At 34.7% G+C, this 62500-nt stretch overlaps 3 protein-coding genes across 4 annotated transcripts in view; 1 reads left to right on the top strand and 2 right to left on the bottom strand.

Moving 5' to 3' along the window:
• Nucleotides 1-7307, top strand: part of LOC133194724 (proteasome subunit alpha type-5) — a 12735-nt gene extending 5428 nt beyond the window's left edge. For both annotated transcript variants that reach the window (XM_061330628.1, XM_061330629.1), the window contains exons 2-9: nucleotides 944-1049; nucleotides 1277-1403; nucleotides 2863-2930; nucleotides 3062-3169; nucleotides 4097-4155; nucleotides 6596-6698; nucleotides 6947-7033; nucleotides 7114-7307. In XM_061330628.1, coding sequence (XP_061186612.1) covers nucleotides 954-1049; nucleotides 1277-1403; nucleotides 2863-2930; nucleotides 3062-3169; nucleotides 4097-4155; nucleotides 6596-6698; nucleotides 6947-7033; nucleotides 7114-7191 — 726 coding nt within the window. In that variant the 5' untranslated portion in view covers nucleotides 944-953 and the 3' untranslated portion in view covers nucleotides 7192-7307. The remainder of the gene's footprint in view (nucleotides 1-943; nucleotides 1050-1276; nucleotides 1404-2862; nucleotides 2931-3061; nucleotides 3170-4096; nucleotides 4156-6595; nucleotides 6699-6946; nucleotides 7034-7113) is intronic.
• A 7779-nt stretch (nucleotides 7308-15086) lies between these two features.
• On the bottom strand, nucleotides 15087-44256 carry LOC133195199 (uncharacterized). The gene is given in 27 exon segments (XM_061331056.1): nucleotides 15087-16672; nucleotides 16846-17106; nucleotides 19853-19902; nucleotides 20011-20110; nucleotides 20530-20719; nucleotides 20820-20969; nucleotides 21068-21228; nucleotides 21332-21539; nucleotides 22096-22270; nucleotides 22368-22593; nucleotides 22628-22988; nucleotides 23106-23252; nucleotides 23375-23701; nucleotides 25480-25661; nucleotides 25746-26028; nucleotides 27360-27824; nucleotides 29098-29337; nucleotides 29468-29704; nucleotides 29953-30128; nucleotides 30208-30309; nucleotides 30755-30932; nucleotides 31012-31230; nucleotides 31363-31668; nucleotides 31770-32254; nucleotides 41380-41471; nucleotides 44032-44143; nucleotides 44229-44256. Coding segments are annotated over 27 exon segments (5550 nt in total). The 3' UTR covers nucleotides 15087-16583.
• A 13711-nt stretch (nucleotides 44257-57967) lies between these two features.
• LOC133195781 (myotubularin-related protein 14-like) overlaps nucleotides 57968-62500 on the bottom strand; it is a 12520-nt gene continuing 7987 nt past the window's right edge. The window contains exons 12-18 of the mRNA XM_061331719.1: nucleotides 62285-62321; nucleotides 62106-62173; nucleotides 61807-61865; nucleotides 61084-61213; nucleotides 59218-59397; nucleotides 58982-59083; nucleotides 57968-58891 (exon numbers count right to left, since the gene is read on the bottom strand). Of these exons, the coding sequence (XP_061187703.1) occupies nucleotides 58702-58891; nucleotides 58982-59083; nucleotides 59218-59397; nucleotides 61084-61213; nucleotides 61807-61865; nucleotides 62106-62173; nucleotides 62285-62321 (766 nt within the window). The 3' untranslated portion in view covers nucleotides 57968-58701. The remainder of the gene's footprint in view (nucleotides 58892-58981; nucleotides 59084-59217; nucleotides 59398-61083; nucleotides 61214-61806; nucleotides 61866-62105; nucleotides 62174-62284; nucleotides 62322-62500) is intronic.

Here is a 62500-nt window from a genome sequence, read left to right as displayed (position 1 = left end):
TCAGAAAATGAACAGAAAAATTTCTCTGTAGAAATACATTAGTTCAAAGTGATGAAAGTAAGGAAAATTGAATTATTTAAAGATTATAATCAATAAAATCCGGATCTATATAGATTGTTTTTTAAAACCCAAAGTAGGGAAACATGACGAAAATCAGAGCTAATTTTACCTGATTAAATTAAGTTGAAATAGTGTGTACATTATAGATTATAGCAAAAACTGACTAAGAGTGAAAGAGATATGGGTTTGGATTACCCTGAATTATCTTTAATTATATGATTTTATATGCAACCACCAAGTATCCAAGTCGTTAAATTAAGCCAAGTTCTAGACCTAACTTTAATTACTTCTCTTCACAATATATTTCAGATTTGATTAAAATTTATACTTGAAATATTATTTTTCCATTTAATACAAAATGCATTATAAATTCTTTCTAAGTCCATACCCCACCCCCACCCATCCCTGTATTTGGGGCTGTTAAAAGCTCCCATTCCCAATTCAAAAAGGTACCTTTTTTACTAAATGAATGTGTTAAATTTCCCAATAGTCATTTCCCCCCAAAATTAAAGAACATGTTATTGGATATATCATGTACATACATGTAATAACTAAACTTTCAACTCACATTCATCTGTATTGAAGATAATAAATTTAGTCAATAACAAACAGCCCCAGTCCCAAACAAGTGGTTTCACCACCTTAGAAAGTTGTGAGAAACATGACTTCATCCAAATAAAAGGATTTTGCACATTGGCATGCTTTGAAGAAAATAAATTATCAGAGTTGCTATACTATACATAAAGTCATAAACTCATCCACTTGCAAGTCATTATACAAAAATTTCCATATATGTTTCAACAATTTCTTGTTTATTATGTCAACTTTTAAAAACACTTTGTGAATTTATTGTGTTATAATATGTGTACTTTTTTTTTTCTAGACTGTGAATTATGTTTCTGACAAGATCTGAGTATGACCGTGGTGTTAACACATTTTCACCAGAAGGCCGTTTGTTCCAAGTAGAATATGCCATAGAGGCTATAAAGGTATGTCGTAATTTTATTTTTGAGAGTGTGCGTTTTATGCATTTTTTTTCTCAGTTGATTTTGTTTTGAAACTGGTATGCTTTTTCTTAGTTAAGTTATTTGGAAACCAGGTCATAGTAAGGGCAGCAAAAACATGATTATTTTTGGAAAATTTAGCCCCATCAATAGATCTTACTGTATATTGTGTGAAAAAGATCAATACCAGCACATACAAACTTCTGTTGCAGCTTGGTTCAACAGCAATCGGCATACAGACATCAGAAGGGGTAGTTTTAGCTGTTGAAAAGAGAGTTACTTCCCCTTTAATTGAACCTTCTAGTATAGAAAAAGTTTTTGAAGTGGATGACCATATAGGTAAGTATAAGAAAAGAGCATTTTAAGCTAAAACTTGTTTCCAGTCCTTCTGTTTTTAGCTCACCTGCTTTTCTGATTGAAATTTGTCCGTTGTCTGTCGTCGTTGTTGTTGTAAACTTTTCACATTTTCATCTTCTTCTCCAGAACTACTGGGCCAATTTCAATCAAACTTGGCACAAAGTATCCTTGGGTGAAGGGGATTCAAATTTGTTCAAATGAAGGGCCACGCCCTCCTCCAAGGGGAGATAATTACGAAATAGCAAAAATTAATGGCATTATTGAAAAATCTTCTCAAGAACCAATGGGCCAGGAAAGATGAAACTCATGTGGAATTATTGTCAGGTAGTGTAGATTCAAGTTTGTTTAAATCATGACCCCCGGGGGTAGGGTGGGGCCACAATGGACGATCAAAGTTTTACATAGGAATATATAGGAAAAATCTTCTTCTCAAAACAGCAAAGCAATGATTGGTAATATTTATTTGGAAGCATCCTCAGGTGGTATGGATTCAAGTTTGTTCAAATCATGACCCCTGGGGGTAGGGTGGGGCCACAATGGATGATTAAAGTTTAACGTAGGAGTATGTAGGAAAAATCTTCAAAAATCTTCTTCTCATGAACAGTAAAGCCATGATTGGTCAAATTTATATGGAAGCATCTGCAGATGGTGTAGATTCAAATTTGTTCTAATCATGACCCCTGGGGGTAGGGTGGGGCCACAATGGATGATCAAATTTTTACATAGGAATATATAGGAAAAATCTTTAAAAATCTTCTTCTCAAGAACAGCAAAGCAATGATTTGTCATATTTATATGGAAGCATCCTCAAGTGGTACAGATTCAATTTTGTTCAAATCATGACCCCCGGGGGTAGGGTGGTGCCACAATGAACGATCAAAGTTTTACATAGGAATATATAGTAAAAATCTTTAAAAATCTTCTCAAGAACAGCAAAGCCACGGTTTGTCATATTTATATGGAAGCATCCTCAGATAGTGTAGATTCAAGTTTGTTCAAATCATGACCTCCAGGGGTTGGGTGGGGCCACAATGAAAGTTCAAACTTGTAGAGAAAAAAGTCACAGTTAGTCAAAAAATTATGTAAGCATCCAAGTTAGTGTAGATTTAATTTTGTTCAAATCATAACCCCCCCCCCCCCCCCCCCCCCCCCCCCCGCACTTCCTTTTAGGGGTAGGTTGGGACCACTTATGCATTTAAGCTTTACAGTACTAAACTGATTTTTCCTTTTTTCTTAGCCACAGTGCTCAGGTGAGCGATGTGGCCCCTGGGCCTCTTGTTTATGAATGCAATTTTTTTTAATAGGTACATGTAAAGCATTAACAGGAACAAATTGAGTCTGTTACGTTTCCTTTTGAATTACAGTATTGCAACTTCAAGATTGCATTGTTCTTTGTACATAAATGTTAATTATTAATTTTTATTTTTTAACTGTTTTGTAGCCTGTGCTATGAGTGGATTAATTGCAGACTCCAGAACATTAATAGATCGAGCTAGAGTTGAAACACAGGTCAGTTTTATTTCCCAGATTGAAAAAAATGGTAATGTTTAATTCATATTCCTGAGAGAAGTATAAAACTCAGATATACATAAATTGCTAAGAGAGATAGTGTAAGATAATTATTTTTATATTTCCTGCAGAATCATTGGTTTACATATAATGCTAAGATGTCAGTAGAGAGTGTGACACAGGCTGTCAGTAACCTAGCTCTACAGTTTGGAGATGATGATGCAGACCCTGGAGCAATGGTAAGACATCTGAACTCTCACAATAGATCAAAGGAAATCAAGTTAGAATTTCACTGAATTATAATTTATAGAGTTTTGTTTGAAATATAAGATGCATTAACTTTATAAAAAAAACTGTTTTGCTTTTGCGTATGAACATTTTGAGATGTTGAATGAAATGAAGTATAAAAGGATAATTGAGATTAGTTTTTCTTCTCTTTTTCAAAAGTACAGAAATACAGAAGACAGGATAAATTGTATTATTATACCTCTGCAAATTTTTATGCGCCCGGATCGATAGATCAGGGGCGCATATTGTTTTTGTCCTGTCTGTCTGTTTGTCTGTCTGTTGTCAACTTTAACCTTCGCCATAACTTTTGAACCATAGGAGATAGAGACTTCATATTTGGTATGCATACTCCACTAATTAAGTTCATTCAAATGACACCAAGGTCAATGACCTTGTGACCTTGACTGTGACCTATACGCTAAAAATAGCTTTTTCGAACTTTGTTGCCGCCGGGTGCATAGTGTTTCACAAACACAACTTGTTTTCTTTTTAAAAATATGATGAGTAAACCAGCTATTTTTCTAAACATCCTCTACAGTGGAATAGTTATTGTGCTATTTGCCCATGGTGAAATTGTCATTGAACTATTCAATGGCAGCATTACATTTCCCTCACATTTTATCTTGGAACTCTTCTGGTTTTATCCGCATCGTGACATGACACAAGTAAAGTTTGCTTCGGTATAATAAAATACCTATTTACTGACTACTCAGACAATAGCAAGTTTATTGTCCCCCTCAAGAACAACTATTTTCCTCGGCTTCAACAACTGTTTTCCTCGTCTGCACCTCGGGAAATAGTTGCTGTCTTGGGGGAAATAAACTTGCTATTGTCCTCATTTTAATAGGTGTAAATTATTTTACCTGTCATTATTACAGAGTCGACCTTTTGGTGTGGCGTTACTTTTTGCTGGCATTGACAAGAAAGGACCACAACTGTGAGTTCTGTGTTTTACACCCATCAATTTGTTTTAACTTTATTGTATTTAACCAAAGCTGAACTTAGTTATTCTGATTGAGAAATTTTCATTTTCTTCATGTACACCAACTGTGAGTGCCTCTGTGAAGCAAAACCCGTAATAATGGATTAAAGTTTTACATAGCAATATAGGAAGACAAATATTTTAAAAAATCTTCATCTTAAGAGCAACGATATTTTTATTGATCTTAGGCCAAAAAAAATAATAGTCTTGTTTCCTGCTACCCAACCGACCCTATTTTTTTGCACCCAACCCTAAAGTTTTGTTTTTAGTTTTGGGGGAAAAAAATCGGGAATTTCATGTTCCAAAACTGAAAAAAGTATATATTCAAGTGGTATTTCATGAAATTTTATTTTTAATTATGGACTTTCATAAAATACCACTTGAGCTGTGCATCAAAAGACATGAAATTTAACTGTGCATCAAAAGACATGAAATTTAATTTTAAAAGATAATATTGACCTATGACATGTTTAATTTGGTTTTGTATTAGTTCATATCCTAGTGTTAAATCTAAAGCAAACTAGCATGGCGCGGCACCATGCCCTTTTCTCTTGGCGCCATGCCCTTTTTACCAGCGCCATGCCGTTTTTTCCTTACAAAAATAAATAAATATTCCTAGCAGAGGCAAGATGGACTAGCAGCTTTGTTTATTCAGTGCATGCTGATTAGCCGCTTTGTTTATTTAATGCATGCAAAGGTGTGAATTCAGGACAGAATTCAGGACAGGAAATCACTTCTCGCTTGAACGCACACAGCGACCTGGCCAAGTAACATGCCTCAGGCTGTCAGGGTATAAAAGATAACAGGAGAAAATATCATTTGATTGCATTGATTATGCAAGAATTAACCCCAATGTCAAAGATAGATTAATTTGTAAATTAAAATGTTACATATTTTAAATCAGGATCGTTTTTTTTTTAATTTAAAGTACGATAATGTGAAAAATAAAACTGCTGATGAATTAAGACAACTTACAATGTACCCAAAAAAAAAACCTGAATATAAAGTGTGAAATGGGCTAGGAAACAACAAAGTATGAAGTTAGTTTCTTTCAACATGTTTAATGATTCTGTGTTCTAACTTTTTGAGTTGACACCCTGAGGCTCAATGTTTCTAAGCCAGAAAAAAAGTTTTAACCAATTTATATATTATTTGAAGTTTAATTTTTTGGTATGATCAGTTAATTTTCACTTGATTTTGTTGGTAGATTATTTTCAAAATAAAGAGAATGCCCTCTACATTTATTATCCAAGTAGCCCCCCCCCCCCTTGCAATTTTGTTCTGTTATTTACCTCATACACAAATAACAATATTAAAGCAAGGAAAAAAAATCATACCCCAAACTAAAATAATTCTTGAGCAGGTGACAAAAAAGATTCACATCCATTACTTTTTAAGCATATATATAACCTTGATAACCATACTAATTTCTTGATTAAAAAATTTGAATTTAAATTTTGGCAATAATTGCCCTCTCAGTGTGTATTAAATGAATGAATTAAGTTGACAGATTTATAATTTTTTCTTTTAGATACTTGTATAACTAAAGATTTCAGTATTAAATAATAATTTAAGTACATAAACATGATAAAGAAAATATTTATAATTTCAAAGATGTCAAAAAAATGCCCTCATGAAAACTTGTCGTGGCGTAAAGTGCCTTTTTGATTATTGGATTACCATGCCCTTTTTAGGGTCTGGATTTAACACTATATCCAAAAAATACCGTTGGGAAAAAAATAAAATAAAATAAAAAAAATAGAATAATTTCTCTACCTACTTACCCTATTTTTTCAGGCTGGTAGCAGGAAACAAGACTATTATTTTTTTTTAACCTTATTATTATGAAGTGCAGATCAAGAGATTTGAGTCAGGCCCCCCAAAGGGTGTATATATAAAAAAAGTTAACTTTGGAATATTCAGTTGAACTTTGGTACATGTATCTCGAATACCATGGATATGTACTCTGGGAGAGAATTGTGGCCCATAGGCCTCAGTCTCCTTGTCTATCTGCCAACATCTTGTTTTAAAAAATCTTTACCCTTTTGTAAAGGTAGAAAATTACTCACTGTGCTAACTTAAAATTCTTAGTAAATCTAGAAATCCAAGAAATGGTGAGAAATATATATATATATATATATATATATATATATATATATATATACACATGTATATATATATATATATGTTGAAATGTATATTGCATGAATTGAAACCTGTGCCAAAGGAAAAATAAGCCAAAACATGCACTCAGGAATTAAAAACAAAAAACCTTGTAGATTATGTGTTTGAACCAGAGACTTAATATTTTTCAACTTAGGCTCATACATAAAACATAAAATGTAAATTTGTCACTGCCCAGAACACTGTCTTTCATAAGCCTGTCTTTTGTTAGCTATCATATGGATCCATCTGGAACATTCATACAGTACGACGCCAAAGCCATTGGTTCAGGATCAGAAGGAGCACAGCAAGCTCTACAAGACACATATCACAAGGTAGTCACAAATAGTTCATGTAACCAATAATAGAAAATTAAGTAGGCCAGCTACTAACCATTAGTAGGAGAACAGTAACCTTTTATTGGGTTCATTACTTTTATATGTGGAATTTGTATAAAATGCAATATTAGTTCAGAATATCTACTTGATGGGGGGGGGGGGGGGGGGGGGGTGTTAAAAGTGTTTAGATAAGGTTTGTTTGCTGTGGGTCTGATATTGAAATGATTCTCGAGTTTTCTTTACAGTCTATGACTCTCAAGGAGGCTTGCAAATCTGCTTTAACAATACTGAAACAGGTCATGGAAGAAAAATTAAACTCCACAAATGTTGAGGTATGTGTGAAAGTTGACACAGTCAGTGTAAAATCTAAAAGTTGTTTTCTTTTTAATTTCACTCATTTTTTTTTCTTTAGATGGGACAGGTGACCCCCGAGAAGAAATTCCACATGTTCACAAAGCAAGAGTTGGAGGACGTGATTAAAGACATATAAATTTTGACATTTATTTGTTACATTTTTTGATATGACATTCATGTTTCATATTTGTACCTCTGTAATTGTAGGAACAATTAAGTGCTAATAATAAAGAGAGGGATGATTTACGAGAATTTGCTTATTATATATACTGTTTCAGTCGTAGTAAAGGAACACTTGTACAATATCTACTTGGATTGACAATGACAGGTATGGGTGCTTTTAATATTAAGGTAAATGCAATGAAATATAGCTTTCTTCTTTTGAAAATCAAGCAGCAGTAATTTCTTCCTATTTCAACATTATATGAAAACACCATGAACTCAAAAATTCCAATTTCATTTGATACCTGATCCTGTCATTCTTTTATATGGCAAAATTAAAGAAATGTAATGAACACATTATTTGAGGTAGAAGTATATTGGTTTAATTGCTAATTTAAAACAAGACGTATTTGTGAAACACTAATGCTCCTGTAAGGTTTAAGTTTCTCAAATGCAACTACAAGGTCAAGAGATCAAAATTTTGGTGTACCCAAAGAAAGAATACAACTGTGAAATATGAAAGCCCTTGCAACAAACATTCAGAAATTATGGTCGAAGTTAAAGTCTTTCACAGTAGGTGAAACTCCAAGCACAAGGTCATAAAATAAAAAAAAATATTGGAAATTAAAAAAATATTGGTCCTTGAAAGGTCTTGTCACAAGGAATACATCTGTGAAATATGAAAGCCTTAGTGCCAAGCATTCAAAACATGGACTTTGCCATTATACTCATATGGGAGCGGGGGTATCATTTTGAGCTCAGCGCTCACAATTTTGTACCTCCCATCTTAGTGGGGTGTTTCATATCATTCATATATATGATATACATATTCATAATAAGATTCCTCCACTACAGACGATACTGGAAGTCATATCGTCGGTAGCCATTAAGACGCCGTTATATGGCTTCAGCTTTTGTGGACGCGACTTTTGGATTTTGGTTAAATCTCATGCTGGTACACCTTGTAAGGGACGTAAAACTACAAGCAATCAACCTACCATGCTGGTACATTTACATTCTGGCGTCCACTTTTTGAGCCACTACTGGACTTGCTTCGGATGCTGGATCTGACCTACATTTTCCGGATGAGTAACCAGATTGAAGTTTTTGGAGCAGATCTCATTTCTTGCTTTAATGTCTTCAACTCTACTTAAGTCTATGAGGGATTCGTCAACCATTTCCATAACCATAACCATTGGGTTATCTTTTCCTGTTCGACATTAAGACATTCGTCTTAACTTGACTGCTAAAACTTCCCCTCTTAGCACGAAACAGCTTCTTTGGCTTAAACATCAAGCGTACCCGGGAAGTACAGTCATCCTATGCATTTAGAACCGAGCCTGTATTTTTGTCAATGTTCTCACAGTGAGGTCATTCATGAATTCTCGGTGATATGTATATTATGGAGTTCATCAGCGACCCTCTGGTCTCTCACTACCATGGTTATCATCCCCATCCCCATGACGAACAACAAAGGAGAGAATGTACCCCCAGTAAATATAAATCTTTAATTTTCGACCTCTGCCAGAACGTCAGAACTCATCCTAGATGTAGGTGTACTCAACTTATGAACTGCTCACGGTAGCCTAGGTGGTAGGGTGCTCGCTTTGTGATTGGGAGGCCCGGGTTCTTTCGCCAAATCTACAGAGGTAAACATAGGTAATGACTGTTCCTTTGCCAATCGCCCGGTATTGGATGTGAAAGTCACGGGTCCCATATAACGGTAGGCGTTGGCACGATAAATACCCTTTGTTGTTCAATGGCTCAGAGTGCCGAGTATAGGTCTAAATTTGAAGCCATTCACTGGCATACGGTGGCGTCTCTATACGAGCTCGAGTGAAAAATGCTCGAATGGGACGTAAACAGCATACAATCAATCAATCATCTTAGTTAAACCAGATCTTTATCCCCTCGAACTTGTTTTTGACAATCTGTTTGACCTTCTCTGGCACATGTAGAGCTACAATTCAGCCCCAGTAAGCTCACATGGGGTCAGATCAATAGGCATTGACTATGACTAGCCATGCTGTAGAAAGTTACTTTTTGTCTTCTTCGGCTTCAGTGATGAACTAGCTTATCACAGATGTATGCTCATCAGACCAAGAAAACGCAGGTATTGCTGCCTCTTGGATGAATGTGTCAACATTCTCATTATTTAACATGTTCGTTGAAATTCTGAAGGATAATTCTCTCAGGAGAATTTTCCCTATGACGCTCAGCAGGGAAACGAAACTTAACTGGTTGGTTGTCTCAGAGTCCTTTCTTTCAGCGTCAGTCTGCTTCTTTCTAGTTTGATGGTATAGTTACACTCGTAAAAGCTGTCATACTTTCCTCGGAAGAATTTGATATTTTTGTACACTCTGTACGGAATCCCGTTTGGCTCTGATGCTGAGACGGATCTTGCTTTCTTCACCACATCTTTATTTCTTTTATTGTTGGCTCTTAACACCCATCAATGCCCTTCACTAATTTTCTGTGGATATGGACAAAGCGCCTCCTACTTTTGTAGATCCGCGGATGTTGTATGCCTGACTTGTTATCTTTGGACTTCGGTTGGCGTTTTCTTAACCTTTCCTCTCCAAGAACCCCTTTTGTAAAGTTGAGTAGGTCCTTCACATAATTTGTTCTTCTCTCTCCATTGCTTTCTCTGTTTCAGATTCTTTGTGCTCCTCAGCATTAATAGCCTCTACCTGATGTCATTTGTCAAAATTGCTTTCTTCGTCTTTTCACAGTCATTTGCTCTCCTTAACTACCCTTTCAACACATATAGCTCCTTGTAACACTCCCTGATCCTTCTTTCCTGTCTGTTAGAGCCAGCTTTGTGATCTGCCTCTTAATTTCCATTCCTTAACCACTAACCGCCTTCTTCCTGTTTTCTGCACAATGCTGGTTAATGCCTTCGATGTATTCCTCGCAATGTCCCTAGCTGCAGAACTGCAGCTCTCTGGTTGAACAAATTCGCTATAGATCTAAGCGTTGTAAAAACTTCGATTTACGACGCCGCTTTTTTGTCGCTCGCTTCGGGTTTTATTTGTTGTATTTTATGGTTTCCCCCGCTTTAAGAAGAATGGTATCCGGTAATAAAGCATATATTTTACTCCTATTCCTGATACTTTATTTACCTTTCAACGGTTCCAAACGGCCTTATGTGGTTTTGGAGTATAAGTTTAAAAAATGCATTCCGACGTCCATGTTGGTGTCGTCCTGAAATAACACGTCCGAGTTTTATTTATCTCATTTCTTTTTTTAAATACTTATTGTCTTCATTATCGACAATATACATAATATTTGAACCTCCTGAATTTTTAATGTTTTCTATTTACATTTTCTCGGCATGTGTATGTTCTTTGAAAGACCTTTTTTCGCACGACCCCCAACATGGACGTCGGAATGGGATTTTTTTAATCCGACATTCCACAATCATTAAGGGCTGTTTGGGACCGTTGAAATCTACCCGTCATGAAAGTTCAAGTTTGCAGTGACTTGGCGTCATATTCCATCATGACTCTTCTCTTTATTTGACCTCGATATTCTACACTGTATATGTCTCTGGCAGGCTGTTTTGACGTCTGTTGCTCCCTGGTAGGCTTGTTGTGAAGTAAGCTCTTCCATCAATTGTTTGATAGTGTCTTTGGATGACTCAGACAGGAAGTTCAGACAGGAAGAAGTTCCTATCGTTGTTGGTTTCTCCTAGCTCCGATCCTCCTGCGTCTCACCAGAAGGAGCTGTGTACTGTATCTGGGTCTGCTTATTACAATATTAGCTTATTGACAATGTATTCTCAGACCTCTAATGTTCTTGCAAACTTTCCCACATAGACACCTTGTTCCAGCTTCCATCCTGTTTTTCCATCTTATATCGATTGCATTACCTTTTTCTCTGTTCTTTGTCGTTGTCTAATGATCTGCCACTTCGAGCCTCTCACCCCCTCTCTCGGGAGGATGTAAGGGAATTATTCCTAGTATTTTGTAGCTCCTCGGTTGTCCCCTTTAAAGATTGTACCCAGGGAAGCTACCCGTCACCAATCTGTTTTTGCCCTCTGTCTGTCCAGTATTATCTGTCCTCTCCAGTTTTTTAAATGCAGTCACTAGTCACTGGTTACAAAGAAAGGTCGAAGTCCATTTCTCAAGAACCATTAATGTACACTCACAATATCTGGTAAGTTGATGCAGTAGTACCACTACAGGTAAGGTTTGCATGTCATTTGATCTTGTTTCTATGGTTGATCTTCAATTCAATTTCTGGGACACGTACATAAATCAAGAGCTATAAGACCTACACTCACCATACTTTGCATGTTGTAGTAGTGTCGCCACCTTTCAGGATGGCACCTATCATGCAATAGGTTAAGATAACGAACAGTGATCTATCTCAAAAATATTTCAAACACTAAAAAATTGTGAACAGGACATGGCACACGGACCCTTGAAAATTTCAGGGGTGGAATCAGGTGCCTAGGAGGAATGAGCATCCCCTGTCACACCTGCCATAAACCCTATATATTGATTAGGTAGATGTAATAATCCTTAGTCAAATTTAGTCTAAAAGCAATGGCATCAATTTGTATGAAACATGTCAGTCAAAACACAACCCACCAAAAACAAAACCCAATAATATGTTCTATTTACAAACAAGGTAGATATAGCGACCACAGAATTTTCGAAATGCTGACTTTAAACAAGATTGTTGGAATTCCTGTAACATGAACTAACTTGACAGTAGCCCGCCTCGGTTTAAAATTTGATCACCCTCCCGAGCATTCTCTTGCTTATCGAAAAAGTTCGGAGACATAAAATCCATATGCAGCTGAAGTCATCTCCTTTGTCATTACAGTTTTGTTGTTTTTTGAACATAATCATCTATAGTCAGTAAAGTATCCAAATATAAAACAGTTGTGATAAATTCTGTGTTTCGAGTTTACTGGGATATACGAGTTGACATTTGAATGAAGGTAACTATTGTTAATTGATAAAATGTCTTTGTATATCAGTAATAGTTTGCTTCTCGTCAATGACTTGTAGAACTTCTTGAAACAATTCTTCTTCATAGGAATATAAACCAGGTCGGCTTATAAAAGAGCACATTAGTGCCCATCTAAGTTCCAACAGTTTTTGTTGGAAGACCTTGTCTCCGAAGACTACATAAATGTTGTCAAGGAGGAACTCCAACCTCTAAGATCAACCTCAGAGTGTTTGTGTCTTGATTCAGAATGAGTTTTAACAAAGTAATTTTGAAGATGACCACTCACAAGATATGAAAATCTCCGAGCTCTATTTTAATTGGAAGAATAATTTTTTATGATTTTAAAAAGCCTCATCTTCAAGTAATGCGCTTTGCTGTGATTGACTTTTGATTGATTGATTGTATGTTGTTATATGTCCCGTTCGAGAATTTTTCACTCATATAGAGACGTCACCTTATACCGGTGAAAGGCTTCAAATTCAGAACTTTACTCAGCACTTACGGCCATTAAGCAGTGAGGATTTTTTATCGTGCCAACACCTACCATGACACGGGGCCTCGGTTTTTAAGGTCTCATCCGAAGGACCCTCAACTTTTACTTCAAAGTGCCGAGCGCTTGGTGAAGGAACAGTTGCTACCTATTTTTTATCGACTTAGGTCAGTCGCGGCCGTGATTCGGACACACGACCTTCCGATCACGGGATTGACTTGAATTTTCTTCTTCTTTTTTTTGAATCCACATTTTATTGACAACACTTCTAGAATATGCTGTATAGGAGCAGTAAAGGAGAAACTTCAGGAGTACTGTACAACAGTATATTCGAGAAGTTGTGTAAAACAGATGTTGATACTTCAAAACTCCGAAGTACTTTTAGAAAATTTGAAATCACAAAATTTTACTAAAATCAGTAACATCAAAACGGACGACTTTTCAACAATTTATACAATCATTCCCTCGATAAATTGAAGACCGGGCTTTTTGACATCATAGGCAGCTGCTTTTTCAATCAAAATGGAACTCGTAAATATACTTACCTTGTCGTTGGTCATTTGCAAAATTATTTTGTTAAAAAACATTCTGATTGTACATACAAGTACTCTGAAGTTGATATTAAAAAGATGCTTGAGTTTCTGATTGACGATATCTTTGTAGTTTTTGGAGATCATGTCTTCCAACAATCTGTTGCAATTCCTATGGGTACCAATTGCACCCCCTTATTAGCAGACCTATTATTCATATGAAGTAGAATTTATTCAAAAACTTCTACTTGAGAAGAAGAAAACATTTGCTGTGGACTTCAACTCGACATTTCGTTAGATCGACAACGTATTATCAATTAACAATACTTACTTTCATTCATATGTCGACTCGATATATCCCGGTGAGCTTGAATTAAAAGATTCCACAGATTCTGACACATCTGTTTCATATTTAGAAATTTTACTAGAAAAAGACGTTAATGGTAACCTTACAACAAAGCTTTATGATAAACGTGATGACTTCAACTTTTCAATCGTCAACTTCCCTTACTTATGTAGCAATATACCCTTATCCCCTGCATATGGAGTTTATGTCTCTCAGTTAACTCGATACGCAAGAGCATGCTCCACTTATGAACAATTCCTAAAACGAGGTAAACTATTGACAAACAAGTTGATGAAACAAGGATATCAACAGTCTCGTTTGAAGTCATCATTTCGCAAGTTTTACGGTCGATATAATGACCTTGTCAGCACATACAACCTATCATTAAGTCAAATGTGACTTTTCATACTAATTGTTAGGCCATTACTTATACACTGAATTGTCTACGGTTTTTTCCTGTTTTTTCCCGATTATGACAAGGAGCACACGGTGGGTGTGACCGGTTGGCAGGGGATGCTCACTCCTCCATGGTACCTGATCCCACCTCTGAATTTTGAGGTCCGTGTTTGCTCTGCTCCAAATTTGTATCATTTCATTGGACTTTCGAGATTGAATGCTGTACTTTATCTTCATATTTCACTGTACCACAGTATGCCTAAAATATCTCCTTCCAAGCAATTCAAATTTTTTGAGGAGTAAAGATAGAAGCTTATTAGAGCATTTACTGGATCCTGCAATGTATACTTAAAGTATTTGTAAGGACATTTATGAAGTTTAGGAATCCAGTATATTAGGGTAATTCAAAATTCACTTTCGTTGACTGGAATGTTAAGAAGTATTAAAGACTGAAATGTGATTTTGAAGAACTTCATTTGTAGAAAATGAACTGTGAGTATTTGTAAGTCTTTTATCACACCCAGTTTAGAGAAAACGGAAGGATAGATGGTTCGCATTTGGCCTTTAAACTATCCAACACTATTCTTTAATTTATTTCTAAAACATATAATAAATTCTGTCAAAGTATCCAGGTCACCCCTTCATATCTGACCTTCACTTGTTTTAATTGATTCACTGTCTTGTTAAAAGTTTTTCATTCATTTAACCCTTTCTCTAAAATACTGGCATACAAATTTAGCAGTGCCAATACATGAAGGGACATTAATCCTTAACCTCCTTTAATTTAACCAAAAAAGTATTGCATCTTCTCTAAATATTCACTCTTATTAAGAATGTTGAATCTGAATGTGATAAATTATATGTTATTCTGTTTTATATGGCTATATAAGATGTCGTTCATATTACGTGCAAGCCATATCAAAATGATCTTCAAAAGTTTTATGCAACACACTGCACAATATGCTAAGTCAAGATTCAACATGCACAACACAGATTTGGGACTTAAGAATTTTTATGCATACGAACCCTGGGTTAAAACTACAATACTAAACCCTGGGTAAAAACGACAATACTTGAATGACTCAGAAAGTTGACAATCATTTCCTTGGCATAAGAGTGCTGAAAAAATATAATAAAACAGCCAATCAATATTAAATATTTTACTAAAATTGGCACATGTATTTGACATAATTGTCGTTTTTTGAAAAATCACACAATACACTTTTAATTAAAGTATATTTAGACCACAATGGCTCACGAAAGTTGGCGTAATCTTACAAATAAAAAAAAATACATATTTCCTTATTAATTACTGTTCTTTATCTAACTTTCACGTAACACATCCCATCCTGTCTAAATACAATCAATTCATACCTTCGAGAGAATATTTTCAAACCATTTTTATTGTACTCCTGTTGCTTGTAAAAAGAAATCGTAACGTTTCGTGATCCCATTTTGGTTAAGACAGAAATATTTCAATTCAAAAATAATAAGACATAAATTCTTAGTTTTACAATTTATATATTTGGATATTTCTAATTATAAATATTTATAATTAAGCGGTACATTCCGTTTTCACAATTTCTTTTCTTTTTCATTTTTATTTTTGTGGTCATCCGTTTAGAAATTTTGAATTTCTTTTACCAAGGAGTATTTTGTGCCAGGTTTGCATGGTAAAGGTATGAGATGAATAATTATTTTTAACAAAACAACAAAGACGACAAATTTTAATCAGAAATTAAAACTAATGTGAACTTTCTTTGTCACAGCACTTAATCTTAAAAAGAATCCACGAGATTCTTGAGATGCATGAAAATTCAATATACAGAACTTATGACTTTGTCAGGTAAGAGCATGCTACCTGTTTAAGTAAATAGTATAAAGGGCTGTTATTTTTATTTACATGTATTTCTAATATTTTAAAATTTAATCAAAGATTTTAGACCTGTGCAAGGAATTGAGACAAATATGGGAAAGCCAGTGAAAATATGATAATTTTCATGTACTAGTATCTAATCTCTCTGTAAATGTGTATTTAGGGTGTGTAAAGTATTCTTATTTTGTGTAGTATTTATAGTTGATACCAGTTGTTGTCTACATGCTTTGCAATGCATGATCTGTAGATCATGAGATACACAGAATGTACATACATTTTTCAAAGAGGTTAAAAATATTGTTCACCTCAAAATCTTATTTTAAATCTACATGTATTTCATAAAATCTTAAAATTTCAAATTTTCACTCGCTGCCTGAAATAACTCAGACGTTTTCTAACATTGAAATAAGGTGCAATTTCTTTCAAGATAAAACAGTTGAAAATTGTTTTACCCCTAACTCAATAAAGTCCCAAAATGACGTGGAAGTGCTCGTGTGGGGCAGACTATAGGATCTACTAAATAAGAAAAATATGAAATGTTACAACAATATATATGAAAAAAATCTTTTGCTTGTTTTTCTAAAAACATTAAATAATTGCATCAAGTACAAACTTTACAAATTGTAAGCTTGAAATATGCTTGACAAATCGCAGGACGATGAGTGGACGAACATGGATTAGAAACAAAGAAAATGTCACTGATGGGGTAGTTGTTGCTTTCTACTAACACTTCTTCAAATTATGTGGATAACAGGAATTCCGAACATTAAAGTAATGACCAGTCTGAGGAGCCCCACCAGGCCACAGACGACCAGGCACTCCCCGAGTGTCTGACTTTGATCCCACTCATTGTTCCTGTAAATCATAATAATCAATCTTAGAGTAAATCTCCATCTACTGATACAAGCATTGAAAGTATTTTGGTATTCATATACATAACTTAGTATTGATTTTGTATTTTATGTGGTTAATAAAATATTTCTTATAAAATGGTAATTTTTGAAATCCAGTTAAAATGTTTAGCGCACCTGTAACATCTAAGTCTTGCTGGATGAAACCATAGGTTAAAAGCATTGTGTCGTCTGCTACGGCACTGAAATCATCGAATGGCTGCTGTATCCCAGCGACATAATTCGAATCTGACGTAATTTCTGTGACGTCTACTCCCTGACAGCTTATCCACGTGACTCCCTTGTCGTCACTACAGAGATTTGCCATAACATCCTGAGAGACTCCCACCAATATCGTCCTATTCTTTACGCCTACTACTTGTCCAATGCCAATCAACTCTAAATAGATAAATTCTTAATTATATCCACTTAGAAGAATCTTCAATATTTATCCTCTGGTATAGGTGCAGAGGATGCAATAAGGCACCTACTGTGTGCGTGTTTGTGGGTGGGTGAGTGGGTGGGTGGGTGTGGTCATGAAATATCATATGCGTATTTATCCCCAAAATAAAAATTATCCAAATAATAAGAATTGATAGGATTGGGGGCCAAAACGTCCATATTTATTGACTAGGTTAGCAATTTGTGCCATCGATATTGTGAACAATATACATATTTACAATGCAATTAAACTTTGGTCTTGAAATGTTGTTTAAGATGAAAAGGCTAAGGTCAAAGCCAATACCACAGGTCAGTACAATGATTTCGGTTTTTGAATATGTGGCCACAGTGTAAATTTTAAAACGTGACGTTAGATGTTCAATTACTAGTGTACATGTTAAAATAATAAAGGAAGCTACTTAAGTTTGGAAGGAAAATTCAAATGAAGCCCATGAAATAAAGCTGTATTAAATTAGACCTTGTTCGATTACTTCTATTTCAATCAATTAACTTATAATTATCTGTAATCTGCAATTATTAACCGTAATGCTCATATCATCTCTTTATGTAATCAAGTATTTAAAAGATTACCTTCTCAAATCTATTTCGAATTAAAATTTAATATGAAGATAACGAACAATAATCAAGTCCAAAAGTTCACTGAATCAATATAAATTGGGAGCAGAACAAACATGGACCTCTATAAACATCAGAGGTGGGATCAGGTACGACGGAGAAATAAGCACACCTGTGTACCGGTCACACCTGCCGTGTACTCCTTATCGTGATCGGGCAAACGGAAAAATCCGTAGACAATTCAATGTGATAGCAATGTCCTAACAATTTGTATGAAAAACATCAGTCAACATTCCAGTTAGATTGTATTTGCTTACAAGGTCATTGTGTCAACCATATAATTTCCGAAATGTTGACTTTCAATGAGACTGTCGATATCCGTGTATCATCAACTTATTTCTCAATAGCTTGCCTCGTTTTAGATATATTTCGGACGTAGAGCAGGTTTATTGAATCAGCTGGGAGACAGAGAGTCCATTATATGCAGATAATAATGGTAAAGTCTATCCAAATAATAGAAGTTGTCTATGATAGAAAAGTTGAAGTCATCACGTTTATCATAAACTTTTGTTGTTAGTTTGCCATTAATGTCTTTCTCCAGTAAAATATACAAGATCCTCTAAAATACAATTATAGTGTTCCAAGAAATTATTGAGAATTTTTAAGTGAAATGTTTTTTTCTTCAAAATATTATAAAAATAAAGTATTTTTAGTTTGAAGTTCGTGTTTAATCAAATAACAATACATGTACTTGCTACTTTCTTATTTTATATGAAGGTTTCATGAATAACTTTCTATCTTTCTTGAATAAATTTCTTTCTTTCTATACTTTCAGTCGATTGCTGATGTTTAAAATGAGTGCTTTTCAAAAAAGAAAGCCTATTGTAGATGTTTATCATCAAAGAATCACAAAACTAGTGATTAACTTCTGAAATACTGAGTATTTCACTGTCTACTATTGATTCACGTGGGACAAAATATTGAAAAATGGAAAGGAATTCGACATAGGGAAAGAGCTGGTATGGCTGGGAATGATACCTCATTTTTCTACACTTAGTGTTGTTCTTACTGAGCAAATATCCAAGCATTTGATCTATGAATGTTAGTATACTAGGCCTACAAACTCTTTTCCTTATCCGAATTCTTCATCTTTTTTAATATTTTGTACCACGCAATACAAAGTAGACTGTGAAATACTCGGTGTTTCAGAAATATCACTAGATTTAACGATCCCTTACTCATACATAGATTAAATAGGCTTTCTATTTTCTAAAGCTGTAAATATGAACTTCAGCAGACAACAGGAAGTATATAAAATAAATAGGAGGCTATCCATGCAAACTGCATGTATCATTAGGAAGCACAGGGTATTGTCATGAAATAAAACAGTAACATTTGATTGTATTGTATGTTATTCATCAAGTAGTTCAGACAAATGTATCATAAAAATTGTCAATAATTTCTGGGAACACTGTATAATAATGAAGATTACAAAGAAAGACATTGTAGTTATCTGCTCTGTCACCTTGGACAAGTACATATTGATTGTGTATTCTATCTAGTTCTTTTTTTTCATTTCTGAATTATTGAAGACAGAAGGATAGATAGTTTAGATAGTTTTCAAATTAATACCTTGAAATTAGTAGTAGCGCTTATTTATTATATTGACATGTGTTTGGTTGAATAAAATATTGCAATCCTAAATTTAAAAAAAACACACACGGCCCTTTTAAGGCCTATATTGTCACCTAAGTCGAATAATATACATCAACTGAGATTGAAATATAAATGTATTTACAACGGACTGTATTTGAAATCTTGAAAAGAGTCTTGATTTTGAGTGAACTTTCTGTCTATATAATAAGAATCGTATACATTTGATGTTAAACTGAATTTTGCCGAATTGACTGTAAAATTTACACCCAACTCCAGGTCATAATACAAGATAGAAGCACATAGGCATTGTAACTATGAATGATCTTATGTCACATTGTAAGTCTTGAATTTACTGGGTGTAATTAAATATGAAATATTATAGCATGTAAACTAGTCATTATGGTGTAAATTTGTATAACACCCCCACCCTTTAAATGAAAGAATTACAACGTGATATTTGGATTCTTCTCACCTTCCCAAGATGTCCCGTTGTCAATAGACCGGGAGCATGTGTTGTCTCCTCTGGAAAACATAAAGAACATTCCTAGATACATCTTATATAGTCATATATAAATCTAGCGTCAAATATAAACAAATATATGTACAAAATACTTTAAGTTACGAACTTACTCTACTCCATTCTTGATACAAGCAAACATTGTTTCTGCCATTGTGTCTTTGAGCAAAGATCTCTCAGACACCGGGAAACTCGGACTACTCATTGCTGTACCTATAACAATTTTGAATGTATTATTACAGAAATACATAATAGCATTCTGAGTGAAACATAAGACGAAGGAAAATAATATCAAAGGGATATCGAATATTTGTATGAGAAAGGGACATAAAAAAAAGCTGGTTCTTCTAATGAATCGTTCAGTTTAAGACTTGGCAAAACATAACGACATTCTGTTTTATTTATTTTTAAAACTTTTAAAAAAATTTAATTAATTTTTTTTTAAATTGTTATTGTTTTCTTTGTTATGTTTGTAGACTACAATAACTAAATTACATTAGTAAATTATTGTCATTTAACGACCATTTAATACCTCTGTCAAGATAGATTTTAAATCCACATAGTTAGCTTTAACTTTTATACCACTTAAAGATAATGTAGTAATACTATATTAGATCATTTTGCATTCTTACTGTTGACATCGTTGGTGCTCATCTTGCACCCTTCAAATTCCACTCGAATGACTGGATCACATGGCCTAAGTTTCCCGGATGTAGGAACAATTCTGACATTTGCTGCTGTAAATATCTCCGAATCATCCAATGAAAATCGATAAGCGTCATTAACAGTCTTAGTGCTATCATCAAAAGCAACAATGAAGGACTAAAAAAGAAGAGTTAAAAGTCACTGCATTGTAGTGTTTATTATTAAATACACATGTAGGTTCTAAAATTAATCAAATATTTATTTAGTAGATTATTACCTTAATTTCCGTATTGTTGTCGGTTACATAGGTCCAAAAAATTCCGTCATCACTATACTGGACTGTCATATTAGTGACGTAATCATCATTATCATTTCCGGCTGACAGCACCGAAAAGGCGATAATTTTCATTCTATCTATAAAGTGTACCTGACAAAAAAGATTCAATCATTAAGAAATTGAAAAAAGCCAAATTATTGAAATGATGCTGAAGTAAAAGCCTTGGAGACGTTGAAGACGGCACGTACCATTACAAACTCATTTTGACAAAAAGGTTTGCCTCGTTTCCTGGGCCTCCATCCTGTGCCTGATGATTTTTTGACATTGACAGCCAAGTTTTTTTCAGATGATGCAGATATCTGGGAATCAGAGATGACATCTGTATCTGTCCCAATAATCTTATTGCAAACTGAAATTTGAATTATACATATTATTACTATGTGTATTCATAGTCTAGGTAGGGTTGATTGCCAGTTGCTAGTATGTTTGTGTTTTTAGATAAATATATTTGCCTTCTGAATTAAATCCAAACTCCACTATATCTAATAATGTGTTGTGTACATTAATATCCGCTCGATCTGGTCTTTGAAATGACATGTAAGACACTTCTGCCGGAATGACTGTGTGGATATTCATGCGTCCGGACTCAAATTCCGAGTTTGGATCTATTGTAATGTTCAGTGAAAAGGTGGGGAAATCCGTAAATTTTATGATGGGATACTGAAATAGAATTGAACTTTCAAATTAAAATCCAATTACAGGACAACAAAACTCATCGAAGAAGGCAGATTCTATCTGGCTCTGCTGACGAGCTTGTACGATTCTGTATTTAATCCAATATTTGCAACAATCACTCGACCATCCCCAATCTTACGACACTGTGACGTCATAAGAACTATCTAAGAGGATTGATGAATTAAACTGCTGTCAACTCCGTGTAGTGGAATGAATGTTCACTACTGATACCTTAATCGTATCACTGTGGAAATATACTTTCAAAAGTTATCACTGTACTGTACATACAGCCCAAGTGGTGCATAAAATATCGCAGTGGAACAACAATCATGGCTTTATATATCATGTCAAAATTAAACAATTATGGCTACTAATTTTGACGTCGTCAAACCAAAAAAATATATAATTACTATTTTGCAAATCTAATCAATAGGTATTAAGAAATTTTTCTGTCAGAATGACAATACATATTAGCGTAAATTTACATTTTGATGAGATACTGCATTTAATAAACCACTCGAAAAATTAACCCTTCAAATACCGTTAAATCAACGCCACCAGTTGCTGTAACTGTCACGCTGGGTTGGAGCACTGTCCACTCATTGAGAGCAAAGAAAACTGTATACGATGGCAACAGGAAGTGCACGACAACAGAAGAAGCATGTGCCCTCGATGTGTTCACCAGATTAAGCAATCCATACAATTTAAGTTCGTGCCTAAAACAATGAAGTGATTGTACATTTTTGCATTAAACTGTCAATCAACTTTTCAATTTTCAACTTGATGGACACACTCTTCAGAAATGTAAAGTACCCTGAGAATATTTGTGTGTGTGGCACAGGGTCTGTCCAGGTGTCGAATTCTAGCTGTGCAGCCTCAGTACCATCCACTTGTATGGTCACTTTTCCAGAAGTTGTGGCGAACCCTCCGTTCTCACCTTGCACTGCGATATTGAAGGACTGAACAGATCCGTGCGTATTTCCACTGTGATCCGTTACTTGAAAAGTGAAGGCAATTTCTACCACGCGGACTAAATCATCTAAAAGAAATAAAAAATATATAGAAAAAGAGACGCAACTTCTAAAGAGTAAAGACAAATGGGTGAATCTATCATTGATTAATACCAGTGTTAGAGAGAACCCCCAGATCAACCGTCATTTGAGTCATCTGCGTTGTTGACAGATCTGAAGTCGATGTGGTTCCAAGGGTTGTGTTTTGGGAACAACCGATGCCTGTTTCAGAAGCTACATGACTGGCATTCACTATAGTCAGATGTGCCTCTCCTGCAGAGTGGGGCATTGTTAGCGTCATGGTGTATCGATCAGTGGTTCTTGGTAGTTCAAGTTTAACACCCCACGTCACGTACTCGCTGATAGACGCATACACCACTCCAGCAGACGGGGGGCTACTGGTGACACCGATATTTGTGTTGACCTATTAAGTAATGAAGTACTGAACATTATCCCAATTTTTTTTGAAATCCGGTTTTATATGATTATTTATCAATGTCCAGAAAGGAGATTTTTTTTTCTCAGAACACTGAAGACTTACACTGTCTGGTGTGGAAACGACTGTAATAGTGGCTGAGTCGGACACGGTCTGGGACACACTGTGGGTTAACACTATACTGCAGGACAAGGACTCTCCTACACTTACACTGGCATCATTTGCAATGCCTAATGTTACTTGAACGACAAACTTAAGAAAAAAAAGAACATACACTAAGCAACGCTAATTGTCTAAAATCGTGTGAAAGTAAGGGTGTTTCTGAACAACAGTTATATAAAATCTTTCCATGAAATGATTTAGAATATGCTTACCATATTAGCATCTTGCTGATGTGTAGATCCATCTGGGCTCCAGTTGATGACGTTGCCGATCTGAATTGATGCTGATTCGTAGGTAGAGTTATCTGCGCTTTTTACAAATGATGTATTTGTTACGTCGTCAAGGCAGACATGCTTCATCCTCGAAATGATTTTTACGCCACATACATGTATTTTACCAACAGTGGTCGGAATAAAATCCAGTTTATAGTCCGTGTTTGAATTAGGGGATGTGTATACTTTGACGTTGGCAGATACTGTTGACCCTTTTATTGCATTACTTCCGGAGGGATAATCTACTTGAACAATAGGTGCAATACTCTAAAAAAAATATATTTTATAGTTTATCAGTGATATATTATTGATAAAGGTGCTTGATACAGCGACTATTTCTAAGATGTGTTAACTTGTCTTTCTTCTTATTCACTTCTTTCAAACAAGAGGCCCATGGGCCACAACGCTCATCTGAATCAATATTGTCCTGTTGTTATCCATCAGCAGTTTTTTTTCTATTATATATTCCTACGCAAAGCTTTGATCCCTCTGTGACCCTAACCTACTCCCAGGTGCCATGATTTGAACAAACTTGAATCTTCACTATCTGATGATGCTTCAATGTTCATATGACTAATCATGGATTTGCTATTCTTGGGAAGAAGATTTTTAAAGATGCGACCACCCTACCACTAAGGGGTCACAATTTGAACAAACTTGAATCTACATTATCTGAAGATACTTCCATAACAATATGACTAATAATGGTTTTGCTGTTCTTGAAAAGAATATTTTAAAAGATTTTTCCTATGTATGCTTATGTAAAACTTTGATTGCCAATTTTGGCCTCACCACACCCATGGGAGTAATGATTTGAACAAAATTGAATTTTTACTTCCTGAGGATGCTTTCATATAAATATGACTAATCATGACTGTTCCTAGGAAAAAGATTTTTCCCTAATGTATGTATTCTTATGTAACACTTTGATCACCCATAGTGGCCCCACCCTTCCCCAGGGGTCATGATTTGAACAAATCTGAATATGCACTACCTGTGGACGCTTCCATTTAAATATGACTGACCAAGGCTTTGTTGTTCTTAAGAAGACTATATTTTAAAGATTTTTCCTATTTATAACCATGTTAATATTTGATCACACATAGTGGGCCCACCATACCCCCTGGGGACATGATTTGAACAATTTTAAATCTACATTATGTCAGAAAGCTTTCACTTAAGTTTCATCTTTTCTATCCCAGTGGCTTTTGAGAAGAAGATTTTTAAATGACCCCACCGAATTTTTATTATTTCTTAACTATCTCCCCTTACAAGAGGGCGTGGCCTTTCATTTGAACAAATTTGGATCCCCTTTACTCAAGAATACTCTGTTGCATGTTTGGTTGAAATTGTTCAAGTGATGCTGGAGAAGAAAATAAAATTGTAAATAGATTACGACGACGACGCCAACGACAGACAACAGACAAATTTTGATTAGAAGAGCTCACTTGATTAAGCCTTTGGCTCAGGTGAGGTAAATGCTGTATATTGAACACAAAGCACCAAGACCATAAAGTGATCAACTCTTGTATTTACGACGCATAGAGGGTTTTCAAATTATTCTGATAATGCTAGGACTTAGTTCTCCAATGTGACTTTATTCCTGCTTCGTGGATAATGAATTTAACAAATACGATTTATGTACTACGCCCATGCTTGCATATTGATTTGCAGTTTCCAAAAATCTTGCTCTAAAAACCATTTCAGAAGTCGAAAGATTTTCCTACACATTACTTTGTAGAGCTTTTATCTTACTACGGTTCTATCCCTTTTTTCTAGGTCATTATTTTGACAAATTTAAATTTTCACAACCTTTGAATCTTTTCGTAATATTAAGCTAAATGTACCTTGTGGTTCTATAAAAAAAACTATTCTAAAATATTTTTGTTACCTAAATATATTTTTAGAAAACTTTGCCCCCTTGTTTCTGACCCCTCCCGACACATCGTGCACTGTTTCATAATAATGGACAATTAGAGACTAATATGACCTTAAAAAATCAGTTGGAATTGAACGTGATGACAAGTACTATGCGAGTTACTTACAGTGTAAGTGTTACTGGAATTCACATAAATGCTTGCTGCCTTCGTTCCGGTGGCCCATTCATCGACATGTTCAATGTTTATATCAAAATATGCACTCCCAAGGTTAGGAAAGTCATACCCTTCACGTACAAGAGCAATAATTCCAAACTTGATAGTACTGTCTGCTGCTGATGGTGACTCACCTATAATAACAATTCTGTTTTTAAAGTGCCAAAGTAAAGTGCATTTTCATTCAAAGTGAGAAAGATAAGATGGAGACAACCTACCAGAATTAGTAACAGACGGCAGATTGAAAGTAACTGCAGAATTACCACCTCCAGAGGAATATTTTGTTTTAGGCACCGTGACACCTTGCGAAGCACATGGTATATTTGCCCCGGCGAATTTAATAAAAATCGAACAGATGGACACTTCTGTATGAATAGCTGTTACAACAATCTGCATATGGGTAATGACACCGATCGGCAGTTCTGCAGAAAGATCTAACTCGGCTGCACCTCTGTTGGAGACAGCTATGACTTGGGGTGAGGTCAGGGAATAATGAATTGTCTGCAAATTTCCAGATAATTAAATAAGTTTATAAATTAAGTTACTATATTCATTTGAAAGTATTTGAAAACATTTTCTAAATGAATTGAAAAGAACCATACTGAAAGGAAAAAGAAATGCAGAGTAACATAATATGCCAAAAAAATGACTGCATGGCCGAAAATTACAAAAACTGGTCAGAAGGATATCTAGGTTCCTGTGCACTAAAATTAGTGTTCAGAATTAGTCAATCGTGAAATGTATGACGTCATGTAGGATAAGTGGTAAAAAGCCGAAAGCACGTGCATATTGATGACGATTTAAAGTTCTGTCAAAATACCTCGTAATACAAGTTGATGTACTTGATACTCGTTATTTACAGACAATATGAATTTCTTGCAAACATGGTACAGCTGACGGAAGTTTCATGGGGTTGGCTATTGCATTGCCTAAGTAAAGAAAAGGCAACAACAGGTTGCTGTGCAATTTGTTGTGAATTTTTTTCACCATAGAACGTATTACCCGTCGTCAGAGAGGGCCTGGAAAGGTTTTCAACCAATGATGATGACGTTGACGCGTAACAACGCCAAGTCAAGACCAGGCTTTTCATCCTGCCACCTGCATAATAACCACCTCACTACTACTCAAACTGCTGTTAATACAGTAATCAATCATAATCGTTACATTCACCCAAAAACTGAAAATTGCGCGATTTTGGTATGTGAGTTCGTCAACTTCACGCTAGTGTTCCTATCACTCGCGCACGCGTGCGTCGTTTGCCTAATTTGTTTGTCACGTTAACCCCCGGCCGAATGTAGCCAGGGTTTGCCGAAAATTTCTTGCAAACAAACACATATACCCTCTCGACTGGTCTCCGTAAAGTCCATCTTTTTCTCATCGAACATCTGTGGGACTAAGGGACTAAATGGACGATAGGGTTCGAGATCTAAAGCTGGTCTTGATCAACTAAGGGCTGCCTTGTCGGAAGGGTGGAATAATATCCCTATTAGAAGGATAAACGCACTGATGATATTCATGCAGAGGAGAATCAAAGCTGTGACAGGTGCTGAGGGAGACATGGGAGATAATGAGAATTTTCGATTTTCACTTTTTAGGGGTACGTCATATGAGTTTCAATAACTCATGAATTATCCCTCAAGATCTACTGAGATTTTGGTTACATTTTTATTAAAGATGATTTTAAATGTAAGATAGGACTAGTGGAAAATACGTTTGAAAAAATAACATTATTTCACCTCAAACATTTATCTTGTGTCTCCTTTTCCTTTCAGTATATATACAGATGTATTAATCACAGGTAAAATGTAAGCTCATTTTACTGGTTCACTTACTGAACTTGGATAAGAGTTTACAGAATTAACTATAGAGGAGATGTAGCCTTCCCACACTCCATCAGTGTTATAAGTTACTGATGCATTGGTTATAATAGAATCACCGTCTACAACTGCATCATCTAACAAGGAAATGATGGCACGTGCTGTAATAGTTACATCCTGGTTACCAGAGTTTTCTAAAGATCCAAGATTTACATATCCACTATCATGCACATCAGAACGAGCTGCATTCTTTATATATTCGGCCGAGGAAATCTTACTGCAAGTGACGTTACCAATTACAAAAACAGAAACAGAGCAGAGGGAAGTCTTGGCTATAATGCCATTTCCGGTCATGAAAGAGACGTTGATATTCTTGTAGTATGTGCTCGGGGAGAGAGTGAAAGACAAATCATACACAGCACGTCCTCTTGGTAGAATGTTGGAATATCCATTTCCATACGTCAGTGTAATAGCAGGTGCCTGACAAAAGACATGTTATTTAAGAAATTGCAATTATTTAGATAACAAGAGGTCCATGGGCCACATCGCTCACCTGAGCACATTGGCTAGGAAAAAGAACAAATCAGTTAAGTATTGAAAAGTTTAAGGGGGGGGGGGGCTTGAATTTTAAACTACCTGAGGATGCTTCCATATCAATATAACAAATGGCTTTGCTGTTCTTGAGCAGAAGAATTTTAAAGATTTTTTATTATATATTCTCTTGTTCAAATTTGATCCCCCATTGTGTCCCCTGCCTAACCTCCCCTTCCCCGGGGGGGGGGGGGGTCATCATTTGAACAAACTTGAATCTACTCTACCTGAGGATGCTTCCAATATGTCTAAACATTGCTTTTCTGTTCTTGAAAAGATTTTTTCCTATGTATTCCTATGTAAAACTTTGATCCCCCATTATGGTCCCACCCTAACCCGGGGGGGGGGGGGTCATGATTCGAACAAAGTTGAATCTACACTATCTGAGAATGATTCCATATCAGTATGACTTAACAAGGCTTTGCTGTTCTTGAGAAGAAGATTTTTCAAGTTTTTTCCTATATATTCCTATGTAAAACTTTGATCCCCCATTGTGACCCCACCCTACCCCCAGGGGCCATGATTTTAACAAACTTGAATCTACACTACCTAAGGATGCTTCCATATCAATATAACCAATCATGGCTTTGCTGTTTATGAGAAGAAGATTTTTAACGATTTTTTCCTATATATTCCTATGTATAACTTTGATCCCCCATTGTGAACCCACCCTACCCCCAGGGGGTCATGATTTTGACATACTTGAATCTACACTACCTGAAGATGCTTTCACATGGGTTTCATCTTTCCTGGCCCAGTGGTTCTTGAGAAGAAGATTTTTAAAAGATGCTATTAATTTTTCACTAATTTGTAATTATCTCCCCTTGGAAGAAGGCATGGCCCTTCATATGAACAAACTTGAATCCCCTTTACCCAAGAATACTTTGAGGCAAGTTTGGTTGAAATTGGCACAGTGGTTCTTGAGAAGAAGTCGAAAATGTGAAAAGTTTACAGACAGACGGACAGACAGACAGACGGACCGACGCCGGACAAAATGTGATCAGAAAAGCTCACTTGAGCCTTCGTCTCAGGTGAGCTAAAAAGTGCACTGAATGTAAAATACAAGTAGTTGTTTCAGATTACAATTAGTATAAAACCATACAGTTACGATGTTTTTAGTAGATCGTGTAAAGTTAATGTAGCTCTATTGTGTATATTGTACCGCTGTTGTTGGTGTCCCTGCCACAACATTCACTACAGTACTCTGGAGTGGCTCAATGACGGATCCGTGCTGCAGTTCACCGTTGATGGTGATGGTGTCACCAGGATTTAAATTACCCGTGTTGACGTAACAGATTGTGACAGATACACCGACGGTGTTGTTCACAATACCAGCATTCAAAGCCATATTGGTAATGATGCCAAGGTCAATGATGACCTTATCGTTTAAGTTGTTGTTTTCCTAAGCAAGAGAAAGTAACAAATCAACATTCTGACAAAACTAAGAAAAAATTTTTACTGTGAGGCATAATTTTTTTTTATTGTAAATTGCTTTGTCAGAAAACATTCGAAGACTTTACAGATTGACTTACACTGCTAACGTAAATGGTGTTAAATGAGTTGACACTACACATGATATTACTACCAACAGTACCAAGTGAAACATCGCAAATGTGCACAAGCTTATCGGTTGGAGTAGGGTTCATAATTGTGATTAAATAAGTTTCCGTCTGATTCACGATAGTTGTCAATTCAACATCTATCCTCTCTTTACCACCTTGATAAATTGTCGATGAATGAGGTAAAAGAGTCATTATCGGTGTTCCAGGCTGTTAAATGATATATATATATATATATATTATATGAAGTTATCAAGAAATTGTTCCTATCAGAAACTCTTTATTACGGTATTATTTGCATAATAAAATTAAATAAAGAGACTCATGTCTTAATTTTTCTATTTATAAATTTTTAATATTCAGTTATGTCATATGTGCTTCTTTTTCAAATCTTCCCAACTCCTGAACCTTAATTTACATTTATTTCAGTACACAGTTTTTTTTACAATCATACGTACAGCTTGTGGAATAGCAACACTCGAGGCTGTAACATTGTGTTGATATGTGTACGTGACGCCACTGAGATCAACATTTACTGTGAAGCTGTAATTTTGACCAATCACCGCTGATGTAGGTATTTTTCCATAGACCAAAAAAGTGAAGTATTTTTCAGCATTAGCAGTAACGTTATAATCTACAAAAAGGAAAAGAAATATAAGCAAAACGGTAGAGACATCTACAGAGTTGAAATAAAGGAAAAAAGTGCACATTACCTGTGTTGAAGACCTTTCCAAAGGAGAACAAGTATCCACCACTGCCAGTGGCGCTCGGAGTTGAAGATATCTGGGAGACGTTGTTACATTTGTAAGCATCCCCTGGTTAGTAAAACAGACACTGTTGAATGTTTAGTTATTTTCACTTCTACTGCTGACTATGTAGCAAGAGATATGTGTAACGATCTACGTTTATTTGATATCAATGTTAATATTAATGTTACTGTTCTCTAGAAAGTCATTCATTGCAGTAACTCATTCAATGAAGTGACTGTAGTGTACATTTAGCTGTATTAGAGTCATTTCTTTCTGGTAACCCCATCGTGTTACATACTGACATTGCTGAAAATATCTCAATGAGGGTTAAAAAGGTTAGGTAAATCAGATAAACTGATGTATTAACTGCTTTTCATCAGGTAGATTACTACTAGCATATTCAATTAGAAACTATATAAATGGATGTGTTTGCTTGCAATTTAAATTGGTGCTAAAACAGTTCTCATGCACCAGATCAACAATCAACGTGATAGTATGGGGAGTACTTTACCATGTCCGACGTAAGAGGCAGAACATAGGTCAACAGAGTTAGGCACGGTACCAAATATTTCTACCGACATGTCTGCATGTGGATGAAGAATAAATGTTTTTACTGTCCAGGTCCCCACGACGCTCGGATTCAGACTCGCAGGTCCATCTACTGTCATCAAAGGGTCATTTGGTGCATTCTAGAACATAACAGAGACATTTCAATAAATTCTTTTTTATGAAAATCAAATAACTTCTGTTAATTTTTTTTTTACTTACAGCAAAACTTCTGATCATGAATTCCTTTTCAAGCACCATCCATGTTGAATTATTCCAAACTATATCTGCAAAAATTTTGATTGGTTGATCAAACAGGGTGTCACCTGGATCCATTACGTAAGCGAAGTATTCAATGACGATGTCGTTGGCTTCAACTGTTGTTGTGTCACTGCCGTCGTTGGTAACGATACCAAGGTCAACCTCAAGCATATCCTTGACCTAGGATTAAAGTTAGTTAATAGGAACACAATTTGAATAATGATTGTGGTTGACACATGCTTTTATAGTAGGTATACACTTAAACACTTTTCCTTCAAGGTTAAAGAAAAACTTCTAAAAACTGGACTGTACCTGTGGTTCATTTGATGATGTCAGTATGGTGGTGTACTGATCAGGACTCCATCCAAAGAAATTACTCCCAACAAATGTTACATCTGGGTCACAGAAGAAAAACATTGGACTGTTTGTGGCCGTCTTATCACTGTTTATTTTTGCAGACATAAAACTACTGCCCTCAGGAATAGATATTGTTAAAGATATAGGAAGAAAATTGTAAAAATAAACATCAGACGTCACGTTGGCAATTTCTCCAGAAGTTAACGTCATCACTGCGGTCACATTTCCGGGAATAGATGACTGCAAGAAATAATTAACAATCTGTAGTGGACGACACTACAACAAGGTATAGTATGCAAAATTTTCAAAAAAATTAGAATCTAGCTTTTTTTTTATTTTACCAGTAAATATTTTTAGCATACCACTTGTCTTTTATATCTAAAATGTGAGTTTTTCATCACTCCTGTCTGTTCTTCAAAAATTTCTTCTCGCCAGTTGTAAATGTTAGGAACATTTTCCATAATGAATAAATGCGTTTCTAAATTTTGAATTGGTTTATCTGTGACATATATTTTCACTTTTGCATGCCCAGTGTGGGTAGCTTGAATGTCAGGATAGCCAAATTCATCATAATTATATGCTGCAATATTTAAAACAATGATATCTTCTGTCATAACGTCATAGGAGAGATCTCCCGTGTCGTGGTTAATTTTAAAATCCCCAATGTTGGAGGAGACGTTTATTAGTCTGTGAATAATTTTAGAACAATAACACTGGGAGAAGCCTGCCTCAGCACAGCTACTGGAGTCTTGGTCTGACGCTGCCACACCGCGCAGAACTCCGCGAGAAAAAGTCTCCACTTTTGCTACGAACGTTTGGTGGACATACTCAGGAGCATACAAGTTGCCTAAAAGATTTAAAAATTCGTCGGATGTGAAAAAAACATATAGAGAAAATTTTCTGATTGAATGTAATTGTTATAATGACGTTTAAAAAAATTATCACACAGAGGATAAATCAGGAGACATTTATATACGGTTTTCTATTACATGAAGGATTTCATCCAGAGTGCTAAATTATTCACTAAATTAAATGAAAAACTTGATAAGGATGAAGAAGCAAGTTTTAATGTACATACAATGAACAGGTTGAAGATAACGAACAGTGATCGATCTAAAAAAACCTACAATAAATATAAGCATAAAACACGGATCAGGTGCTTAGAAGGAGTGAACATCCCCTGTCGACTTGTCACATTCACAGTGAGCCTTATATGTATTGTTTGTTTCTTTAACGTCCGTTTCCCTCATATTGAGCCGGTGGAGGGCTGCAAATTTTTTACCTTTACTCAGTACTCAGGGTCATCGAGCAGTTAGGGATCTTTTCCGTATCACCAGCTACTGCGATACGGGACCTCGGTTTATACGGTCTCATCCGAAGGACCTGTCTCCACGTCTCTCAGTGGGATTTGAACCTGAGACGTAAGGATTAACTCCTTACTCTGCAACTCTAACCACTGCGCCACACGGGCGACCTCTTACGTATTGATCAGGTTGACGGAATATTTAGTATAAAATAAAAGGTCTAACAATTGGTATGAAATATTTCAGTAAAAATACGACCCATTGGTTGGTTATATTTGCTAACGAGGTCAATATAAAGACCATAGAAATTACGAAATGCTGACTTTAAAGAAGGTTGTTGAAATTCCTTTTACATTAACTTATCTGTCAGTAGTCTGCCTCGGTTTAAAACTTGATTGTACTCAGAGCATGCTCTTCTGTATAGAATAAGTTGGGAAACATAAAGACTAAATGCAGGAGATAGCGGGAATATTACTACATAAACGAGGAAAAATGACGATGGAAAGGCTGAAGTCATCTCGTTTCTCATACAGTTTAGTTGCTAGTTGGTCCTTATCGTCTATAGTCAGTTAACATCCAAAAATGAAACAGTTGTAACAGACTCATAGTGTCTTTTGTTTCGAGTTCACTGGGGAAAAATATCGAGTTGACATATGAATGGAAGTAACTATTGTTGATAATATCTGAATGTCAAGGCCCCAGCAAATGTTTTCTTCTTCTCATGTAGAAATTTTTGAATAAATTCTGCTTCATAGAAATATAAAAACAGGTCAGTTAATATAGGAGCATAATTACTTGTAGTGCCCAACCGAATTCCAACGGGTTTGTTTTGGAAGACCTGTCTCCAAAGACTACATAGATGTTGTCAACGAGGAACTCCAGCATCCAGCATCCCTTTAATATCAGAGTACTTGTGTGGAAGCAGAGTGATTTTTAACAAAGCACATTTTTGATTTCCAATCACAAGATATTTAATTTTCCGAGTTCCATTTCTTTTTCAAGAAGCAATTTTTCTATTCTATGATATTAAGAAGCCTAGTTTTTATTCGAACATCATTTTCAAAAAATTTTCAGTCTCAACTGGTTGATCTATTTTCTACTTCAAAATAAATTACTCGTATTTCTAAAGAAAATTATGTATAAGTATATGGGAAATTCACGATTTTTTCTGTTTGAAATATTTTTTATTGAAATAAGTTAATTTTTTATGAATTTTTTATGAGTATTTTCAGCTATTTAATTGATAATTATAGATTATGAGGGATATTCTTCCATGGAAAGTCAAAATAAGAACATAAAAGTGATCCAAATGCAAAAATCAATCAGTTTGGATCTTTGAATTCTGTATAATGCATGGTATTATCGACCTGAGAAAAGTAAATTGTACTCCTACTTCGTTTTTTTTGTCAATACTTATGTGCTTTAATAAACACATAGATTTAACATTCTATCAGTATGTAAGAGTGGGACGTGCCTAATTTATGACCTTGTCCTGTCCTTGAAGAGTTATTCTACTTTGCTTTTAATCAATAAAAATCATTTCAATTTTTTCTATGTAAAACCTCGTTTTCAGTCATTTAAATACATCTCTCACAACAGCATTTATGGACATTCTTAGTATTGAAAATTTTAATTTTCAAAAATTTACTTGTCCCTATAGGACTCAATCTTAATTGATTAATTACTACGTATATAAATAATTACATTTTTGAAAATTTATCTTGGTAAATTTTTTTCTTCTCTAAAATGCTTCAGGGTATTTAAGGTTAGAAAATTAGGTCCTAATACGGGCCGGTTACTTCAAAGGTAAAGGCTCATTCAGTTTTTTAATTAAAAAGACTGTTTATGCACACACTTAAACAAATCAAAACATCAAATGTCATTACAAACAGCGATGTGTATTTCTTTACAAGCAGAGAGGAAGGAGCTTCAATTTGAAACATGAACCTAAATTAATACACACTTTAATAATTTCATATTTTCCTCTCTAAAATTGACAAAAAAATCTTCATTTTTTTTTTACACTTGTGATGTTTAAAATGTATAATTATAGTTAACAATTATACACTTCATTTTAGTTTTAGAAGAATCGATTTATTTATTAAAACTGAGAAACAACATTAGTAATTTACTCATTGTCATTCGATAAATTTCAAAATTAAGTAGTATTTGTAAGAACAACATGCAATAAAGAACTATATGCCTCTTTCTTTTGATTCAAGTCTTCTGTGAATGAAATAAAGTTAATTAAGGTACACGTTTTGTTAACTTCACACTGATTTTTTTCCAGTATTTTATTGTATCTTCCATTCAAACAAATTACGGACTAAGAGCGTCTGTTTCTAAAGCCTATGATCAAAAGTTGAATTTGATGCTGTGGTAAAGTTTGCCAATCCTGACGTGTTGCGTGACTAAGATTATAAAATGTTTGAATTGTCGTTGCCATTTGACAAACTTGGCGATTATGTCCAAGATGTGCTCAGAAGGGTTTAAATTCAGACATAGAGCAGTTCATGTCAGTGTTGCAACAGGTCATGTCAGTGATGCAACTGATTCTCAAAGCGAAAACCCTAAACAGCACGAGCACAAAGTGGTCTTACATTGTCAGTCATGGACACTTGATTTGTTCGTAGAGAATGATTGTCAAAATGAATCACATGCTTGCAGAAAGAACATCGTAATTTTGTGAATTCAGGTTGCCTTTAACTATGATAAAAACAATCTAACATCTATGGGAAACATTACCTTACCCTCTAACTGATTTACCGCCAAACAGATTGATTTAGCAATGTTTCGCTTAGCATATGTAGAACTTAGATGCCGCCAGATAAACGTTCGTATGGCACGCCGATTGCTTCAAAATTATTTTCTGCACGACCAAAAACAAAAATTACACGAGTAAGTAAAAACTTACACAAAGTGAGGAAAATATACACGAAGCTATTGAAATTTACACAAACTATAGAAAAACTGCACAATCAACAAAATATTTACACGATATAGTGAGGAAATTACACAAACGTAAAAACGAAAACTGCACGAGTGAGAATACAACATCGACATAATATGCTACGCATCCTCATTGCGCACATTTCATTAATATTCATTAGAGAACAGTTCAATGTGGTTTGGATGCTTGAAACATACTATAAAATTTTTACAAAAGGAGGAGTAACGTGTTGGTAATCTTTTTAAAAAAGATTCTTTTAAAATTCCGCTAGACTCTCAAGAATATATGTACAACGTATATTATACATGTAGATAAATTGACAGACACACAATCTTAAACTTGTAGTATATGAACAACCCCGAATAAAAAACATTCTTCACAGAATACTTTTATAGATAACGTAAAAAAGGGGGATGCATATTACCAGTTGTGTGTTTAATTGTTGGATTTTTTAAAGTATGTCATTCCTCTATATAGCAATTTCTTTTGAAAGTTTAAAACAATGACATATAGGCCTAAATAAAAATAAATAAAAACATGTGATATAATACAGGAGAGTTAACAACAAATCAAACTCTTCTCCTCCACCACCTACTGTGTGTACTTTTGGTAATATTCAAGGATGTGCATGCGTGACCTTTTCATACAGAGATCCTTCCCTGCTGGTTCTGGAACGAAAGACACATGTACGCTAATCGATTTATAGCTATTTTACACACCAATAATACCTTTTGATTAAAGATTATATTACTAGCAATTCATAAAATTATTTTGAAGCAATGTTGCGATCATCTGGGTTGTGGAATTTGACCGAAAACTTTTTGGAATTTAAAGTCAACAGTAAAGAAAATCGAGCAAATATTAATTGTGCAACTTAAATTTTAATATTGAAACGCATATCTCACTTTTTGGTATATGTATGTAACAAAGTACATGTAGTACATGTAGTCTTAACTTTTGAGCAACGTGTGGTGATTTCATAAAAACTCCATGAAAATGTAGAAAAAATAATACAGTCGTTTTACTTATGTAAATTAAAGTTTAATTTATGTTGTTTTAATGTATCGGCGGTAGTCTCTTTTGAAGTTAAAATGCATATAAAGGAGTTAAGAAAATTTAAAGTTATAAAATACAGGCAAGTAGTATCGTTTTTGAAAGCGGGGGAGGGGGAAGGGTCAGATTTTTTTTTTGACAACCTACCGGAAAAAACAAAACAAGTATTTTCGAAACACATTATAATACCAAATTACTTTGATTTAAACTATCCTACAACAAAAGGAGGGGGCAACCAGCTTTTCAGTGGAAATTTACAATAGAAGTAGGTTATGTTTGGAAAAAAAAAAGGGGGGGCAGACCCCTCCTGATTCTACGTGCCTGAAATATTTTCTAAGAATTTAAGGGTACATAAAATATTCTATCGAAATCAGGATTGCAATTCAACTGAACTGTAACGATATTGTAAGACCAAATTCAAGAAGACATACAAGATGAACTTAATTAGCTGGGACTTGGCTACACATGCACATTTATTTTCAATGCAGATTTTGACAATAATAAACACACGGTAATAATTAAAACAAAGATTTCTTGAGGTTTATATTCATCATATGTTTTCTTATATTTATTCGTAGTCATGCTCGAAGTAAAACAAGACCTGGTTGATGCCATTGATACACATGTAGAATATTGCTATAAAGCAAACTTTTTAATTATTTGTACATGTATACGTACAAAATACAAATTGCATAGATTAGGCTTTTTAACTCATAATCTGATTTTTCAAAAACGTTAGATATGCACATGAATAGTCTTTTAAAAAGTGAATCTTGTATCAAATATGTTCCTTGAATGTTATTGAAGATTATTTTCATTTTATAATTATACAGTCATGACTATAGATTTGGGTAAAAAAGTGTTAGCCTATATTACAAAAACTTAGTGTTCAGAAAATAATTAAAATTTTATGCATACGAATTCGAAATGTAAAGAGAAATTGTTGTCTTGGAAAATATTTGTCAAACCTCGAGCTCCGTAAAGAACATGATTTTAATTTTATTTGCATTATTTAAGAGTGATACAACACATTCTTTGTTCTTTCTATTTATTATAATATCCATTCCCATTTTCTTATTTGTAACATTGTACGTAGATGTATTTAGTAATTCACTATGTTTTAAAATTTCTGATGTGTCATTATGGTCCAACGATTTGAAACTTTAATAAATACACAGATTCAGATGTTGCTACTCTATCAATCCACGAACCAGATCGATCCGCCACTGATGATATGTTTTACCGGTGCCAGGATCATTTGAGTAGAGTTTTGTTATTTCATTTGGACAAATTTTAAGTAACAAAACACAAAACCGCATGTACTAAAGCACTTAGAGTATATATATTTTCCCTTTATCTGTTCCTATTTATTAAAAGTGAAAACATTTATCAAGTAATCGCCATTACGAATGAGGGTAACGATTACCCTTAGGAATGTCTTGTTTTTATTGAGTAGTTTATGACTGAAAATATGCGATATCATGGAAGGAATTCATAACAGTGTAGGCTACAGATGTCCAACCAAAATTGATATTCTCATATTTTATAAGTAAAGATACATGTATAATTAGAAATAAAATATTTTTTATGTTTGACTTTAAAAACATACTGTGTATATCTAAGGTCAGGTAATTCCCACTTTTTAATCTTTTTGAAAATAACAAGAGGCCCACGGGCCTTATAGGTCACCTGAGTATCATGTATCAACTTTGCCATGAGCCCTGCCCTAACACCAGAACCTTGACCCAGGGGACATAAAATTCACAATTTTGGAAGAGGCACCCTTACATATCATAACTATTCTCTTTATTCATCAGCTTAATACCCAGGAGAAGATTTTCAAAGAATTATTGCATTTTTTACAACGTAATCATTAGAGCCCCGCCCTAACACCAGAACCCCTGACCCAGGGGCCATGAAATTCACAATTTTGGAGGAGGCATCAGTTCTCATCATAACTGTGCATTCAGTTTGTTTGCTAGATACCCAGGAGCAAAGAAGATGAATGCATTTTCACTAAATATTCAACAGAGCCCTGCCCTAACACCAGAACCCCTGATCCTGGGGCCATGAATTTCACAATTTTGGAAGAGGCACCCTTACTCATCATTATTATACTCGTAGTTCATCGGCTTAATACACAGAAGAAAAGGAGAAGATTGTCAAAGAATCATTGCATTTTTACTATGTAATCAGTAGAGCCCCACCCTAACACCAGAACCCCTGACCCAGGGGCCATGAAATTCACAATTTCTGGAAAGGCAACCATGCTCACCATAACTATGTTCTTAGTTTATTTAATACCCAGGAGCAGAGAAGATTTTCAATGATTTAATGAATTTTCACTATATAATCAATAGAGCCCCGCCCTAACACCAGAACCCCTGATCCTGGGGCCATGAAATTCACAATTTTGGAAGAGGAACTCTTGCTCATCATAACTATGTACTTAGTTACTTTATTTAATACCCAGGAGCAGAGAAGAAGATTTTCAAAGAATTAATGCATTTTCACTATGTAATCAGTAGAGCCCTGCCCTAACACCAGAACCGCTGATCTTGGGGCCATGAAATTCACAATTTTGGAAGAGGTACTCTTGCTCATCATAACTATGTACTTAGTTACTTTATTTAATACCCAGGAGCAGAGAAGAAGATTTTCAAAGAAATAATGCACTTTCACTATATGATCTATATAGCCCCACCTTAGCACCAGAACCCCTGACCCTGGGGCCATGATTTTCACAATTTTGGTAGATAACTCAATGCTTATTACAATCATGCCAACAGTTTGACTGCTTGATGTCCAGGAGTAAAGAAGAAGATTTTTAAAGATTGTATTAATTTTGATAGTTTTAGCCCCACCCCTCAGGCTCCAGGCCCCAGATTGCAATAGGTCACCTGAGTAAACTCAGGTGACCTAAAAAATATATCCAGTCAACTGAATAATTTCCTATATTCCTAAATGAAAAAAATCTGCCCAAATGAATTCATAATTAGTACAAATGAGAAGTACCAAAATAAATTCTACAATTTAATAATTATAATCAGCAATAATTCTGCCATCATTTTCATGAAGAATCCACGTTATTAATTGTTTTATTACGCATGTGTTAATTTTATTTTATACAAGTACTTTCCGTTAAAGTTGTATCTATAAGTTAGAGAATTTTAAAAGACAATAGAGCGTATTACTTTTAGTTCGGAGTCGAGTGCATCATATGCAATGGTACTTCCCCCCCCCCCCCCCCCCCCGCTTTATAACACAAACATGCAATTCCTTTCTTGTCACAATTTATGTCCGGCATCATATAATACCTCCATATCTTGGCTAGGATCTCGGTCAATATAAGAAAAATATAATATCTCCGAACAACTTTCAAATTTTTTCACACAGTTCACAAGAAAACTAGAAATCGGATCGAGCTTTAGCAAAGAAATAAAGAAGCAAACAAACATGCATACCATCGTCAACGCCATTTTCTCTCGATTACACCCAGCATTCATGAACAGATAAAGAGTACAGAAAACCAAGAACACAATGAATATTCTATGTGCATAATAATGATATGCGCAGCTGTATGCGCAGTAAAATTGTTTGTGTAATTTTTAGTTTCCTCTGCTCGTGCAGTTTTTGATTTTACGTTTGTGCATTTTATACCCCTTAATCGTGTAAAAAATTTCGGATTCGTGTATTTTTCGTTATGTTTGTGTTAAAATCTTTCAAACTATGTGCAATTTTTACCGATACGTGCATTTTTATTTTACTCGTGTATATTTTTCATCAAGCTCGTGTATAAAATCGTGATCGTTGTGCAGAAAATAATTTTGAAGCAATCGGCGTGCCATACGTTCGGCCATCTGAGATATGTACCAAAATGATACTCTCGACTGATCACAGACGGACTTTCCTCCGAAAGTATGAATCCAACAATGGCTAGCTTGACACAATTACATACATTCTGCATGTGGTTGAATGTAAGCAAGGGCCCCTATATTAATCTTCTTGCAGATAGCCAGATGACTTTAGTCAATTTCGCGTTGTTTTTCTTGAAAGCAAAAGATGTGGTAACCGCTCTCCCTTGTTCAAAATTGGGATGTCGCCCGCGTGGCACAGTAGTTAGAGTGCTTGCTCTAGGAGATGTTCCTTACGTTGCAGACACGGTAAAGATTCCTAAATGGTCAAAGGCCGTAAGTGCTGAGTACAGGTCTAAATTTGCAGCCCTCCACCGGCAAGTAGTGGCGTCTCAATATAAGTGAAAAATTCTCAAATGGACGTTAAGCAAATAAACAAAACAACATTGAGTTCTTGACAAAAACATTTTGTCTAATCATCCTTCTTTATATTGTCAATCAGATGTTTTATGGGGTCGTTAGATCTTGCACAATGCATTATCATTTGTACACTTTTTTTGGCAATTCTATTGATGGTTGAATGATGATAACCCATTTCATGACCAAATCATCTTAATGTCAAATCATTTGTCATCGAATTGCATTTGAGACTTACGGGGGACACATAATTTCAGTATTCAAGAAAATTAAACTTAATTATTCTAACTGTATAGGTTAACTTCAAGTTAACGTAGATTTAACGTATAGTTAATGTAACGTTAAAGCAAACTGAATGTAGAGTTAATGAAGAGTAAATGATGTTCTGACTTACTGTATTCGCTGCAGCTGTCCCCTGTATAGCATGGCTCACACTGACATCCCAAAGTATCACAGTCACCATGGTAACACTCCACACTTTCAGTCCTAGTAAAGAAAAAAAATCTACTAGTAATTTTTGAGGAATACAAGGTTATATGCATCAAGAACTATTAATACCAAAATCTACACCAAATATCACCCATCCAGAAAGGATTAAATGCAACTACACCAAATGTTTCTTGCCCGACAAGATGAACTAAATGTCGCTTGTTTCACAGGACTAAACACAAAACACAACAATATCAATTGGCTGGCATAATTACAAACGGAACTGTATAACATAATAATTTATTACTTACAAATCATAACAATTGTCTCTTGCCCAACAGGTCACTCAGATCACACCAAATGTTACTTACCAGGTAGATTTACATACAATGAAATATATGGAGATAACGAACAGTATTCAACACCAATTATTATCCTTCAGAATAACACAGTCATTCTAATTGGTCTAGGGCATGTCACGTGCGGGGAGACATTATACAAACATAGCCCTTTTATGAGGTCGATCCATAGATATATCTACTTCACAGAAAAGCATATCGACTGATCACGAAGTGCTCAGTCGATATGCTTAATGTTACTACGCGAAAGATAACAACAAAATTGTAATAAACCGTGAAATTATTAAAGTTTGTGTTATTTCAATTTGCGTAAAGATCAACGTAAAATGTAATAAAGCAAAATATAATAATCCAAAAATCCTGTAATTACATTTTGCGTTATTACATTCTGCATTGATCTCGACGCAAAATGAAATAACGCAAAGTGTAATAATCCTAAAAAGTCTGATTTTACATTTTGCGTTATTGCATTCTTCGTTGATCTTGATCAAAATGTAATAACGCAAAATGTAATAATCCCAGTTTATTACATTATGCGTTGTTATTACTTTTAGCATTGTAGCAATGTTTTTCTGTGAAGTTGATATATCTATGGATAGACCGAATCAAAGAGCTACATTTGTTACATTATATTCTTTGGAACAAAAAAGAGACAAAATCATTATTAGATTTTAAAAGTTTTAAAGATTTTCACTAATATTAAGACATATGGATTTTCCTTAAGTCATTTAACTCAATTAAGTCATTATCGTAAAATATAATTTTGCATGTGGTATCAAGCAAACCAATCAGAATAATGAATTACACAGTAAAATAATATTTCAAATATTTCGTAATGTCTCCCTCACGTGCAGGGTGACAACTGTGTTGTCTCCCTTCAAATGACAATGAAATAGCACACGCAACAATTTTTTATGACAATAAAATGTAAACGAGATAATTTCTGCTATAATTAAAAATTATATATGTAGGATCGGTAAACAATAAATTCAATATAGGTAAATCAAAAAACAATTCGTATGATATATCCACTTTTGATTAACACCACTTCTAGAATATACTGGAGCACAGTACGTCTAAAGTTTTCCTTTACAGAGGTAAATATTTTTGTGAGGAGTAAAGATACAGGTTTGGTTGAGAAGTTACTGGATCCGGCAATGAAGTTTTAAGTATCTAATATAGGTAGGGTAGTTCGAAATCCCTTTCGTTGACTGGAATATTTAAAGTTTTAAAGACTGAAATGTGATTTTGAAGAATTTCATACTTAGATGTGAGATAATACCGAGTTAAGTTGGCATTCCAGAAGAAGTTCTTCTAAAATACAATTGTAATAATGAGCCTTACAAACAAAGACAATATTGTTACAAGTCTTGTCTGCTGGAACTATAACATGTTGTTCATGTAGTATTTCTATTTCTTTTATCACTTCTGATTTAGTGAAAAGGGTAGGGAAAATGGTTCACATATTGCCTTTTAATTTCTAAAATAATTCTTTAATATATTTCTTAAACACTTAATCCATTCTGGCAAATTGTTCAGGTTTTCCATTCATATTGTGCCATCGTCTGGCATAATCCTCGACAGAATTTATAATAGAAAAGAATTGAAAGATCAGGGTTCCCTGTATTTAGAACCTAATCTAAAAAGATTGATTTTTGGTCGTCATTTTCAACTTTATTATTTTACATCACCAGTAACGACAAGTCCAACGGGACAATATCTGAAAGTAGAGGAAGAGCAAGAACACTTGTTCAGCAGGATTACATATAAATCACACAAAATGTAAATTGTTTCGGCGGGATTGCAGACAAATAACACTAAATGTCACTTGCAATGTATGATTTCATAGAAATCGCACACAGTTTAACCGGTAGGATAACATACAATTGAACCAAATGTCACTTGTCCTGCAGGTTTACGTAAAGATCACAGCAAATGCCACTTGTAAGGCAGGATTACATACAAATCACATCAACTATCATTTGCCAGGCACGATTAAATACAAATTAAAAACATTTCTTGCCCGGCATGATTACATACAAATTGCAAACAACGTAACTTGGTTGGCAAGTTTACATACATATCAATCATACATTTCACACCAAATGTCACGCCCTGCATGATCGCATACAAGACACACCACAAGTCATTTGAATGGTAGGATTTCATACTTGAGACATCAAATGTCATATGTTTAATAAAAAACTAATATAAATATCACACCAAACACCACACATATAGCACAGTTAAGTACGTACCTATCACACCATACATCACATGACTGGCAGGATTTCTTTCCTTTCCGTGTGCTACAAAAACAATCCTCTCTACCGCATATACTGGAGTGAAGGACATTGCATATTTTGTAAGCTAGAATAGAAATAAAATTATAAACACGTTATATTATACATATTTATATTTTCTGATTCAAAACAGACATTAAAGATGAAAATACTCTCGGCAGTGTTGTTAAAGCTTTGCATTGCGATGGGTTAATTGAAAAATGATATTGTATATTTTCTTACAATTTTTAATTACATGTTATCAAAATTAATTTGTAAATAAAGAGCTTTTCTAATAACATGTAATTGCTTTTTAGTTATCAATTTCTAAAAGTGTATGGAATTTCAAATACTCTTCTTAAATTAATTTTGAATTACTTCAGTATGTTTACATTCTTAAATGACGTTCATTTCTAATCATTTCTCCAATTTGGTAAACTATCAAATATGAAGATACATGTATAGAAAAGCTTTACATTTCACTTTGTCTTATACATTGTATACTTGATACAATGGCATTGTTGGCAAGTACAGTCTATCGTTAAGTCGAACTTTGACTGACGTTTTTCATACAATTTGTAAGGCCATTATTTTTACTCTGAATTATCTACGGATTTTTTCCGTCCGTCCGTCCGATCTCGACAAAGAGCACACGGCGGTGTGACCGGTCCACAGAGGACGGTTACTCCTCCATGACACCTGATTCCACCTCTGGTGTTTTTAGAGGACAGTGTTTGCTTTGATCCCAATTTGTGTTTTGTATTATTCCAATGGACTTGTAACCCTGATTTCTGTTCGTTATCTTCATACTTCATACTGTATATTCTTAATCTAAAGTTGAAACATAAGTTTGAACATTCTAATTTCATTTTGGAACCGTGTCAAATGTACTGGCCTACAGTGTTCAGCACTCCAAATGACCAACAGATTGACATTCTTGAGCTTGTTGTAGGACCGTGAGTTAAGCCAACAGTTTCTGTGTACGGTTATTTTACCTGAGATACCTTCTGAAACATTGACATATCAGAATATAAGTATTTTTTTAATGAACACCTTTCTGTTGTTTAGTGAAAACTATTATCTGGAAATATTTGAAAATATTTGGCTTGATTCCAAATCTTAAATCACTTTCTTTAAAATTCATAAAATCTTTAACTTTATTTACTTTCACGTTTTTGGTTCCGTAACAGTTTGTTATTGTTTTTCTTACCATTTAGCCTTTTTCATGTAAAATTTTGGTAACTTAACTCTAAATTAATAAATTAAACTTTAATCATGTAGATATTCGATACAGTATATTTTAGTAAAAGGTTTTTTAAAAATCAGGTTGTGTAATATAAGAATTATTCATATCCTCTGGGATCAATTTTGTAGAGTGTTCCAAAAGTGTGGAATGTATATATATCATACACTCGTTCATTATCACTACCTTTTCTCCTATTATCAGGTTTCCTTTAACTTGTTGCAAGTCAGATACCAGTTTTTCTCCAACTTAAGCTCCTTTATTTTTTTTCAATTTTGGAAAGCCATGAGACATGCCAAGAGAGTCCTTTAACATTTACTAGTATATAATTAAGGCCGAAAAAAAGAGTTGGAAAAATAAAAAATATCACTGTTTAGAAGTGATGGAACAGAGAGCGGTAATGAGAGAAAATTTAATAAACTTAGCTGTTGTATAATAAGTACGTATTTGTATTCACCAGTAATAAGTATTTTAAAATTGGCACAAGGAAAGATCATGGAATGGACAGAATTGATTTTTGTATACTATACAAATACTTATTAGACAACAGTGAAGTCGTTGGTAAGTAAACAAGTAAAATAAGTAAATTACTTATTATAGTTTCATGTGTTATGCAATGCAGTGAAAAAATTTAATGCAAATTAAATACTCCATCACCCGGCCCATCGAACCTATATTTCACTTTAAACTTTTAAACAAAAATAAATGAAATATATGCAACATATACAAAGCATAGCGTTTTCTAAACTTAATTCACTGTCCAAATCCTGGAATTTGCTAGAATTTTCCATTCATTCCATTGATCTTTCCTTGTGCCAATTTAATACTTATTACTGGTGAATTCTGAACATATCATAATTACTGTGTGATGTTGTTAAATTTGAATAAAATTGCTTTAAAGATATGAGAGTGAATGGCTAATGAAAATAAAACAACTTCCTAATATACGTTCTTATAAAGATTTTAACACAAATAATATTGAAAATTATCTTCAAATGAATATTTCAAAATTTCGGTTAACAATTAAAATGTGGTTTATTAAATAAGAGTTGAAAATGGGCGATATAAATGGAGAATCATTAGTTGAGAAATTTCGTAATTTTTATTCTTGAAACAAGTAGAAAAGGAGTGTTAAATTGTACTAAAATTTTCGAACAGATTTATTAACAAGTATTGGCTGTCACTCTACTTAATTAATGCCAAATTTAGACAGTTTTTTTTTCTTTATGAAATATTACCAGGCAAGCCCTAAAATATCTACCCGGTATATTTAGCAAACATGTACATACGAAAGCCGGATAGGCTCTTTTTTTTTTTTTTACAAAACCCCGAACGTCTACTGGACTAAACCAACATTTAATTATCACACTCAATTAAAGGGCCCTCTAAGGGGTACAGGTAAGGTCTACAATCATTTATGAACTAGCTTTACCTGTATTTATTGAAGGAGGAATTCTACAGCAACAGTAATTTTTGGATTAAACATCATTTCAGCATGAAAAGATTGATAAGATATTTATTGTTTTACATGATTTTTTTTCAGGGGAAATGTAAAAATCTTGAAGATTTTATCCATTAGTTTTTAAAAATGCTAAAAATAATATGTTTTGTTTTCACAAATAATTTTTTAGCAAAAATTAAAAAAAATTTATCTGATTTTCCTTGACAATTTTTATTAAATATGTATATTATCCATTTATTTAGGGCAAACTTTAAACTCTAAAGGATCTTATTTGCAATTAAAACAATCTTCATTTTCTCCTAAAAAAAAAGCCCCCAAAATTCATAAAAATTAATTTAAACTAATTTCAGTCTTTCCATACTGAAGCCATATTTCAGAGGAGATGTCTTAAAGGTCGGTTAAACAAAATTTCCGTGAACATGTAAAATGTGGTGTAAGTGATGCTTCAAGTGCCAATTGTTCGGTTAAAAAAGTTATGTTTGAAAATAATTCATCACATGAAAATAATTCATCACATGTTATTTGTTAATTTAAATGTCTTGTTCAGTTATGTTTCTTTTTCGAATTTTAAATGTATTTTAAATAAAAATATTTATTACATGTACATGTATATGAAAAAAAATATTTGTTCAGTGCCTTCAGTTATAGCAGGTATTTAATCAATAAATCTGTCGCTGCTAGAATTGTAACAGGACTTCCTATTTTTGTGTCTAGAGAAGCACTTTATTCTGAAACTGGTTGGGAAACTTTAAAAACCAGGCGATATATTGCAAAAATGACAACTATGTTCAAAATTCACACGGGAAGAGTACCTGAGTATTTGCATGATATTGTCCCCAATAAGCGTGAGCATGTATCCCTATACAATACCCGTAATAAACAAGATTATATTGTTCCAAGGTGTAGATTAGAATTATTTAGAAACTCTTTCGTACCTGATGCTGCAAAACAATGGAATTTACTAACAAGAGGCCCATGGGCCACATCGCTCACCTGAGCACATTGGCTAGGCAAAAGCACAATCAGTTCAGTATTGAAAAGACCGAGGGGGGGGGGGAGGGGGGGGGGGGCTTGATGAATTTTAAACTACCTGATGATGCTTCCATGTCAATATGGCTTTGTTGTACTTGAGAAGATTTTTTTAAAAAAAAATTCCCATATATTCCTTTGTAAAAATTTGATCCCTCATTGTGGCTCCTCCCTATCCCAGGGGTCATCATTTGAACAAACTTGAATCTACACTACCTGAGGATGCTTCCATATCAATATGACTAAACATAGCTTTTCTGTTCTTGAGAAGAAATATTTTTTCTATATGTTCTTATGTAAAACTTTCCATCCCCCATTGGGCCCCATCCTACCCCTGGGGGTCATCATTTGAACAAAATTGAATCTACACTACCTGAGGATGCTTCCATATCAATATGACTAAACATAGCTTTTCTGTTCTTCAGAAGAAGATATTTTCCTTTATATTTCTATGTAAAACTTTGATCCTCCATTGTGGCTCCGCCCTACCCCTGGGGGTCATGGTTTGAACAAACTTGAATCTACACTACCTGAGGATGCTTCCATATCAATATGACTAAACATAGCTTTTCTGTTCTTGAGAAGAAATATTTTTTCTATATGTCCTTATGTAAAACTTTCCTTCCTCCATTGGGCCCCATCCTACCTCTGGGGGTCATCATTTGAACAAAATTGAATCTACAGTACCTGAGGATGCTTCCATATCAAAATGACTAATCATGGTTTGCAGTTCTTCAGAAGAAGATATTTTCCTTTATATTTCTATGTAAAACTTTGATCCTCCATTGTGGCCCCGCCCTATCCCCAGGGGTCATGGTTTGAACAAACTTGAATCTACACTACCTCAGGATGCTTCCATATAAATATGACTCATCATGACTTTGCTGTTCTTGAGAAGAAGATTTTTAAAGATTTTTCCTATATATTTCTATTAAAAGTTTGATCCTCCATTGTGGCCCCGCCCTACCCCCGGGGGTCATGATTTGAACAAACTTGAATCTACACTACCTCAGGATGCTTCCATATAAATATGACTCATCATGGCTTTGCTGTTCTTGAGAAGAAGATTTTTAAAGATTTTTCCTATATATTTCTATGTAAAACTTTGATCCTCCACTGTGGCCCCGCCCTACCCCCGGGGGTCATGATTTGAACAAATTTGAATCTACACTACCTCAGGATGCTTCCATATAAATATGACTCATCATGGCTTTGCTGTTCTTGAGAAGAAGATTTTTAAAGATTTTTCCTATATATTTCTATGTAAAACTTTGATCCTCCATTGTGGCCCCGCCCTATCCCCAGGGGTCATGGTTTGAACAAACTTGAATCTACACTACCTCAGGATGCTTCCATATAAATATGACTCATCATGACTTTGCTGTTCTTGAGAAGAAGATTTTTAAAGATTTTTCCTATATATTTCTATTAAAAGTTTGATCCTCCATTGTGGCCCCGCCCTACCCCCGGGGGTCATGATTTGAACAAACTTGAATCTACACTACCTCAGGATGCTTCCATATAAATATGACTCATCATGGCTTTGCTGTTCTTGAGAAGAAGATTTTTAAAGATTTTTCCTATATATTTCTATGTAAAACTTTGATCCTCCACTGTGGCCCCGCCCTACCCCCGGGGGTCATGATTTGAACAAACTTGAATCTACACTACCTCAGGATGCTTCCATATAAATATGACTCATCATGGCTTTGCTGTTCTTGAGAAGAAGATTTTTAAAGATTTTTCCTATATATTTCTATGTAAAACTTTGATCCTCCATTGTGGCCCCGCCCTACCCCCGGGGGTCATGATTTGAACAAACTTGAATCTACACTACCTCAGGATGCTTCCATATAAATATGACTCATCATGGCTTTGCTGTTCTTGAGAAGAAGATTTTTAAAGATTTTTCCTATATATTTCTATGTAAAACTTTGATCCTCCATTGTGGCCCCGCCCTACCCCCGGGGGTCATGATTTGAACAAATTTGAATCTACACTACCTCAGGATGCTTCCATATAAATATGACTCATCATGGCTTTGCTGTTCTTGAGAAGAAGATTTTTAAAGATTTTTCCTATATATTTCTATGTAAAACTTTGATCCTCCATTGTGGCCCCGCCCTACCCCCGGGGGTCATGATTTGAACAAACTTGAATCTACATTACCTCAGGATGCTTCCATATAAATATGACTCATCATGGCTTTGCTGTTCTTGAGAAGAAGATTTTTAAAGATTTTTCCTATATATTTCTATGTAAAACTTTGATCCTCCATTGTGGCCCCGCCCTACCCCCGGGGGTCATGATTTGAACAAATTTGAATCTACACTACCTCAGGGTGCTTCCATATAAATATGACTCATCATGGCTTCGCTGTTCTTGAGAAGAAGATTTTTAAAGATTTTTCCTATATATTTCTATGTAAAACTTTGATCCTCCATTGCAGCCCCGCCCTACCCCCGGGGGTCATGATTTGAACAAACTTGAATGTACACTACCTAAGGATGCTTCCACATGAGTTTCATCTTTCCTGGCCCTATGGTTCTTGAGAAGATTTTTAAATGATGCCATTATTTTTTCAGTAATTCCTAATTATCTCCCCTTGAAAGAGGGCGTGGCCCTTCATTTGAACAAACTTGAATCCCCTTTACCCAAGGATACTTTGTGGCAAGTTTGGTTGAAATTGGCCCAGTGGTTCTTGAGAAGAAGTCGAAAATGTGAAAAGTTTACAGACAGACAGACAGACGGACAGACAGACAGACGGACAGACGGACAGACAGACGGACGCCAGACAAAATGTGATCAGAAAAGCTCACTTGAGCTTTCAGCTCAGGTGAGCTAAAAACAGAGGTCAGAAAAGCCATCTCAATCAAAACATTCCGAAAAAACTTGATAACAAAAATTAAAAATCCACCATCATAATTCTCTTTTGGTAAGCGATACACCAATATCATTCATACTAAGCTAAGACATTACTGTATACTAAATTATGATCTTTATAAACGAAACATATTATAAATAGTCCCTTATGTTTATGTGGAAAAAATGAAGATGTGTACCATTTCTTTTTTGCATGCAAAAATTATTCCAATGCAAGAAGTACTCTTTTTAATCGCTTGTTCACTCTTGAACTGGTTACTATGATATAAATCTATTATTATGTGGTGATGTTAATTTACCTTTACAGATAAATAACAGTATTCATAAATTTATTGACGAAACATGTTGATTCTCTAGTTGATATGCTATTTAATTGCTTTTTCACTTGTATTAATTGTTTTATTTTTCTTCTATTTTGCATGACAAATTGTTATATATAAGGAGAGGAACTTTGTAAGTTGTAAAGAACTTGTTTCCAATCCTTTTGATGTACTCAGTAAAATATGTTCAAAACAAAACAAAACAATAAATCTGTTCTTTAGTACACAGTTTTTTCAGTAAATATTAATTATTTAATTTTGACTACTTTGTTAAATCAAGATAAAACAGGTAAATTCTACCTGAACCCCTTAGAGGGCCTCTTAATTGAGTGTGATAATTAAATAGTTGTTTTAGCGAGTAGACGTTCGGGGAATAAACAAAAAAAATCGTTATAACGAGGCAATTATCTCGTTATAATGAGTTAGTATCACCTTATCACGAGTTATAGTTTCTCGTTATAACGAAATAATTATCCCGTTATAACGAGATCCTGATGCAAAGAAAACGCAGAGAATGTTGACATGGATATACTTCATTTATTTTTGTTTAAAAGTTTAAAGTGAAATATAAGTTTGATGGTCCGGGTGATTGGGGATTTTTAAAATTTGCATTAAATGGTTTTCATTGCATTGCATAACATATGCCACTATAATAAGTAATTTACTTATTTTGCTTACTTAATTATTAGGCCCGTAGAACACGGAGGGGGGGGGGGGGGCAGGGGGCGGGGGCGCTCCCCCTTTTTTCTGAGTATACATGTAGTATTCTGCTATAGTAAATTTTCCTTTAGATGCTGGTCCCCCCTGATGTTAGTGGTAGAGGTAGAATTCGATTTATGCGAATATTTAATTTTTTATTTTAAATTTACATTGTCTTTTCTATATTGGTGTAAAAATATTAATGATTATAAAGAAATGTTCCTTGGTTTTTAAGAGTTATAAATTACTTAGGCCTATTCCTTAATTAGATCTACGTAAAATAAGCCTTGACAATCTCTCTAGAATATGGCCTATACACCGACTTTGAAATTACTTAGATACCCAATACAACAAATTAGATTTTTTGTAACTTACTGCATTTCAATAAACTTAATTATTTAAAGGTAAAAAAACTTTTCTAGGAAAGTATTATATGCACGCAATTTAATTATCTTCCCTCTTTAAAATATTAATGGAGTATTTCTCGTATCACTTCTTCGTGAGATTTTTTTTTTTAAATTAGTAAATTCAAAATTTTATTCAAAATTTTGATTGTTTTTCCTATAGTGTAAAAGGCAAAGCGTTATTAAAAACTAAACGATCGGCGCATTTCCTATCCTTCATGGTTGCGAGATTTGTGAAAATGTGAACATTACTGGAAACTACTGCTCAAATTTGGTAAAACGTATACTTCATCTTTATACATTTACATGCTAGAAATCCACTGAGTGTAATATATGTAATATATAAGATGACCAAGTGTTTTTTTTTAAATTATTTTTTTAATTACTTTGGTGTAAAAAGGTACCTGTCATCAATAACTTTAGTAAATTCATTAAATGTAATTAATCACTTCGTGATTGGAGCACTTCCTTATTTATTTAACACTATATTAAAATACTACGTGATTGGAACAATTTCTTATTGATACGGGTACCATAACATCATTAAATACAACGTTATTGAAACAATTTCTTATTGATACGGGTACCATAACATTATCAAATACTAAGTGATTAGAGAAGTTTCTTATAGATACAGGTACAATTTAATAATAACTTACCTTCTGCATATTGTAAACAAAAAAATATAAAAAGAATCACAAATTTTGAGTCCATCATTTAGTTTCGGACCAATATGACTATTCTCTTGGAATGGTGCTCTTCAAATTGCGCTGGTTGGCGCCCTGCCAAATTTGTTCAGGAAAGTCATTCGAAAAATTCTCTTTGAAGAAATGTATGTTTTTGTTGTTATTTCAGTTAACTCAAATTATTGGTCACTATTACTTCCAATGAAGTTAAAAGACAATGAGAATTAGGCTGTACAAATAATAAAATCGATCCTTAGAAAAATGGTCTAGTTTATAGACTACTTGAAATGTGTACCAAAATGATCACGAACAATACATGATTAACAAATAACTATACCTTTTGCAATTCATTTTCTCTGATGAATTGAACTGTAAATAAATGAACAAAAGCATTTGTTTGAAGATTAAGTTGCAATACCATGCTAAAAACTTTGGTTACATAATTTTTTTTTCTCCATTTGTGCATCTGCAGTAATACTGAAAACACAAATTTGGTGTTCTTCATCGAATACAGAACATCTCATACATTTAATTTATGCTTTGTCAAGTTTAAACTTTAAACCACAGGGGTAGACAAATTCATGTGGTCAGTTCAAACACGGATGAGACCAACAACTAACATAAATTTGAATTACAATATCTATATTGGATTCCGAAACTTCATAAAAATTCTTACAAACAAAGACACATAGCGGGTTCCAGTAAATGTTCTACCAAGTCTCTTTCTTTACTCCTCACTAAAATATTAACATTAGTGAAGGAGAAACTTCAGGAGTACTGTGCAACAATATATTCGAGAAGTGGTGTAAATCAGATGTGGATACTTAAAAATTCTAAGGAACTTCTAGTAAATTTGAAATCACAAAATTTTACCAAAATCAACAACATAAAAACTTACGACTTTTCAACTTTATATACAACCATTCCCCATGATAAATTAAAGTTCAGGCTTATATATATATATATATATATATATATATATATATATATATATATATATATATATATATATATACATATATATATATATATATATATATATATATATATATATATATATATATATATATATATAAATATATATCATTGACAGCTGCTTTTTCAATACAAATTGGAACTCGTAAATTTACTTACCTTGTCATTGGTCATTTGCAAAATTATTTTGTTATAAAGCATTCTAACTGTACACACAAGTACTCTGAAGTTGATATTAAAAAGATGCTTGAGTTTCTGATTGACAATATCTATGTGATTTTTGGAGACAAGGTCCTCAAACAATCTATTGGAATTCTCATGGATACCAATTGCGCCCCGTTATTAACAGACCTATTTTTGTATTCATATGAAGCAAAATTTGTTCATAATCGTATTGTCAATTAATAATGGTTATTTCCATTCTTCACGGTAGCTCAGTCGGTAGAGCGCTCGCTCCGTGATTGGAAACAGTTGCTACCTATTTTTTATCGACTAAGGTCTGTCGCGGCCGAGATTCGAACTCACGACCTCCCGATCACAGAGCGAGCGCTCTACCGACTGAGCTACCGTGAACGGTCACATGGCGGGTGTGACCGGTCGGCAGGGGATGCTCATTCCTCTATGGCACCTGATCCCACCTCTGATGTTTAAGAGGTCCGTGTTTGCTCTGTTCCAAAATCTGTATTGTTTAATGGACTTTTGAGCTTGAATACTGTTGGTTATCTCCATATATTTCACCATTACGTTCTGTATAGTTTCCTGAAAGTTTTCCTTTAACTTTTTTATTTAGCTAATTTATCAGAGTTACATAGGAGCAAAACATTTAAGGAAAAAAAGATTTGCTTTGAAAAGTGGTGTTTTTTTTCTTTTTTTTTTTTTGGACGAGCACGCTTTTAAGGGCTCAACTAAACCTTATAGCCTAATGATCCCGATATGAATATCCATATAATTCCAAGATTAAAATAATCTCATTTGAATTTCGGCATTGCAAAGTACATACTGATCAACGAATAATAGATAATCTTGGAATTTGAAATGTCATATATATATATATATATATATATATATATATATATATATATAGTCTGATGATGATCAAACAATGGCAATTTAATGTTTCTGTGGTTCATAATCTCTTGTTAAATCTACTATACACATCGCCATGTAACTCAAATCAAGGACACTTGTGTGGCTCACTTCCGCATTTCAACTTTCATATGACCTTGAGATCAAGTCCTTTGCCCTACATAGTATGCTTTGAAGTTTGAAAAAAACGTCAGTTTACAATGTATCATAATGCTTATGTACAATATTGATCACAGTAGAATAATTTTTATCGAGATATTTTTGTAGATATATTTCATTTCTATGTTTCTAATATAATTTCAGCTGGATAAGTGTTACATCTTCATCCCCCCCCCCCCCAATAGAGAGAAGATATTTTACATGGTTGTCTGTCTGTTAAGTTGTCTGTCTTTATGTGTTCTTTCTGTTACAGAATAAAACCCCAAGCCGTATCTCTTCAATTCTTGATTGGAATGGATTCAACGACATGAAGAAGGTATATCTATGATGCTTGATACAACCTTGATGCAACCTTCGCTTAAAACACATAATCGAATAATCGATCGCATTTGCTATTTTCACGCTCTGTCTGACTAAAGGTTACATCATCCAAGCAATGGCATAAATGACGGACAGGGATTTGTGGGAAGGGGGGTGTTTTTGTTTGTTTGTTTGTTTAGTGTTTAACGTCCCTCTCGAGAATTTTTCACTCATATGGAGACGCCACCACTTGCCGGTGGAGATGCAAATTTTGACCTTTACTCGGCACTCAGGGCCATTGAGCAGTGAGGGATCTTTTTCGTGCCAGCACCTTCTGCGACACGGGACCTTGGTTTATACGGTCTCATCCGAAGGACCTGTCTCCACGTCCCACAGTGAGATTCGAACCCGCGACGTAAAGATCAACTCCTTACTCCGCGGCTCTAGAGCGAACGCTCTAACTCTGCGCCACGCGGGCCACGGGAAGGGGGGGGGGTGACATCTGGGGGGTGACATCTGTTCCTGGAAAATAAAGAAAAATAAAGAATAATTAAGAAAAAATAAAGAAAAAATAGAAAATGATCTACTTTTATTTTAATCAACTTTTCTCCCTTTTACCAAGTCTCATATTCTAAATTTTAAATTTATTGGGTGGAGGCAAATTAAAAACAATGTCTGTGTCGCGCGTGTATTAAAACGTACGTCTGACGTATACTTAAATCACGTAAAACGTACGTGAGGTCACATACGTTTCACACCGTTTAATGAATGTGATCTATACATGCCACATTTTGCTGTGTAGTTATTTGGTATTTATGAGCTGGACAATATTTTCACGAATTTTCCTTATCGTTGTACATAAAATGATAAAAAAATTTACGCCAAGTTCTCAATAAATGTCCAGTATACATTTAGCAATTCTTAAAATAGAGAAAACAATTACGTAAGGATGTAAGGATTGCCTATAAGAGAACGCTGTTGACCCTTTTATCGATTTACGGAGACAAGAGCAAGTCTTGGGCGCCTATTTAAGCTTTAGTTGTTCTTATGTAAACATCGATTAGAATGTAGTTATAAAACATCTTGAATAACCGAGATCAATTTTTCTAGCATTTTAATATTAATTGTTAGGCTCTTGTACAAATTTTCTGATAAAAAGAGTAAGAAAACCAAAACCAAAACAAACAATGACAAGAAAAATTTTAATTTTAAAGACAGCATTTCTGTCTGATACTTTAATGAGTAGTTTAAACAAATTTTATTGAATAAATTCAAGAAGGATTGGAAAACGGCAAAGTCTTAAAGGCTTATTGATTGATATAACCCTTACTTGTAATTATGACAAACTCAAAATCTTGTTCTCTTTGACTTCTGACAGCTACTGCGGATTTGTTTATAATCTTAATTCGATTTAGGGTATATCAACACATTGTATGAAAGTATCATGATTTTTATGTCTCCGTAATCGAAGATTCGGGGGCGTATTGTTTTGCCCTGTTCGTCCGTCTGTCTGTCCGCAAAATCTACGGAGCTATGGCTTTCATATTTTACATGTTTATTCCTTGTGACAAGATCTTTCTTTGGGTACAATCATATTTGAACTTTTGACCTTGGAGTTTGACCCAGTTTTGCAAAATTTTACACATCTATAACCTTGGTCATAACTTTTGAACAGTTGGTGCTTGGGCTTTCATACTTCACAGGTGTATTCCTTGTAACAAGACCTTCCTTACAATACCAACAACTTTGACCCTTTGACCTTGGAGTTTGACCTATTTTTGAAAAACTTCAGCCATAACTTTTGTACAGTTGGTGCTAGGGCTTTCATACTTCACACACGTAATCCTTGTGCCAAGACCTTCCTTTGGATACCAACAATTATAGCCCATTGACCTTGCAAAATTTTAACCTTGGCATTGGCATAACTTCTGAACAGTTGGTGCTAGGGATTTCATACTTCACAGGTGTATTCCTTGTAACAAGACCTTCCTTATGATACCAACAATTTTGACTATTTGATCTAGGAGTTTGACCTCCTTTTGGAAAACTTTAACCCTCGCCATAACTTTTGAACAGTAGTGCTATGACTTTCATACTTCAAATATGTAATCTTTGTGACCAGACCTTCCTTATAGACCACTAACCTTGACCTACTTTTGGAAAACATTAACCTTGGGCATAACTTTGGAACAGTTAGCGCTAGGGCTTTTATACTTCACATGTGTATTTCTTGTGAGAAAGCCTTTCCTTGGGCACCATTAATTTTGACCATTTGACCTTGATGTTTGACTTACTTTTGAAAAACTTTAACCTTTTCCATATCTTTTTAATGATTACTGCTAGGGCTTTCATATTTCACAGGTATATTCCTCAAGACAAGACTTACTTTCGGTACCAACATATTTGATTTGCGTTTGAGAACATTTAACCTTCACTATAAGTTGCCATACAGGGGCATCACTGTTTCGCACAGACATCTTGTTTTTTTCGCTTTCAAGATATATAGATCTTTTGTACCATGTTAAGGATTTGCACAAAAGATCTTTTCAGGTCTCTGCTAATGAACATACCTTACCTACATACTTTGTTGCAGGTGCTTTTTATAGTAACTATGTCCTTTCTTTTTAGAAATAATAAAATGTCTATCACTGACAGACACACAAATATTATGCATTAACAATAAAATGTATTTTCATATCATCAAAACATATGCCACATTTTCATTTAAACATACATTCAAGAAAATAAAATCTATATAACATCCAGTCATAAAACGCAATGTTAAAGTCATGAAATTTTAAAGACATAAAATGATATCACATAAAATTATCACATGTTACATCCATTCTCAGTCTCTCACTGGTTCAAAAAAATATTTAAAACTGGCTTACAGTCTGCTACTCTAATCCTTGACTTTAAGTCTAAAAGGCCCTGCAGAACACAGCAAAGTCTGTGCTACAATAAAGTAGTCCTATCAATAGAGCATTGTGTTTGAATAAAGAAGTCCTGTCAACAGGGCATTTTGCTACAATGAAGTAGTCCTGTCAACACAGCACAGTGCTAAACAACAGTAGTCCTGTCAACACAGCACAGTGCTAAACAACAGTAGTCCTGCAAACAGAGCACTAGGCTACAAAAAATAAAGTTGTCCTGCTTTAGAGAGTATTGTGCTACATAAACTAATCCTGTCAACACAGCACTGTGCTTAACAACAGTAGTCCTGCCAACACAGCACTGTGCTTCACTACAGTAGTTCTGCCTACACAGCACAGTGCTTAACAACAATGCTTCACAGCACTGTGCTCCACAACAGTAGTCCTGCCAACACATCACTGTGTTACACATCCTGCCAACACAGCACTGTGCTACACAACAATTGTCCTGACAACACAGCACTGTACTACACAACAGTAGTCCTGCCAGTTCTTATTCCCACTTTCTCAGCAAACTGGTCCAGAAAATTAACAATACCTCCTGCTCCTCCAGATTTTGCAGCTATTTTATTCACATAAGCATTATGGAAGATCCTTCGCACTGCATCAAGTTTTTTATGTCTTGTAGTTTCCACATATTCTATGGCTTCTTGGCAACTGCAAAAATATTTTAGACATATAGAAGAGATAGAAAACTTCCTTAAAAATCTATTTTAAATGGACAGATTGAGATAAAAAATAACATACGAGCTGAGCCTTCCTGAACTGCCACTGGATCCTACTGAATGTGGTGAATCATGGGAAGACACCAAACCCCTAAGGCTGCCACAACTAGACACCACCTGCCAGCTATAAATCATGCATATTCTCATTAGTCTAATGCAAAGAAAATAAAACTTAAGAGTAATCTATGATATGCTATTAATTTGGTATTGGAAACATAAAGTGTAATAGATCAACAATTTCTCCACAACTAAATGTACCTTCCACATCCTGGAGAGGTGGATCTGGTGGTGTCCACTTTGCGGAGACTGTTGGGAACTGCCATTGGACTAGAGGAGGAGGAGGAATTGGAGTGGACACTGTTGTGGAGGGTGGAGGTCTCCATGGTCAGTCTATTGGCAGCTGGAGAGTAGCGAGCCGAGATACTGACACTGGGGTTCCTAATCAAAGCAAGTTTTATGGATGAAATGTAAACACAAATCATGTGGTGCATGGGACATGTAACTATATATGGTATTGAAGTATACTCAAAAAAAAAAAAGGTAAGGGTTATATAATCTAAATATCCAAATTCGGAAATTTATCTAAAAATGATGTGTATGATTAACCATAACTACTAATGTTGTTTGTTACACTTCGCTGACTTGTCAGTCCTCGTGTTCAAAGCCAAACAGAAAAGTCTTAACCCTAGTCAGCATTGCAGACTGAAACTGGTAAGCATGTCTTCAAGAATTACTGTCAATACTTCATGCTGACAATAAATAAGGACAAATGAACATCATTTATACACAAATGAATTACAGGTGATGCCTGAAAGACGATGTCTTAATGTACGGGAAGCTGGTAGGGCCATAGGGATGCTACAAACTGGAATGTCACAAGATGCAGTGGGTAGATTGATGAACAGGTCACAAAGCGTCATTGGTCGGTTGTGGCAAAGATTTCAGGAAACAGGATCAGTCCAGGAAAGGCCTAGGAGTGGAAGACAACGATATTTGACAGCCCTGCAAGACCGCCAACTTGTATTGCAAGCAAAGCGAAACCGATTCAACTCGGCTGTTGCCTTAAACAGGGACTTTCGCAACACACATGGCGTAAACATTTCTAATCAAACTTGCAGGAATAGGCTTCATAAAGCTAACTTGAAAGCAAGACAGCCTGCCACATGCCAAATTTTGACTGCAGACCACAGAGTAAGGAGACTGGAGTTTGCAAGAGATCATGCAAATTGGCAAATCCGTCACTTGAGATCCGTACTCTTTACAGACGAATCCAAATTCTGAGTGGATTTTAATGATGGAAGGCGATGAGTGTGGAGACAGAAAAACGAGCGTTTCAGTGACTGCTGTGTGGCTCAACATGATTGCTTCGGTGGAGGTTCTGTTATGGTTTGGGGAGGCATTTCTATTCAGGGGTCCACGGAGTTGTACATCATCAGAAAAGGAGCACTGACTGGTATCAGATATAGAGATGAGATCCTTCACCCAATTGTGAGACCATTTGCAGGGGCCATAGGAACAGAATTCATTTTAATGGATGATAACGCCAGGCCACACAGAGCAAACGTCGTATCTTGAGGCAGAGACTATCAAGAGAATGGAATGGCCTTCGAAGACCAGACCTCAATCCTATTGAACATGTCTGGGATGTTCTACAAAGGCAGATTCAGCAACGGGATCCTGTTCCATCCAATACCAATGACCTTGAAGTTGCTCTGTTAGAGGAATGGGATTGCATTCCCCAAAGGACCATCCGTTCACTAATTCGAAGTTTCCCGAGGCGATGCAGGGCTGTTATTCAGGCAAGGGGAGGCCACACAAAATATTGACATTTGTTGGATCAATTGCCATTTTTGAATTAAATAAATTTTGCAATTATTGGATATTGATTTTCACTCTGATTAAGAAGGTGTCTTTGTTAGTCTTGTTCTTCTGTCCAAGTGAACATTTACCATTGGTTTTTCATCAAATGTGTAGTTACTTAACAGAACAAACTTTGTGATTTATTTTGATTAAATATACTTTTCCGATATAGAAATTATAAATGAAGATTTTCATAACCCTTAACTTTTTTTGTTGAGTAAATTTCATCTTAGCAAAAGCAGAACAAAACAATTGAGCATTTACCCATTTGATAAGTGAGAATCATCCTCTGGATTTGTTGAGAAGAAAACTGGAGCATTCTCCAAACTACAGCTACCTAGACTACTAATACTTGTGTTACTGCCTCGTATACTAAAGCGGCGATGGTCTGTATCTGTAAACAGAAAATTAATTACTGGACGGGTGATTCAACTAAATTATAGCAATAAAAGTTACTGCGACATACAGTCAAACATCATCTTGAACTTAATCCAAAGAAAACTTAGAGATATACAATGATTTATTAAGGTTACAATACATAAAGAAAAAGTGGCTGAGACTTATAACTCACTTCCATGTATTCATCAAAGTTTGTGATAATGAAGTTTAACTACGGTTCCAACATAGGTCAAAGCCTCAAAACATAAAAACCCTTGAAATAAGCATGAAGTCTGATCTTTCATAACTCAATGCAAGGTTAAGGCAAGATTTAACATACAAATGTTCTTACTAAGTATGCAGATAAAATACAGACTTTAGAAAGAAGCTATGGATTCAAACCTAACAATACTCCATCCATATTGCACTCTGAGTCTGTTCTGCTTACCCGGTACTTACCTAACAATACTCCATCCATATTGCACTCTAAATCTGTTCTGTTTACTTACCTAACAATACTCCATCCATATTGCACTCAGAATCTGTTCTGTTTACTTACCTAACAATACTCCATCCATATTGCACTCTGAATCTGTTCTGTTTACTTACCTAACAATACTCCATCCATATTGCACTCTGAATCTGTTCTGCTTACTTTCCTGAGATTACTAAAAAAGAAAATTTATTCATAGTCTATGGACACTGCATGTAGTTATATTTCTATGTCATTATTTTTTTTAATCTAGAACCATTTTTATACATTTTTTTCCAGATTATTAGGAAAAGAAGTCAAGGAAAGTACATACATCTACACATATACATGTATCATACAAAATTCTGAGCAAGATATCTTAAAATTCAGTTACATAGACCAGTTTTATGATGTATGAATAAGCTTTATATCTTACCTGGATGATTTGACTGAAAATTCTTCTGATGTAATGTAAGTCAGGAAATTGAAACAGAAGAATAGAATCTGCAAGATAATAAAAAAAAATAAACAAGATTTTTTTAAACTGTGGGATTTAAAGAACATTTTTAGAAATCTTAAAGCTAAACAGTAACGATAGATCATATTCCATCATACCTCTTCACCTTTGTTCACTCGGTCAGGAAGATTGTGTCTGAAAGGGAGGTAACTCAAATTAATTTACATGACTGGATTTGAGCAGGTACATGTATGAAGCAATATTAAAGCATTCAGATCTGAAACTATTCTGCTTGTTAAGTACGCTACAGTAAAGAGAACACTTTAAATATAAAATATATATATATCATATAAAACAAGCCAAGTCAGAGCATG

Source organism: Saccostrea echinata, unplaced genomic scaffold, assembly GCF_033153115.1.
Source record: "Saccostrea echinata isolate AGI-Se365-2 ecotype Australia unplaced genomic scaffold, CSIRO_AGI_Sech_v1 ptg000029l, whole genome shotgun sequence".
NCBI classification, from domain to species: Eukaryota; Metazoa; Mollusca; class Bivalvia; order Ostreida; family Ostreidae; genus Saccostrea; species Saccostrea echinata.
The sequence above is the reverse complement of the archived record's forward strand: the minus strand, read 5'-3'. Positions and strand labels throughout refer to the sequence as shown.